Raw genomic sequence first — 72,089 nt, forward strand, 5'->3', positions numbered from 1 at the left:
GACTCGAGTCTGACTCGAGTCCAAGTCATGTGACTCGAGTCCACACCTCTGGTTCTTCCCCGTGACATGATGATCCAAACTGCAATCCAGTTCAGTCAGGATGAGCTGCACTAGTGCACTCATTCACTGACATGAGTTATTGATTTCTGTGTTTTACAGTGTCACATAGTCACATAGTTGTTTTCCTAAAGGAAGATTTGACATCCCTGAAAGTAATTGCATCCATATAATTTTGATTGCATAGTGGAAAGAATTATTGTCAAGGATCTTATTACAGATTGGCACCACTCTAGTGCTAAAAACCATGAATGTCCTTTCCATTTAAAGCCAGTGTCAGTCACATTCTTGTATAGTTCTAACTCATTTGGTTTGTATCTAAAAATGTGAAGTCTTACATTCTTTCATGGACTAATATCACATTTCTCATTGGGATTATTCTCCTTAAAAGAGAAGAAATGGAAGCATCTATCCATTTTTTATCCATCCACTTCCCCTCCTGCATTATTGTTTTGAACCTCCATCCATTCATTCTCTTCCACTTATCCCTATCAGGGTCACTGGAGCCAACCCCAGCTACCATAGGGCAGGGTACATCTTAGACAGGTTTATTCAGGGTAACCAGAGAGACAGACAGCCATTCACACTCACACCTACGGGCAATTTAGAATAGCCAGACTAACTGCAAATCATTGAACTGTGGAAGAAGCCAGAGTGAATGCAAGAACCCATGCAAACATGGGGAAAACAAACAAACTCCACCACCATGTTACCCTAACTGGTTTTAAGCTGACCACTGGATTCAATCCCTCTTGCTATGGGGCCTCAGTGCTAATGACTGTCTCGCTGTGCTGACAAAGAAGAAAACAGAAAGCTATTAAGAACAGATGAGCTCAATACAAAATCAAGCTCAACATTTAAAACCGAGGTCCCTTCACAAAACAAATATCTGCTCACGGTTTCATTGAGTGGTTCAAATTTACAACAAATGCTTTGAACTACACCTTGATCTTTGTGGTCCAGGACTCCTAGTCTAACCTAGATTACAACCTGCTTCATCTTAACACATGAAAACAAGACGCAGCCTGCTGCTTTCACTGTACAGCAAGAAGTGCAGGCACTGCAGATGAAAATTACATGTAATTGGCTGGAATTCAAAGAATAAGATACAGCATGACTTCTTTAAAATGAAGTTGGTTGTGCTCGAGGCAGACAGTAACCTCTCAGGGAAAAGGCTGGGAAAGAGTAAGTACGACAGAGACAGGGAAGAATGCCCCGCCGCGATGGGGAAAAGGGGGAATTTGATAAAAAAAAATTAAGGGAAAGGAATGGTTGAAACACAGTCAGGTAAAGAAAGAAAATAGATAAAGTGTGCACCAGGGTGCTTAAAAAGAGATGTGACATCCTACAAACAAAAATAAATGAGGTCTGGAACAGGGGCCATTATAATCTCCAAAATACATCCAGGTTCTTGTTTGGCCCAGTCACAGTCGCATTCATATTTTTCTCTCCTCGCTATCCATCATTTTCTCTGACTTCCTCTCCCACTAAGTCTTGCTGTCTATTCCTCACATTTACCTCTTTTTCATTCCGTTTTGTTTTTTTTTCCTATTCCTCAATGAGCCACACACACGCACACACAATCCTAATACCATTTCCAGACAGGCATTGTTAAAATCCAGCTAGGCTGAATGAATACACAGCTCACTTCTGCTGGCTGAGAGCTCAGACTAAGGAACTGATTGTTTGTATTATTTTCATGTTGAGGCGTCCAATAAAATGAATTCCTCAGTTTGCAGAATACTGAATGACATAGGTGTCATTTTTTGAGATTGCCTGGCCTCATATGGGTTTTTTGTGTGGAACTGCTTTTGAAAGGACTCAGGTGAAAGTACTTGATTACAGCGTGCCATTTTGCAACGGTAATTCCATAAGACGAGTTTCTTCCTAAGAAATTCTGCGATCCGTGTATATGTTCTGCTAAAACCCACCTCGAATCACCTGATTTACAAAAACACTAATCAGTTTTTGGATTTAAAACGAGGCCTCTTCTTTACGTTGCCAGTCCCACAGTCACCCCTGATACCTGCTCCGCTGCTGTTGACTGCTTTTTCCACTTCTTGTCAGCACTGCACAGATCAACTCTGTTTCATTGTTTTCATCTACAGAAACTGCTGTTTGTGGTTCCTTCATCTCTGTCTTCTTTTCAAGGAAGAGTTATTCTGGGTAATTTGGCAAATGAAAAACCTGCTGTAACAACTGTCATCTGACAAATAGAAGCTCCCCACTGCTGTGTGTATACAATGATCTGTCAAAGCAAAGACGCCCAGGCCCAACCCTTCTGGGTCACCCTCTAAGAGCAAGACTCAAAACTTTTATATGACTCCAACCCTGAGAGGCTTTTATAACGTGCTCATGTGCTCAGGCTGTGCAGACAGTTTCTTTCCACTGCCCTGCTGCATTTCCAGGACCTTTTGTCACAAAGCTTATATTTAGCTTTCTCGCTCTTACATCTGTGCCATGCACTGATGTCATGTAAGCATTAAGAAGGCTGGAGTCTAAATGTAGCGCTTCCACCTTTCACAGAATATTAACCTTTAGCATTAGTGCTGTTCTTACCATATTGCAAATAGATTTTTACCCAAGTGCACTTTTGACTCAATATAAATTATTAATAGATTTTCCTATTTTAAATTCAAAATACTTCTGCAATGTGTCTCAGTGTCCATTTTTGGCATTTTAGTGGATTTCCTGACAAGCCACTTGTTGTCACCTTAAAGAAAACCATTTGCATTAAGCCTGCAGAATACTAATAATACCTGTTTAAGGTATTTTGCTTCAGAGGCGTGTGTGTGTGTGTGTGTGTGTGTGTGTGTGTGTGTGTGTGTGTGTGTGTGTGTGTGTGTGTGTGTGTGTGTGTGTGTGTGTGTGTGTGTGTGTGTGTGTGTGCATCCTTTTCTCACTCAAGGTCAAAAAAACGGGATTTAAGAATTAACGGCCCCTACTGTGCACTGGTTTTTAGCTTTCCCAGTGTGCTGGTCACATATGCCGAGTCCCAACCACTTTATATGTCAGTTAGATTAATCCCCATTTATGACTCATGAAGTTTATGTGTAGTAGTCTCTTCATGTCTGCTTATAGAAAACACTTTATAGTGAGATACTCTAACGCGGTGTCCACTGTAACTGATGTGTTTGTATGTTGTCTGAACATGGAACATTCGTCTGGCGGAAACGTCTTGACATCTGATGGTTTTTCCATAATATTAATATTCAAAGTTCTAGAAGACGAAAGGCCATAATGTCTTTGGTGCTCATCTAGACTACCTAGTACCATCAACAACTCAATCTTCCAATGCAAAAGAAACAGAAACATCTCATTGATTAACTGGAACAAACTTTGGCTGAGACATTCTTGGTTCCAGATGACATATTCATGGGATTCCCCGAGTTTCACTCCACCACCAGCATCAGACTGACATTTTTGGCCCAATGTGAGGCATCGCAGCTATTGTATGAATTGCTTTAGAATCAAGTGCACACATTCTGTTCATCCGAGGATGAAATGGAATACATTTGGTGATCGTCTAGCCTGTAATTACATCCTGTAGCACCACTATTGGATTACCTTTTAAAACGAATAATATTCCCACCAGATAGATAAATACAGGAAACATCTCAAACTGACCTGCAGTGCCCTAAAAAAAGGTAAAATGTTCCCCAAATCCGTAATAATATGATGCATAATTAGGAATCTCGAGGTGAATGCCTGCACTGAGTCTGTACTGCTTTGTTCTAATCCAGAGGAGTGGGACCTGTGCAGTGATGCATGTCAGACAATCTGGAAGATGCAGGCTGCTGAAAATGCTGATATTGCATCTTAGCATTTTATTATGTTTGCAGTACTGTAACCGGTGACATGTCTTCATTTAAATTGTCCAGTGTGTATCCCTTCACTTACTTTATCGTAGTCAGCTGAGCACCCCTCAGTTCTTTATACTTTGTCTTTGATATGAACATTTATTCAGAGATGCAAACATCCACATCTTCTCAGACTCGCCTCTCTAACGTTGTTTCCAAACTCCTCAACCTGAGCTGTTTCTCTGATGTACTCATTTCTAATCTTGTCCACTCTGTCTCAGTCTTAACATCTTCAGCTCTGTCTCCCGTCTTTTTCTTAGTGTCACCGCCTGAAAAACCACTGCCCTGCTGTCTTTGTGTCCTGCACCACCATGTCAAACATCCCTGCCAGGGCTGCATTCCTCATAAAGTACCACAGTTCCTCTGTTGACACCTTCTCATATGCTTTCTCTAGATCCACAAAGACAAAGGGCAACTCTTTCAGACCTTCATCTGTATTTCTCCACTACATCTACTACATCTCTGCACATCACCTGTACAAGTACACTTCCTCTCTATTCTTCAGGCATCATCTAATTCTCCAGAACTCCAGGCTAAACAATCTGGTTAATCTGCCCTCTTAGCCAAACATCTCCACAGTGATGTCATCAGGACCAGCTGCCTTGCCATCACTGCCTACATCCATCCTTATTTCTCTCTGAGTTTCTTCAATAATCAGTTCGTTAACACAGTCTCTCATGTCAACTGTTTTTCTCCTTCCTTAGTGCACACCCTCACATATAACCCTTACCATTTCCCTCTGCCCTCTCACTCTTTGTTCTACACCTAGCCTCCCAGTACTCCCGTCTAGTTTGGCTATCCCACATTACTTCCGTTCTTTGAATAACTCTCTTTCTCCTCGTTCCTCTGTCCAGAGGGCACACCAAACACTTTCTAGGGAGTTTCTCTCAACACCACAGTTCTACTTTCCAAGTTATCAGCCATCTCTTCTCTACCACCCAGAGCCTGTCTCAGCTTGTACCTGAACTCTGAGGAACATACTTCCTTCTTCAACTTCCACCATCCTTGGCTTTACCTTCACTGGCTTCCTGGTTTTGCAAGTTAAATAAGAAAAAAAGAAAGTAAAAAAGGTCAAACATCAAGAAAACGCAACCCCAAAATGCTCCTACTGAGCTCAGCAGAGGAGAGCAAGTTCAAACTGATGATTCACTGAAACAAGGTGGATGATTTCAATTTTCAGCACCCCATTCACCTCTGGTTGGGATAATGTTGCTTACTGCTTTTTGTTAACTCGCTCCTCTTGTCCTGTTTAATTCCTTATCTGTCAGCATCTACCATGTTTCTATAGACCTGACTCTTGAAATGATGCATTTTTCATAGCTCTGTGATTAATTTCTGCTGCTCCCACTCTGTATATCTCCAGGGGTTTGATTGCTCTCCCTGCTGCTTGAACACAGCATATACAAAAAACAACTGGATAACGATTAGGCCAGCAATTATTTCATCATGAGAGAGCATTTCTGACAAAAGTATTGCAAAAAAAAAAATACACCCTAGAGGACACATATATAGTGCTAACCTCATTTAATGACTTATTCAAAAACACTGCCTATGGAAAAGTGCATTTTCTAAGAAGCTTTTATTGATTTATTTCATACATTGCAGCGTTATCCTTTTTCAAATTATCCTTGTTAGGGCCCGAGCACTAAAAGTGCGAAGCCCTATTGTATCTGCTCCGTTTATTAGGGCCCGAGCACTGAGAGTGCGAAGGCCCTATTGTATCTGCTCTGTTTGCAGCCTCAAATTTCTCCAGGAAAGCCTTAAGGAGTTGGTCTTGGGTTACAGTGAAAACTGTGACTTTTCGCGAAAGGGTGTTACCCCAGCAGCATGGCGAACTTTCATGTCTCGCCATGAAGACACAAATTAGTATAACTCAATGAAATCCAGTCTGATCAGTACCAGACTTTACAGGCATGATGTCAGACCCGCCCTGAACAGATTGATGTGCCCATTGTTGGGAATACGCACAGCGCCACCTAGTGGCAACAGGAAATATCATGGCTTTAATTTTGTTGTACTGATTTTCACAGGTTCATCGTGGCCACCTCAAAAGCGGTGAATATCACCATCAGTCCTTCATGATGCTTTAGTGTGAAAATTGTGATTTTAAACTGAATGGCGCACCCTGATGGCAACGCGGTTCATCATGAACAATGGCGTTGCTTTTCAGGGGCTTGGAAAGTTTAAAAAGTCTTGAAATTTGGTGCATACCTCCAAAGTGATGAGGGCTTTTTTGTTATGTGATCATTTTCATTGAATAGGGCTTTGGAGCGTGATGTCACGGGGGGTGGGCGTGGAAAGGATTTTGGCCCGATCCGCCATTTTGGGGGTCTAGCGCAAGTGAAAAGGGAGCGAAGTCACACACAACAGCCATGGTTCATATTTGCTGTGTGGTCGGCTGCAATGTTCGATCACACGACCGGCAAGAGAATAAGGTTGAAAATGGTTTATCTTTTCATTCTTTCCCAACCTGGAAGCAACATGAGCAGTGTATTGATGTTACCAAACGAAGGCGTCTAGCCTGGATAGCAGCTGTGAGACGAGCTGACGTGCAGTTCTCTTCCATCTCCAAATATCTGTTGGTGCTCCAGACATTTTCATTCCGGTAAGTTCTAAATATGTTCATATCACTCTTTATAGCCTATTAGTTTCATTTTCTATGCGCTCTGAGGTCATAGCAAATTTGAACAAACATCCTACTGAGTGATTTTGCAGAACTACCTTCTATCTATATGCGCTCTGAGCTCATAGCAAATTTGAACAAACATCCTACTGAGCAGGGGCGGAGCGGGGGGGTGGCTTACGGGGCTTAAGCCCGGGTTGTTTTGTCAGAAGCCCGGGGTATTTTGGAGTGTAATTTTTTCATAGTTAGATGCCTGGCTGACAACTGTATAAAACAAAAAGTACACACAATATTCGAAGCACATAGTGCACACTGTGGGAATTTACGACTGTGCGTGAATCCCCCCCTGATATTGGTATGATCCAAGCTCAGGCACTAAGCGACTGAGCGAGGGGGCGGGGCAGCTGCTGCCCGTGAGTGCGCTGTTGTAGAAACGGAGCCAGCCATACTAAGGAGAGCTTAAGTTTGACCAGGTACCAAAGCAAATCATTCGTACCGTACAAATAATGTAAATATGACGGTGCATCACGAAAGATTGATATGAAACTGATCACTTGACCAATATTACGTTACTTGCTCTTCAAGTGAATCAACAAATGGCAAAATGAAAAGCCGAACAAATGCTATTTTTTTTAGAGAGTCTTAGCTTACGTGTGTTTATTTCATATTTTCAGTTCTTACCCTCCCCGACTAAATCGGTTTCAGTTATGTACTGAAACATAAGAATGGACATAAGGAGCTTCTTTCAAAGAAAAAACTCAGGTAAATGTTATTTTATATATTATGCTTTGTATGTTGTTCAGTATATTTCTATGCAAAACAAGAGGGATTTCAGGACACAGCAGGATATTCACATTTGTAACCAGATATTTAAATACACTTTAGGGGGAAAACATAAAACATTTTTACTGTACAACATCAATTTAGAGTAAATTTTTGTTTTAGATAAATATTGAAATATATTTTGAATTAGTTAAATGTCAGAATAAAGAGAGACAGAGCTATTTTTATCACTTTCATCAAATTTAGGAGTACATGTACACTAAATTTATTGTTAATTAATAAGAAAACTCCAGACGATTCCATTCTGAGCTGAAGAAGCTTCTGATAGGTTAGTAGAGTCCATGTGAGTAAATTGGTGGCACACCTGTGGATGCATATAAGGCAAAACACAGAGCCTGTTTCTTTGACATGGGAAAATCAAGAGATGTCAACCAAAACACCAGGAAAAGAACTGTGGAGCTCCATAAATGTGGCTCAAGTTTGAATACAATTTGGTGCCATTTTCAATTAAGAAATACAGATAGTTTCTCTCTTTACTCTTAAAGTTAACAAATATGTTTTTATATTTATCAATCTAAAAAAATAAACATTTAGTCTGATTTGATGTTACAATTAAAAAAGTGTTTTTATCTGAAGAGTAAATATCTGGTTTCAACTGTATATTTGATGATTGTCAGCACAAAGAGGGAGAGAGAGAGGAACAGAGAGGGAGAGAGAGGAGAATGAGGACAGAACAGATGAACAAGAGCAGGTGAGACACACATGTTAGTCAAATGGTTGTTTACCAAAAGTATCACCGTATCATAGGTACTCATGTATCTCGTACCTAGTGTTTCTTTTTAGGTTTGTTATTTTTCAAATTCTGTATTTATTAAGTTCTGCAGGCTTGTTTGCACAACAAGGCTAAATAATTATATAAACTTTTCTCAATCTAAATAGTGGACTTTGGTAGAATTAAAAAATAAGTGTAGTGCAGGTCTATGATGATTTTTAGTGCTATCATCTAGTTCTGATTCTGGTTCTGTCTTGGTTAAGTCCTCAGTAGTCCTGATTTTGAACTGTTGTAGTCCTGTTTTAATTCTGGATCAGTTCTGGGTCTGGTTGAATTGGGGTTTAGTCCTCGTGTCTTGATACAGCCCTGACCTTGTTCTGCCTAGCTGCTTAATTAAAAAACTAGTTTAAGGTGTCCTGCACATGTGATATATATTTTTCCCTATATGAAGTCATTCTTTTTTGAACAGAGCCTATTAATCTTTCAGTCATTTCTACACCCCCCCCCCCCCCCCCCCCCCAAAAAAAAAAAAAAAAAAATCCCACATGCATACTACTCTTTGGGCTAAGCCCCGGGTGTTTCAAATGTCTGGCTCCGCCTCTGCTACTGAGTGATTTTGCAGAACTACCTTCTATCTATATGCGCTCTGAGCTCATAGCAAATTTGAACAAACATCCTACTGAGTGATTTTGCAGAACTACCTTCTATCTATATGCGCTCTGAGCTCATAGCAAATTTGAACAAACATCCTACTGAGTGATTTTGCAGAACTACCTTCTATCTATAGAGATGCTAATTATTTGGCATTATTGCAGCAAACCAGCCTATGAAATGGATGAAACATCGTGACTGGGTTCCAGCGCTACACAAGGGACCTGCTGCAAACATACCACCATGCCAATCAGATTACTTCTTCCATGTGAGGGTGAAGAGTTGACCCTTGTGGATAAGATGGTGAAGGTTTGCTGCGTTTTGGTGAACAGTGTGATAATAAAACCAGGGAAGAATGAAACCTGCTCCTGTTAAATATTCTTAAGTCTTGTGCTGTTAAAATTGCTGTATTTTTTCAAAAGATACAGTAAATAAAGTAATGTTAGTAGTGGGTGATGTCATGTAAACACTCATGATTTTGTGTAAACATTTTGTCATTTGTAAACTATAAATGACATGGATTCTACATTGTAACTGGTGTGATGTTCTATAAGGTGGTTTCAATAAAAAAAAAAAGAGGCAAAAATTAGTTTGTTTCTTTATTCAACTTTTGAACAGTGGTACTCAGTCAGTATATATTCAGTAAATGCAAATTATTTACACGGCAGTGCACTACAGGCATAAATGTAGACCCCTAGATAAAACATTATGGGTCATTCCCACAACCCACAGCTTTACTGTCACAACGGGACTGAACGGACTCACGCGCAGGCTCTGAGTAGGGAACAATAAAGGTTTTTATTTACAGAAGCACCAGGTGATCTATTTACACAGTGGGGAAAAGACGGGTTCCAGGAATCCACACACGAACAGGGGGGGGGGAAAGACACTTGCAGTCCACACACGCTCCAAAGTCCTCACTCCATCCACGCTCCACGCTCCTCTTCACACTCCACAAGAAACACAAAAGCTCGCTCCAATCCTCACACACTTGATCGCTCAGGTAACACAGGGGTAGGTCCAGGGAAATCTATTCACAGAGAAGCAAAAGGTTACTGTAAGAAGATCGCTAGGGAAACACGAGAACGAACTGAGCTGGGGTTAACACTAACGAGAGTCGGCAACGGTCCAGCGACGAGAAACACAGGGCTGCCGTCTTATGAAGGAGCTGGATCACTCGTAATGAGCCACAGGTGCGTGGGCCAAGGGCAGGAGCCCGCAGGTAAGCTCCGCCCAGGCAGAGGGAGGAGGGAAAGAGGGGAGAGGAGAGAGCAGGGAAAAAATAAAAAAGGAATACAAAACATATGTAGCCGTACTGAGCCGACCGGGTAGGCACAGGGACCCTGACAGTACCCCCCCCTCAACGGGAGCCACCCGGCGACCCACCGGGCTTACCAGGGTGCCGGCGATGGAAGTCACGGAGCAGGCGCTGACACAAAACAGCCGAGCGAGGCACCCAGGAGCGCTCCTCCGGCCCGTAGCCCTCTCAATCGACCAAATACTGGACCCCCCGCCCCCGGCGCCGGGAGTCCATAATGCGGGAGACCCCATACGCCGGCAGCCCATCAACGATCCGGGCGGGAGGCGGGGGCCTGGAAGGAGGGCACAAAGGACTGGAGAGCACGGGCTTAATCTGGGAGACATGGAAAACGTCGTGGACACGCATGTTGCGCGGGAGGTTCAACCGAACAGACACAGGGTTCACAAGCGCACCGATTTCGAATGGCCCAATAAAAGTTGGAGACAGTTTCTTGGACTCCGCCCGGAGGGGCACATAGCGGGTGGACAGCCATACCTTTTGTCCGACCGCATACTCAGGAGCCGGTGTCCGATGGCGGTCCGCGAGCTGTTTGTTACGTGCCGTCGTCCGGAGGAGGGCAGCTCGGGTGGCTCTCCACACCCGGCGACATCTACGCAGGTGGTGTTGGACGGATGGCACAGAGAGGTCACCCTCAACGGCCGGAAAGAGCGGAGGCTGAAATCCTAATGACGCCTCAAAAGGTGAAACTCCAGTGGCTGAGGAAGTCAGGCAATTGTGGGCGTACTCAATCCATGGCAGCTGGTCACTCCAAGTCGTTTGATTTGTGGACACCACACACCGCAGAGCAGCCTCCAGGTCTTGGTTCGCCCGCTCAGCCTGTCCGTTGGTCTGAGGGTGGAAGCCAGAGGACAGACTAACCTTAGCGCCGAGGGCGGAGCAAAACTCCCTCCAGACCCGTGAAGTGAACTGGGGGCCACGGTCTGACACAATGTCCTCCGGAATTCCATGGAGGCGGAATACATGTGTGGTGAGGAGGTGAGCGGTTTCCAGGGCCGTAGGCAGCTTGGGCAAGGCAACAAAATGGACAGCTTTAGAAAACCTGTCCACAACGGTTAGAATGACTGTGTTACCTTTTGAGGCCGGTAATCCGGTGACGAAATCCAAGGCTATGTGGGACCAAGGCCGTCCCGGAGTGGGCAGCGGTTGTAGCAAACCGGAGGGAGGTTGGTTGGACGACTTGTTACGGGCGCAGGTCGTGCAGGCGGCGACGTATTCCCGTGCATCCCGAGCCAAAGTGGGCCACCAGAAGTAACGCTGGAGGAATCGTATGGTGCGGTGTACTCCCGGGTGACAGGTGAGCCGGGCGGCGTGTGCCCATTGCAGTACCTGAGAACGAACAGAGGAGGGCACAAACAACTGACCTGGGGGCCCGGTCCCGGGATCTGGTTCTGTTTTCTGAGCTTCTTTAATCTGAGATTCGATTTCCCAGGTCACCGTGCCGATGGAGCAGGAGGCAGGAAGAATCGGACCTGGCTCGGGTTCCGCTTCAGAGGAGTCATACAGTCGGGAGAGGGCGTCTGGCTTCACATTGCGGCTCCCGGGCCTGTACGTAATTGAAAAGTTGAATCTCGTGAAAAAGAGAGCCCACCTCGCTTGCCGGGGATTGAGTCGCTTTGCGGCTCGGAGATACTCAAGGTTTCTGTGGTCTGTCCACACGATGAATGGTTGAGTGGCTCCCTCTAGCCAATGTCTCCATTCCTCCAGTGCTAACTTGATAGCCAGAAGTTCCCGGTCTCCAACGTCATAATTGCGCTCTGCTGGGGAGAGACGGTGAGAGAAAAAGGCACATGGGTGGAGCTTACCCTCCCTCCGTTGGGACAACACCGCCCCGACCCCGGAATCCGATGCGTCCACTTCAACGACGAACTGTTGCTGGAGGTCGGGTTGGCAGAGGATAGGTGCTGTAGCGAACCGTTCTTTGAGACGTAGGAAGGCCTCCTGCGCGGACTGGTCCCACTGAAAAGACACTTTAGGAGAAGTGAGTCTGGTTAAAGGCAGAGCGAGTTTACTGAAATCTCGGATGAAGCGGCGGTAGAAGTTGGCAAAGCCTAAAAAGCGCTGGAGCTGTCGACGGTTTGGGGGTTCGGGCCAGGTAAGCACTGTTTGGACCTTCGCCGGGTCGGGTTTCAGATCACCCCGCTCTATTATGTATCCGAGAAAGGCCACGGAGTCCACGTGAAAGTCACACTTTTCGCTTTTCACAAACAGTCTGTTTTCCAGCAAACGCTGCAGAATCTGTCTGACGTGTGTCTCGTGCTCTGCCACTGTTTTAGAGAAGATAAGGATATCATCCAAGTAGACAAATGCGCACCGATTGATAAAGTCCCGGAGGACGTCATTCACGAGGGCCTGGAAAACTGCTGGGGCGTTAGTCAGCCCAAAGGGCATCACCAGGTACTCAAAATGCCCCAGATGGGTGTTAAAAGCTGTTTTCCATTCGTCGCCCTCCCTGATCCGAACTAGATGGTAGGCATTGCGGAGGTCTAATTTACTGAAGATCGTTGTCTCGTGCAGAAGTTCAAAAGCCGAGGAAAGGAGCGGTAGGGGGTATTTGTTCTTAACCGTAATGTTATTAAGGCCGCGGTAATCAATGCAAGGCCGGAGGGACTTGTCCTTCTTTTCTACAAAGAAGAAGCCGGCTGCCACAGGGGAAGAGGACGGCCGGATTATGCCTGCTGCCAGTGAGTCCGTGATGTATTTCTCCATAGACGCTCTCTCAGGTTGGGAGAGACTATAAAGGCGACAGGTGGGGAGTGTGGTGCCTGGGAGAAGATCAATGGCGCAGTCATACGGCCGATGAGGTGGTAACGATTGTGCAAGGTCTTTACGAAAAACTTCAGCCAAGTCGTGATACACAGGTGGAACAGAGGTGAGATCCGGAGGCTCAGACAGGTTATTTGGAGGAGACGCGGAGGGCGGAGTTGCAGCCCGGAGGCAGTTCATATGACAATCCACTCCCCAGCCTACCACGCATTCAGATTTCCAATCGATATGAGGGTTATGCTGTCGCAACCAGGGGTGACCTAAGACAAGCGGTGTTTGAGGAGCTTTAAACACGAATAGGCTTAGAACCTCGGTGTGGTTGCCGGAGAGTGTGAGTGACACGGGCTCTGAGACATGGGTTATATCAGGCAGCCGCTGCCCAGATAAGGCGGTGACATGTAAACGATGAGGTAGAAGGTCAGACCCAACCCCTAATTTTTCCGCGAGGGCTGAATCGATAAAGCTCTGTTCCGCGCCAGAGTCAATTAACGCCATCACAGAATGGGTTTTTGTGTGAACTGTTAACTTGGCCGGTAACGTTAAGCGTGGAAGGGAGCTTTTACTAGACAGGTCGCCCACCAGTACTCCCTTAACTACGGGCGGGCGCCCCCTTTTGGTCGAGATGGACAGGTGGCAATGAAGTGGCCCTTACGGCCGCAGTACAGGCACTCACCAGAGACCATGCGTTGCTGACGTTCCGCGGGTGTTAGCCGTGAGCGACCCAGCTGCATGGGCTGCTCGCCTTCCTCGCTTAGCTCGCCACTGTGGGCAGCACTGGGTTGGGCCCTCCATTCCCCCGCTGGTGGGCCCAAGAGCGCCCGTGGCTCCTGAAAGGCCCGCCCCCGGAGGTTTCTGCGAGCCTGAAGGCGATCATCTAACTTAATGCACAGAGTCATTAGAGAGTCAAGAGAGGCAGGCAGGTCATGCATTATTAGTTCGCCTTTTAATTCATCACAGATGTTATTAAGCAAGGCACTCTTTAGCGCCTCCTGCCCCCACCCCGTTTGCTCAGCCAAAACCCAGAAATCGACAGAATAATCCGACATCCTGCGTCTACCTTGTTTAAGATTTAACAGGCGTTGAGCGGCGGCGGCAGCCTCGGATCCTTTGTCAAAAACGCACTTAAACTTAGACAAAAACTCGGGGTAGGAGATGTCGGGGTGGGATCGTAGCACTGCCTGGGCCCACTGTAGAGCGCAATCACGTAACAGTTGCACAAAGAAGGAAATCTTATCTCCATCGCCAGGGTACCAGTGAATTTGCTGACGAAAAAAATAAGTGAGTTGTGTGAGAAATCCTGCACACTTATCCAACTCACCATGAAACAGTTCAGGAGAGGGAGGCTGCTGCCCGACGACCACAGGTGTAGTTGGGGCCGCGCTTGCGGGCTGAGACGCGCTCGCGGGCTGAGACGCGCTCGCGCCCGGGATGGGTTCGTCTGCCGGAGGGGCTGGCGGGGGCGGAGAGTCAGTCAACGGGGTCCGCTGGGCGAGAGCCAGGGACAAAGCGGCAACGTCTTCACTGAGCCGCATCAACATATGCTCGTGTCGCTGCAACAGCTCATCCAACGAGACCGGGGCTGGGGCGGGTGACGCCGAGCCTGCTGAGTCCATCGTGGCTGGACCGTTCTGTCACAACGGGACTGAACGGACTCACGCGCAGGCTCTGAGTAGGGAACAATAAAGGTTTTTTATTTACAGAAGCACCAGGTGATCTATTTACACAGTGGGGAAAAGACGGGTTCCAGGAATCCACACACGAACAGGGGGGGGGAAAGACACTTGCAGTCCACACACGCTCCAAAGTCCTCACTCCATCCACGCTCCACGCTCCTCTTCACACTCCACAAGAAACACAAAAGCTCGCTCCAATCCTCACACACTTGATCGCTCAGGTAACACAGGGGTAGGTCCAGGGAAATCTATTCACAGAGAAGCAAAAGGTTACTGTAAGAAGATCGCTAGGGAAACACGAGAACGAACTGAGCTGGGGTTAACACTAACGAGAGTCGGCAACGGTCCAGCGACGAGAAACACAGGGCTGCCGTCTTATGAAGGAGCTGGATCACTCGTAATGAGCCACAGGTGCGTGGGCCAAGGGCAGGAGCCCGCAGGTAAGCTCCGCCCAGGCAGAGGGAGGAGGGAAAGAGGGGAGAGGAGAGAGCAGGGAAAAAATAAAAAAGGAATACAAAACATATGTAGCCGTACTGAGCCGACCGGGTAGGCACAGGGACCCTGACATTTACTGTGTTCCAGCAAAGTATCCAATAGCAGTGACAACTCCTCCAAAGTAGCAGGTGGGATTTTTCTGTTTTGAGGATGGCTCCTTTTACCTGTCACTACAGATGGTCTGTTTAGGTTTTGATCAAGAGCCTTTTTTTGGGCAGCTGAAGAGGAGAAGTCTATCTTATGGCCAACCTCTGGCTGTATCTTGGTCATATTACCCAGCAAAACCCAGTATGCAGGTTCATCTGTAACAGTCCTTGTGCCACGGATCAACACTGTTGCTTCTACATTAAACAGAAGAGCAGCGACATGGCTGCAGGTCTCTGCGACTCCGGCCTTACAGGTGCAGTGGGCGGCTTCAACCTTCCCTGCGATGCTCACGGTGACCCATGGCTGCAATGCTGGTTCATTCAGTCTTTGAGAGTGCAGGACCTGAAACACACACAGACAAAGTTCATTTAAAGACAAGAACTATGAGCCAAGGCCGACGTAAATGTGTTTTATCTACTTTATCATAAATGTAACAAAGTGTTTAGAAAGTTAGCACATACATGTAATTTTTCATTTCTTTATGTGTCCATCTATAGAACGCTGCATGTTATAGTGTTAATCTGCCTGCAGAAAATGAACCTAAAGTATGTACCGGTAATCACTTTAGAGATGGAGAAAGCATAAAGTGACAATTATGAATCCCTTAATATGATAAGGAGATTCTGCAGGTCATTGATCAATATATAAAATTAAAATAAATTGTATTTTTAGTGACACAAGATACAAACATGGAAGCAAGATGTTTAATTAGGATTATTTATAATAAATATGAATAAAGTGCAATTTCTTTAACCATAAAGAATAACAATCCTTCAGGAGAATGTCACATCAATGCACTGAACTCGCTATGTTATCCACCTAACAGCCTCCACATGTTCTCACTGTAATTTCCCCTCATGAATGAATTTATGCTGCACTAATCTGAATGTTTGCAAGGAAATTAAACGCATTTCACTCGCAGTACTCGAGCTGACTTACCTTTGCTTGAATGACGACTTGTTTGCGCTGATTCCACAGATAAGGTACGAAAATATGTCAGGCTACGTCAGTAGCGGTTGGTCTTCAGGGTTTCTACTCCACGGCCCTATTTCATACTGGTCCACATTTCCATTGCACGCTATTTTCTGCAAGTACCGCTGCTTCGCCTCTGAATGAAATCGGTCTCTATACAGTTCATTCTCTTTTGAGCTGCTTTTAAGCATCTTTCTTGTAGTTGTCGTTCCAACACAGTGTGTTTGGTTTGATTCGTAGACCCCGAAAATGGCGCTGCGCTCCCATAATGCATTGCGGCGTGATGTCAACTCCAAAGCCCTATATCCCAAAATGGCTCCACAGCGACCCCTACAAAATTTCAAAACATCAGCCCCTGCTCTGTGTTTTATGTATGAGTCTGAAACCTGGTAAGCTTATAGGAGATATCAAGATGTACAAAAAAGTCTCTTGGAGCAATATCCCAAATCCAACAGGAAGTCAGCCATTTTAAAATTAATGTGCAATTTTGACGACATTTTCCCCTCTTTTCAGGCACCGTTCTTTGACTAACTCCTCCAAGGGATTTCGTCAGATTGGACCGATCTGCAGTGCGTGGCATCTAAAGACCTTTGTGATGTTAAATTGCGAAGGTTTTTACAATCAGGGAAACGGGGTGGTCATGGCGGCTCGTAGAGTTTCAATCACTCGCCAAAAAGCAGTAATCTGCTGTCACTCAAAAAAACAATGTTCAATCTCTCCCAAAGGTCATAGGCGTGACGAGACTCGAGCTCGGAAATGTTTGTTATGCCATTTGTCAGTAATGGTTAGAGCGCCACCTAGTGGGACGACTATAATCATGATTGAATGAGATGAAATGTTAGCTGGTGGTTAAATGCATAAATTCCATCAATGTGACATCAGATTGGACGTGCTGGTTGTAGGTGTTGGGCGTGGCTCGATGCGCGGGGGGTGCGAGGGCCCTCATAAAATTTAAGCTGCTTGCAGCTTTAATTTGTTGTTGTAATCCTTAGTTCCCGGTTTGATTACGTCTCTGTGTCTCTTCCTTTTTCAAGTTTCTGCTCTTGATTGATGACATTGAAGAGTTTCAGTGTTTTCAGCTTGTTTCAATGTCTCAGGTGACTCTTAATGGTATAGTTCCTCTGGTTGGAGTCAACCTGTCTCCAAACAGCCGGGATTTTACTTAGATCAACTGCAATCACTCTCAGATAGATTGGCAAAGGGCTGCAAATAATTTTTATATAATTGGTTTAATATTTTGCAATCATTCTAAGTCAGCCCGTTCCTCTTCTGTAAAGTGTCTCTTTGCAATCAGGGCATTGACTCATCTGGTTCCCAACTATCCTATTCTAGTTATATTCATATGAAAAAGCAATGCTGCAGAGTGCCTATTTTATTTTTCCTCTCACCATTCTGCAGCAATTATGTCACAATTTCTGGAGGAGTTTCTATTATCGCAACTAGTTTACATGCAACTGCCAACTTTATCCCATTTAATTAAACTAACAGCAGACTGACTTCAACAGTTTTACTGCCGTCACTAAAGCTGCTGGTTGAAGTTACCTGGTCCCCATCTTTAAAGCAAGCTTTTGAAAGGTGAAGACACTCTAAGTTCACTGAACACAGCTGCAGTGATTTTGTTTGAGCTACAGTCCCCAACCACTGTGTAACCAAATGTAACTGTAGCACTGTGAAGCTTTCCCATTTAATGGATGTTCTATCCACTTCCAGATATGAGTTCTGAGTGATTATTTTGGGCTGTGTCCATTAAACAATGAAACACATTTTCTGGAAATGTTGTACAAAACTTTGTGCACATGTTTAAAAAGTCATTTCTAATTCAATCATGAGAAGATGATGGCGCCGTTGAGTTCGGCTGCCGTCCTGGTAGCTCCGCGACGACTGTGCTTTTATTTTGCTCTATCTATGTTTTTCATTGGTCTTTTTGCTCGTGCTGCACAAGGTCTGACTCAATATGACCTTGGCACACTACTGGACATAGGACAATACTTCCCACTTACCTCTGCTACGGTGCTTGATACAACGTCGTGGCCGAAAGAGATCCTCCGTGATGAGAACAATGACCCCAGAGGTCGCCGGAGTCAAAGGAGACGGCAACACAGGGGACGAAGAGCAGGGGTCCGGAACAGGCTGCGTACCAGAGCACACCGTCCTCCATTGCCTAGCATATTGCTAGCCAACGTCCAGTCACTTGAGAACAAGCTGGACGATATTAGGGCGAGAACCAGGTACCAGCGAGACATCAGGGACTGCAACATCTTCTGCCTGACTGAAACCTGGCTGACCAGCTCTGTGCCGGACCACGCGATAACCCCGGCGGAATCATTCTCTGTTTTCCGCACGGATAGAACCGCGGAGTCCGGTAAATTGCGGGGTGGAGGGGTTTGCTTTATGGTCAATAACAGATGGTGTAACCCTTGGAATATCACGGTCCTGTCCCGGTCATGCTCACCCCACCTGGAGCTTCTCACCATTCTCTGTCGGCCATTCTATCTCCCCAGGGAGTTCACTGCTGTGATCATCTCTGCGATTTACATCCCGCCACAAGCGGACAACAACAAGGCGCTATCGGACCTCCATGATGTGTTGAGCGGCCATCAGGCTAAACATCCAGACGCCGCCCTCATCGTGGCGGGGGATTTTAATAGGGCTAAATTAAAACAGGTCATGCCTAACTTTCACCAGCATGTCACCTGTCCCACCAGAGGCAACAACACGCTGGACCACTGTTACAGTTCTTTTAAAGGCGGCTACAAAGCCATCTCTCTACCGGCTTTTGGGAAATCAGACCACGCCGCCATCTTACTCGCACCGGAATATAAACAAAGGCTTCATCAGGAAGCCCCGGTGACGCGAAAGGTCAGACGCTGGACTGTCCAATCAGAGGCGACGCTGCAGGACGCACTCGGTGACGTAGACTGGGATGTATTCCAGGATACTTCCGTAAACATTGACGAGTTCGCGGACACAGCGATTAGCTTCATTGGAATGCTAGTGGATACCATCATCCCCTCGGCTACAATCCGGATTTTTCCCAACCAAAAACCTTGGGTTGACTCTACTGTCAGGAGAGCTCTCAAAGCACGGACCACTGCCTATAAAAATGGGCTCACATCGGGTGATATGACCAGCTACAAAGCAGCTTCTTATGGTTTAAGGAAGACTGTGAAAGCGGCTAAGAGGCGCTATAAGGACAATGTGGAGTCGCATTTCCAACACGGTGACTCCCGACGTATATGGGACGGGCTACGAAAAATCACAGATTATAAACCCAGCACTGTGAGATGTATGAAACCAGAATTAGCTGACGACCTCAATGCCTTTTTTGCGCGTTTCGAGGTGCCTGCTGTGGCAGCAATTCAGAGCTCCGCACCTGCCCCTGCTGCTGAACCAGCACCATTGATACTCTCTGAGCATGATGTGAGGAGAGCTCTGAGGGCAACAAACTGCAGGAAGGCAGCGGGACCAGATAGCATACCGGGACGTGTGCTAAGAGTATGTGCAGATCAGCTGACCACAGTTTTCACTAGCCTCTTCAATGCCTCTCTGGCTCAGCAGGTAGTCCCCACCTGCTTTAAAACATCAGTGATTGTTCCGATCCCGAAGAACACCCGCCCAGCCAGCCTAAATGATTATCGCCCAGTAGCCCTAACATCTGTAGTGATGAAGTGTTTTGAGAGGCTCATGAAACCCTTCATCAGTTCCCTCCTTCCTCCCGACTTCGACTCACTGCAGTTTGCATACCGGACAAACAGATCTACCGGAGATGCTGTAGCACAGGTCCTGCATACCACACTGAGCCATCTAGATGAGGGATGTGGGAACTATGTGAGAATGCTGTTTATAGATTACAGCTCAGCATTCAACACCATAGTTCCCCACACCCTCTCGGGTAAGCTCCAAGATCTGGGATTCAGTACATCTTTGTGCAGGTGGATTTATAGCTTCCTGACCACGAGACCACAGTCAGTGAGAATAGGGGATGTGTACTCCCATACACTCTCATTGAACATAGGGGCCCCCCAGGGATGTGTACTGAGCCCCCTTCTCTACTCCCTCTACACCGCGGACTGCACGGCCAGACACCCCACTAATTCCATTGTGAAGTTTGCTGACGACACAGTGGTGGTGGGACTCATCTCTGGGAACGACGAGACGGCCTACCAGAGTGAGGTGGATGGACTAGCAAAGTGGTGTGAGGCAAATCACCTCTCCATGAACATCAGTAAAACAAAGGAGATGGTGATTGACTTCAGAAAACAGAGAGGTGAGAAAACTCACACCCCAATTCAGATCTATGGAACCCCTGTGGAGAGAGTCTCCAACTTCAAATACCTCGGTGTCCACATCAACGAGGACCTCACTTGGAGTACACACACGGACTTCCTCATTAGTAAAGGCAGACAGCGCCTCTATCACCTGAGGCGTCTAAAGAGGTTTAAGATCTCCAAGAATATACAGAGGAGATTCTACACTGGTGTCATTGAGAGCATCCTGTGCAACAACATCATGGTGTGGTACGGGAACTGCACAGTACAGCAACAGAAAGCCCTGCAGAGGGTTGTGCGCACAGCTGAACGCACTATGGGAACATCTCTACCAGCACTGCAGGACATCTATGCTGAAAGGTGCAGATCCAGGGCCATCAGGATCATTAGGGATTCTAGCCATCCCGCCCACAAACTGTTCAGGCCACTGAGGTCAGGGAAGCGCCTCTGTAGCCTGAAAACAAGAACAGAAAGGTTCAGGAGGAGTTTTTACCCACAAACTGTGAGACTCCTCAACCAAAACACAAACCGGACAACATGATGGACAATCTCACACACAGTACATAATTTGCACTTTATCTTTCTTCTCTGAACCTTATCCGTACCTTATTATATACATCTGTACTATGTAAATATGTATATTTTTATAGTCTTCTCATTCAAATCATTACAGTGCAATATCTTGCACGTCATGGATATATATTTATAAGCACAAACATATGGACTTTTACACTGTTTTTTTATATATTTTTTTACTTTTAACTTTTGTTTCTTTTCCTTTTTTTCTTAGCTTATGTAAAATCCTTTTTAGCATGTTTGCACAGTCGGGGGGAGTACTTTTTTAGCCAGAAAAAACATTTCACTGTATGTTGTACCAGCTATAACTACATGTGACAAATAAATAAAGAATTGAATTGAATTGAACTGATGTTATATCGGATGAATTCCAAAGTGTTACTGTAAACTGAAACTGAAACAAAAGGTGTTATCACAAATTTGATAGACAGCATGTTGACATAACCATCTGAAGTTCTTGTTTCAGAAAGGTGCGAGCATGTTAAAGCATGTGCGTGTGCTCCCAACCACTCCTTACCTTTCAGGGGCAAAATCCTTCTAGGATTCCCAACCTGCACTGCAACTGTTTGCCATCCGCTGATCAGCCGCCCACTACTGTTAGGGAGAACCTTCAGTCTTCACCTGAGTGTTTAAGTAACCACGTTAGTGAGACCAGCTCCAATCAGCCTGTGGCCTGCCTCACTGATCACTTACCTGTTCTTCTCTTCTTTACAGAACATGCTGGTCCTGTTCATGTGATTTGAGCGCTGAGCTCATTAATGGACTTTCCCCTTCTATGGACCTTGTAAATAAAGACTATGGATTTGTCCCTTGACAAAGATCTGATCTCTTGAGTTCTGTGTAAGCACGGCCCGCCTCACTGATTATGACACTTAGAGGGAATTTTAGAGTTAATAAAATTTCAGATAAAATTAAAACCATGAATCTGAACAACGGAAGGGGAAACGCATGACGAGGATGAGGATAAGTGTAGTCAGATAACTTTATAGCTCTCATAAAACCTAATGAAATGCACAATATAAAGTGTGCTCCTCCTCACGGGAGCAAGTCATTCAGTGAATTTGAGAAATAATCTGTTGAGTGGATTTGGATATTTCAATGAAATGAAATGAAGGAGGATCATCAAAATCACAAGCGAAGCGCATACGTGCAGCAAAAGAAATGTGAAGACTACAAGATCAGCAGACTCATTTCAGTCACTGTCTCTCAAATTCAAACATAAAAAGAGGTGATTCTCAGCTACAGTTGAGGGATTGGTAGAAAAAACCCTCGTGGATTAGTCATCGTCTGCTGAGAAACATGAACACCTGCTGGCAGTTTTTAAAATAGCAGTGAAATTGATTTTAGTGTAACTGAACCCTGCAAACCACAAATGCACATGCTGAAGTTCAACAGGCTCATTTGCACCTTTCACTTCCTTTACTCCCATCTCCCCTAATTCTGTTAAGGTCAGAGACATTTTAGTGACCCACAAGCAGGAATTTAGCCCAGGCTGGCACTGACTTCAAATAGCTGCTGGAGTGGAGATGGAGTGGATGGTTGAAGGCCTGGCGTTGCAGATAGCCGAGCAGGTAGAGGACTGTAGATTGGGAGTGTGGTGCGATTGGCTGAGGTCCGGCAGGCAGACTAGAAGGCCAAAGGTGAGTGAGGTAGGCTGGAGAATGCAGTCATAGATGAGCTGATGTAATAACATAACAAACTTAGCACTGACCCTGTATCTACTACACAGCAGTAAGTCGGGAGGTGGAGGGACATTTAGTGCTAGTGATGATCGTATGAAGCAGGTATGGATGCTGACTGAAGGAGACCAGTAAGGCATCGACATGCTGACATTTATACATTTCTGCACAGTGACCCCAAAAACCACCCTGGACCCAGCTGTTCAAATATGCGCAACAGAGCTAATCGCCACCACTCAAGAAAATGCTTGTGATTCCCCCAGACAGAATGTTTTAGACACTTCCCAGAAGCAGCGCTCCGGTCCATGTTGCTAAAAATAGAGTCGGGTCTATTTTTTTTCACAGGAGCCGTGTTAAGCAGCGCAGAGCAGGAAGTCAGAGGCAGGAACGGCATAGTGGGATTCATCCCATCTTCATGTCAGTTTCACTGGCAGCAGCTTTAAGTTTTTGACAAAGAGGCATGAAAGTGAAGTAAAACTCAACCAACTTGTGGTATTTTTTTGCCCCAAAGCATCAGCCCATGAAACTAATTTGGTAACAGTGCCAAAAGCCAAATGTTCAAAACCTCAAATATATATACACACACACACACACACACACACACACAGACACACACACACACACACACACACACACACACACACACACACACACACATATATATATATATATATATATATATATATATATATATATATATATATATATATATATATATGTATATATATATAGGGGAGACCGGGGATAGTTGTAACATTTTTGACATTTCTGTCTGTAAATTGAAGCTCTTTTAAGGTAGTGGATTCAAAATGTAATGCAAAGTATTTACATGTCTCTGCTATTAAATAGTGCAGCTATTTTCTCTGCAGCACAATTACCCATTGCATGGTATGCTCTCAAACACGAAGAGTGAAATGTTACAATTAACCCCATAGTCTGGGTTAGTTGTAACATATCCTGGGGTGAAATGTAACACAATGAAATAAGGGTACTAACAAAATATTAACATGTAATCTTTGTTTATTCAACACATGAATGCACTTAGAGCCATTTATGTAGCTATGTGTGTGTGTGACAGAATGCAGAAATCTAGCTTTTGAACATATTCCAACCCCCCAAAAAAGACAAATTATGGAATTTTCTGCAACTGAATATTTCATTAATTTTGGTTGGTCTTCCTTGAGTTTGGCCTCATTGGCTCAGTGGGCATTATAACCTACAACTCTTGCACCAATTTTGAACATAACAATGAAGCTGAAAAAATGTAGTTGTTCACCAGCATTGCAATTCCATTACTTTTTATCATGGCTTACCTTGGTGTGGTTTGCAAAGTGCTTCAGAAAGATGAGGAAATCTGTTTCGTGCACCCATCCTGATTTATTTCCACTACCAATACTTCCTACTGGTCCATCTCTGACACAGTGGTCTGCATAATGTATGTGTGGGAACACAAACAGTGGGGGAATTGTGTTGCCAATGGCATTAACCGCATATACAAAAGCGACCAGTGAACCTCTCTCTGCTGATGTCGTTGCCCCAACTTGTTTAATATAAGTTAAAGTAAAAGTGTGGTAAGTTGTAACATCTGCATTATTGTTACAACTTACCCAGACTGTTGCTGTTACAACTGACCCAGACTCCTATAGCCATGAACTAGCTAACATTACAGCCAACGGCTAAAACATTAGCACTAAAGACCTACACAGAATATATCCCCACAGACATACAAATAACATAATTTAGGTTTGATGAGTTTAACTGCAAAGCAGATAATGCTATTAGAAATTGAAATAAAGTAGAAAAACTTACTTTTTGGCATACAAATTACTTTTTTTCGTGTTAAATTGTCTGTGTTTGACGAAATGTGCTGATTTTTCACATGTGATAGCAGAACTGAGTTGGGCATGCACAGGATGAGTCACATCATTTGAAACTTAGCCCTGATTGGAGAAATTGGAAGTGTTACAACTGACCCACGTTACAACTATCCCCGGTCTCCCCTATATATATATATATATATATATATATATATATATATATATATATATATATATATATATCCCTGCACGTAACTAACACATATATTGCATTATATTAACAAATATTTTGGTATGTCACATTGGTTTGCCCCAGGAACTCTCACATAGATGACTGGCCTCTCCTTCCCACTGCTATATTAAATCCCAAAATATCAACTCAACTCAATTAAGAATCATCCCAAAACATAACCGCAAGCTAAATGAGCATTTACACACAATCAGTCATGAACTAATAAACCTATATGATAACATCTACTGGTCTCCCATTATATTTCATAATGAAGCTCAGCACCAATGCTGCTCTTCTGAAAAGCTCCCAGTGGGATTTGAAGCCTCGCCTGAGATTTGTGCTCACAGACACACATCCAGTGTGTTTCCAGGAAACATAGCAAACAAAACACAAAAGACACGAGGAGAATGAAAACGGGTCGTGGTCAAGTCACATTCATAAGCTCTTGATGGTTAACAGTCTGTGTAAATCATAACCCATTCATAATACATACATTTCCCTTATGGCCTTGACCATCTTTATGCAGCTACTCGGTATCCATTCAGTGATGTCTAAACTTTCTTAAAATGCACCTCAAGTTTTCCCCTCAGGTGACAAAGTCACTGATTTGTTGGGAGTTTGGAAGTGTTTAGATTGTATGTAAGTAGTATTTGCTGATTTTAGCAGGTATCATGGTTAAAATGCTCCTCATATGGAAAGAAAGTGCTTGGCTGAGTGTTTTCATGATCAGCACAAAATGTGATTGAGGCAGCTTTTTCTTCGCCTGGTGTTGGGGGTAAAAGAAAAAAAAAGTTGTGGACATGCCCTGGAGAGACCCAACTCCCAAATATCTAAAATAAGAGATTACAAATTTGAGACTTGAGATGAAGCTTGGATGTGGCCACAGCAGCCCCCTTCCCTTCTGGATGTTCTCCCATCACTAGGAAGCTTTGCAGCACTATAGCTGCTCTATCTCGCCTGTGACAGCAGCAGGAGCGGCCACGCTAATCCAGTTAGAGAAAACTTGCTCACTCACTCTAAATACCAGCTGCAGAGATTATTCCTTTGGGTGAAATGGCACTGTGTATATTTGTGTGTGTGGGTCCGTGTGTTATGGCATGTGTGTGTAGGTCCCTGTGGAACACACAGTGTAATCACAGGAGGCGATTACTTGGTAGCCGTCAGGTGTGTGTGCATGCAAGTCCTGGGAGAGCAACACACTTTAATCACAGGAGACTGTTACTCAGTGGCAGTCAGGTGTGTGCATTAAATGGTTGTAGTGATAAGGACGTATGCACTAAGATAAAATGATTGCTCTGTAGATAGGGCAGGCAGCTACAGCACTGCACACAGACACACACACACAGTCCCTATTTATCTGCATCAGCACTTTGGATCTGAAAGTGCACTTCAGTTTGCAGTGAGAAACATCTCCACTGAACATCAACAGGCTTTACGCTGAAATGGCCCTAAATGGTTATCAGAATCCTAATCATACACTGATGAAGATCAAGTGATGTAATCCTGTCTTATGGCTGAGTCACACTTGAGTAAAAATATGGTGGAAACCTTCTTTGTTTGACTCGGAACATTTGCTTTTGCATTTTTTTGTTGTTAATATTGAAAGGTTACCTGGTGGGAAGCAACCTGTTACCAACTTCATCAAAGGAAGATTGTCAAAATCAAGGTTGTCAAAGTTTCCAAATAACTGTTTCTAATTCAAATGCAGTATCACGGTACAGCGTGTAATAGACGTGGTGTGTCTCCAAAGTATGAAATGAACACGCTTGCAGAAGTTGCAATAAGTTTCAATAAGTTGCAGTACCAGCAGAGCAGACCAGCATTTTAGTTTAAGGCAACAGACATTATTAACACATTTACATGTATATACATATTAGTGGTCTAGTTTAACTGTTTGTGGTATAGAAGAATGCTTCATACCTTCCTAAGAGTCTTTAACTCTTGTCTTTACCCTGCTGGTACTGCAACTCCTTCATTATCAGTGATGAAGGAGTTTAGCTGTGACGATAACTTCTCATCTGACTAAAAATCAAAAAGATGAGCCTAGTCCTCTCTCAAATGTAACTGTGGAATTAAAAGTCTATGATTTGGGGACAGTTTATAAGAGAGAATCCGTTGCTCAGCCAAGAAAATCTTCCTGTGAACTACAGACTCAGAATCCACTGTGACATAAACACAGAACATAAAAATAAATTATAAAGAATCAATGGAAGTTTGGTTTACTAATTAAGTGATTTTTTTAAATACATATTAAGCTTCTCCTTATTACCTACACCTTATCCCTATGAGACAACAGCTCAGTATTCAGACCTCCTCTAAATACTTTGTTTTGGTGTTTTTCCATCTCTGGATCTGTATGATGTCAGTGATGTCAGCTAATAATAATATGGCTATCTGCAGCACACAGCTTTAACTGTGAGCACCTGCTCAGGTGGACTCAAACCTATTTGTGAGCAACAGCCAATCAGAAAAGATTTAGATTAAATTGCCCAAAAACCTTCAAAGACAAAAAGGATCATTTTTAAACGTGAATCATACATATTAATCCTACTGGAGTCTAAGAATGAAAGTGTTGATGTGAAAAAGAGCGCAGTAGGTATCAGCTGTAATTTTCACACAGACAATCTACAAATGCCGTAAACTTTATTATTCCATTTAAGGGCGATCGTGGCTCAAGAGTTGGGCGTTCGCCTTGTAATCGGAAGGTTGCCGGTTTGAGCCCCGGCTTGGACAGTCTCGGTCGTTGTGTCCTTGGGCAAGACGCTTCACCCGTTGCCTACTGGTGGTGGTCAGAGGGCCCGGTGGCACCAGTGTCCGGCAGCCTCGCCTCTGTCAGTGCGACCCAGGGTGGCTGTGGCTACAATGTAGCTTACCATCACCAATGTGTGTGTGAATGGGTGGATGACTGGATATGTAAAGCGCTTTGGGGTCCTTAGGGACTAGTAAAGCGCTATATAAATACAGACCATTTACCATGAACATCAGTAGAAGCCCGTCCACCAACTAGATACAACTTCAACATTCATATCTGTTTGTGACTCTTTCAACCACTTTTTTACCTCTTTAGCAGTTTTCTTCCTATCTGTCTTAGTTTCCTTTCCCTTGAGTGCACACACAAACGTTGGTTATTTTCAGTTTGCATAATTCAAAGCCATAACATGTGACTTCATAAAGCATGGTTTCCAGTCATGTTGTCTCCAGTGTATTACTACTTTGGCTCCTTTCTCACAGCAAATCCAAAGTGCTATTTTTGATACCAACTCATGAATCTCTCCCAGCTGTGGCAGTGATAGACATGTGAAAACCTTTTTTCTTACTTCCAGTTGTCAGCTTTCACATTCTTTAACATCTGACTTTCCTCTTGTATCTGGGCACCTCATTTAATTTTTACCTTGTCTAATTTTCATAATGCTGATTAAAGGAACGAGCAAGTGTACATATTTGTTCCTTTATCATTAAAAAAAATTTAACTTCTCTTATTAAAAAATATGACACTAGCATGATTGTTTTTCCTCTCCTCACATACACTGACTAAGAACCTAGCTTAAAGCCAAGGACATCCATTGACTCTGCTTTTAGATGAGATGTAATAAAAGTCACAAATAAACCTTGTGCCTCCATGAAAAATAAGAAGATAGCACAACTTAAAAGGATGTGCTGCAGGCACAAGTGCAGAAAAACAAAGGAGCAGCTGTATTATGGCATTTTAAAGGACAGCCTTGGAAATTCCAGCTTTATACTATTAGAGTTTCCAGGCAATCATCCTTCACCTCACTGGGCTGGCTTTTTCTAACCATAAACACCACAACAGCAGCATCTCACAAGTCTTGTATTACTGAATATTTTAGCATTTATTCCTCACTTTTTTTTCTTAAAGAATTAACTTACATTGAGGTAAGAGACAAATTCTTCTAGAGCTTTAACAAGGCTCCTGCACTCCTTATTCACTGAAAGTGTACTTAACACCGAGGTCTACGTCATCATTACTGACGATCTTAACCCTAACCTCAAGTTTAAAATATGTCAATTGTAGTGCTGTCAGCGTTAATTTTGTTAAAATGACGATAACATCATAACCGCATTAACGCAGCAAGTCTGCGTTAGCGAGTTAACGCAGATCGCCCTGTGCATGGGGCGATCCATGTCATTTTAACAAGATTAACACTCACAGCACTAGTAAATTTTCTTTTTAAAAATAATAATAATACCAATTCAACATTGTAACATATTTGCAGAGGTATTCTCCAGTATGTAACTTGTATATGTAATTTAAGCAGTGTAATATCAGCAAAGCTAACATGATAGCTAATTTGGAGAGAACAAAAGTAGCTGATAAGTAGTTAAGTATAACTGCTAGTTGAAAGTAGCAGTTACTAATCATGTTTTAACCAGGAACAAGATGGCAACAACTACATGAAGTTAAAGGATGGTATGCTCACACAGGTCCTTGATACAGACTCACATAAAGTCAACAGAAAGCTGGTGGTTGTAAATTCAGAAGTGTGCAAATGCCGCACTTGCATACAATGGAAAGTGATGTTTTGCATTTTTAAACACTATATGGACAAAAGACATTAGAATTGCTCAGCGATTGAAACCCATAGATGGCACAGTGTTTATCTAGGAGGGAAGGAGCTTGACAAACTGATTTGTTACAATGGTGGCATCCTATTACAGTCCCAAGTCTCAAATCAGTGAGCTTCTTAGAATGACTTATTATTTTACAAATGTTTGTAAAGACTGCATTACTGTGTGGTTGATTTTTATACACCAGCAGCAATAAAACTTAAAAACATCTGTTATCTTAGAGAACTACTGTGCAAGTTGTTCCGTCTTCCAGCTGACCCGTTGTGTTGCCGACATGCTGTGTGAGCATTAAACACATTCTTTGGCTGTAGTGATTTGAGAAAAGACCGAGAAACAGTGAATTCTGCACATCAAACCTGACAGATGTAATTTGCCTGGTTGCGGAAAATCTTTCTCAAGATGTTTTCACACAGGATCATTAATCACTTGTCAGTTCTGTTTTCCACACCTTTCTTGTTTAACACTTGATGAGGTTGTTGTGTGTAAAGTCAAAGATTTTGGAAGGCTTTGCAGCCAGCTTGCTAAGCACCACTGAAGGCACCAAAGACTGTTATTCAGCTAATTCCAAAGGCCACTTCAGTCTGTATTGATGTTAGACACATATTCCATGTGGCATCCTAAGCATAGGTGATTTTTGTGAGTACTGCAGTCACATTGCACTTCTATTGAGCCATGTTCCCAGACATCATTTTTAACCTTTTGCCCTGAACATTTACAGGAATGTTCATGCATTGATTTGTTAGATCTGCATACATGAACGTTGAAAAGGGTGACATATATCACTCAAGTTCCACTCTCAATGCTTTTTACACTTTCTTTGGTATTTCTTTTATATTTAAGCTATATTTTCTTCCCTGTTTAATGTTGTTTTCAGTCAGTTAGCTGATACCTTAGCTGGTGCCTTTTTCAAAGCTCAATTTTCTTGCTTACTTTGTTCAAGACAAACATTCATTCAGTTGAAATACTTTCAAAATCATGGTGACTGTAACAAAGAAACCTGTGTCCCTGTACATGAACAAACAGATTGCATTTTCACAAGTATTTCTAAACTTGCCAAGAGACCAGGCCTAAATGTTGAGTATGGTCACCATGGGTGTCTATGTGGTATTAAAGAAAACTCTTCCAGATTGATTGAAAGTTGATGTTGTTCAACTCATCTCAGAAATGTAGTGATTTTCAAAAGTAATTGTTTGGGGAAAACAGTAACAACTAACAGAAAAAAGACAGAAAAAGAAGATCCAATTAATCCAATTTATACCGCCAACACACTTAACCCTGATTAGTGTGTTTAGAATGACTGATGAGATTATAGATTACTGCTTTATTTACTAAATATACTTGCAGACACCAAACTTGGTCTACCTTTTGTCTCTCAAATGAAATGTGGAAACATTTCTGTAATGCAGTGTCATGTACTGGATGCACTTCATTACATTCCTGTAAACAGACAGATTCTGCTGGTTGGCTGCAAACATATTTGATCAGATCTGATGTATCGATTTTAAACAGACACTGAAACGCAGAGAAGTGGTCGATTTTCTGTTCCTGGGTTTTTCATCAAAACTGAACAGGTTAATTTCCTCTGTGAGCTTTGTTAACCTGGCACAGAATTAAAGAGATCAGAGTGATAAGAACCAGAACTTCCAATGTTTCTCTGCCTATTTGTAGAGACTGTATGTTGTCTTGGTTGATTTTATTTAAGAATTTTTAAAGATCGGCACATAAGAATTGCCAACTGTTTGTTATTTGTTATTTATTTGTTATTTGTTATTTAAAACTGTTTGTTATTTAAAACTATTTAAAACTGTCATCTGACCACCAAAAACACAGGAAACACACCAAATACATCAAAAGGAAGACCGTTTTTAGAACAGGTCTAAGCGTACTAATTGACAGTAATATGCAGAAAATATAGTAAATTACACATTTGATGTTTTTGGTTTTACTGAAGAGATGATGAAATGTGGCAGAAAGAAAACAATATATCTGTGGAACATCTATACACTGTGTAGCAGCCTTGTGTTTAAATAGTTGCCTTGTGAAGTTATTCTCTAAGCTAAGTTGTACACAAGTACAGGATGTCATTTGAGAGTTGTTTTTTTTTTAAGTGTCAAGTGTCAGTTGCTGCAACAGGATTTAGAAAGAAGCAGCAGTTAAAATGGGTTTTGCAGGTAGGAGAAGATCTGGTGTAGAAGGGCAGTGAACTTCATTGATACACTTGTTCAACTGCCCATTGACACATAGAAAACTCATATCATGTGCCGCCAACAAATCTGCAAGAACTGCATGGCATTATCACGTCAACATCTCTCTGGAATGTTTCCAGCACCTTCTTGAATCTACGCCATGGAGAATTAAGACATCTGAAGCCAAATTGAGGCCCAACCTGGGACTAGCAAGGTGTTAGTAATTAAATGGTTGGATGTGAAACAGAGAATGTTAGAACTCAATGGCAGGAATGTGTAATTTGTATTTTATCTGCAACTTTAAATGTGTCATCTATTTTTGTAAGGGTGTAATGGCCTCAAAATCCACTTTGATGTGTTCATTGGCTGTTATTCAATTTTGTTTGGGAAACTTGGCAAGAGACGTCTTTGTTTTCATGCTTTCAGTACACGGTAATGTCATAGTGACATTGTGTGGTGAGATCTAATCTATGAGTCGCGTGTAAATGCTTTACTTAGCAATTTAGACTTGTTAATAAAAATTTTATTGCCAGCAAATTGTCATTTCTTATCGGTAATTTTAAAGTCATTGTCAGTGCTCTGCCTGAGAAAATTTCAAACTATCTGCTCGTCAAAAGGAAAAGCTTTTTCATGGTAGTAAAAATCCTCATCTGAAACACAGTGAAGGACAAAAATAAAGATTACTGGAACAAAAAGGCTTCCACATGACCTGTGTCTCTTGGCCCATACAAAAATCAAGCCTCAGCACTCCAAGAAACCAGTACAGCATCAAAGATGGATTGTTCTGGAAAGATATTTAGTTTATTTCAAAGCAATTCCCTCCCAATTCACAGGTCTCAAGTGAAAAAGTCACACTGACCATCACGTGGAAAGCTGTGAAATTCCCAACGGAGCAAGAAAACCACACTCACACATTCACTCTTGATTGCCCTTAGTCATCGATGCGAGAGCAAACACGCTGTTCTTGTTCATTTCGGTCCACAGTATACCCCTGAAGGTATTCCGGAAACACACACACACTGCATCCACCCACCATACACCATCTCCAATAGTTTCAGACTGTGGGGGAGAGACTGTCTGACAAGGTGCCAAGCTGAGTTCACTTGTCTCACAACTGACTGGGTGTTGGGGATTGGCAAGGGATCTGCAGTGATTGGTCAGTTCTCTTGAGAGCTGCACATATCTGCTAACAATCTAAGCTGCACTTTGGGCCTCACCGAGAATAAAGTTAAAGCTATAAATGAAGCTGTATACATCTAAGTCTGCAAGTAAGTCTACAGCCTTTAGCTGCGTTTTGTTGAGATTTTCATTTAATACAGTTGTAATTGAAAAGAGTTGCACTCTATGACAATGTCAGCCATTGTTGATTAAAATAAAACTGGTTATTAACAAGGAAAGGTCAGGATACTGCCAAAATATTAGCAATATAATTGTTTTTAGCAATCCAGGTCACATTTAAATATTTCACTGAAAGCCACAAATGTCACTTATGTTGGTGTGCTATGAAAAGTCAAATACAGCACCAAAATGATTACGATCGATCGTCTGGGAACCATGAATGTATGTAGCAGATATTACACTCCATATTAACCAACAGAACACTGCATGGGCAGAACACTGCATGGGAAAATGACAAACATTGCCGGGGCTCGAACTGGCAACCTTCCGATTACATGGTGAACTCCCAAATCTTGAGCCACGATCCTTTAACTACATACATCCTTGGAAACAGATAAATGTTTGTCCCAAATTCTGTCCAATTGTTGCTATGACACAATAACATACAATAAATAATTGTTTTTTTACTCTCTTTTGCAAAATTGGTGCCTGTTTAAAAAGAAGAGTTTCTCCTCGTAGTTAGGGAACCAGACTGTGCTGTGACACTCGAGCTTATTTCATAGCTGATGTTAGACACAGCATGTTAGAGTTCAGTTATATCGGCTCAGTTGCTTTAATATTAATTGTTCGACAGCCATGAGCGCTGGCCTCGTGCCAACATTTCCAGGCCAAATGATGATTATCACACTTGCTGCGTGAGACCTGCTATGTCTGGCGCCACTGTGTGAACCACTAACTGTCCACTAGATTAGTCAGTGTCACTTTCACTTCCTGCACACATTCAGGGAGATGTTATGTCACTGCTGGTGGGTTGAAGCAGACCCGTTCAGGACAATATTGTTCTGTTCTGGTTCACTTGCCTTTTCCTTTGCCTTTATCTCTCTTTGCTGTGTGCCTGTCCTCACAGTACTCCCCGACTACCCAATGTTTCTTTGATGCTCTTCTTCTTTGAATATTTTCTACTTCCTCATTACACCACCAAGTCTCCTTGTCCTCTTCTTTGGATTCACCAAAACCTTCTTGGCAGTTTCTTTCAGCACTATAGCTGTACTTTCCCAGACAGCTGGTAACTCTTCTCTACCACTCACTTTCCCCAATTTAAGCTTTGGCTCTGCTTTAATGTGCTTCCTCTTCTTCATTTCCAAAATCATCCTAAAGACGACCATCTAATGCTGCTTTGCTACATTCGCCCCCTCCAGAACAACACCTTACAGGATCTTATCTCTTCCTGATTGCACCTTCTGCAAAATGTAGTCCACCTGTGTCCTCCTCTTTTATACATCAGCTTAAAAAAACTGAATAAAAAACTTTAGCATATTGTTACAAGTATGTTCAGGTTATGGTACACATTAAAAGTGTTTGTGTATCGACTGTATTTGAGTTACTGAAACAACAATAAACATTACAATTATAAGGCATAGGGGAAAACACACTCTGCTTGTCTGGTACTATTACATAATTAATTTAGAACATGTTTGATGCATACATACAGCCATACTTCCTATTTCTGGTTCTTTGTTGTTTAGTTATTAGAACAGTGGCTGTTTCAAAGTGTTACAGAAACTTGACAAAGAGGGATTTGACAAAATCTCCATTCCAATGCAGGCGATATGAGCCACATCTTTACATCAGTCTTAGTTTATTCTAGAAATCCTTGCCCTTGTCTGCTGTCTTCTTCTCGGCTAGATCTGTTTAAATATTCCTCCCACTGTTCAATTTGACTGTGTCAGAAAACTCACTGCCAATTCTCACAAATACCATCAGAAAGTAACACGGGAGGCTTTGCAGAAAATGAGCAGTGAAAATTTTCACTGATATGGGATGGGTCCGTATTGATCAAGACAATTATCTGCGACAGGGAAGGAAGGCACTGAAACAGCATTAGTCAGGGTTTAAGTACAGTAAATATTATGGCTGACATAACTACTATGAACAGGAGAGGAAGGGGTGAGGACAAGGGGGTGATGGAGTGTTTGCGTGGGTTCTCTCCGGGTACTCTGCCCTCCTCCCACAATCCAAAGACATGCAGTTAATGGGGTTAGGTTAATTGGAAATTCTAAGTTACCCATAGGTGTGAACACCTTACATAAAAGGGAGAACAAATGCTAGAGACACAGTCACGGCTGGTTGGAGGTGTCACATCCACACACTGCCCACTCAGCCAGGGAACAGCACTGTCATGTATTCTCAAACAGCGGAGGGAAGTAGTGATACTTTATGGGCGTGCATGGATGTGACTGAGACACTTTGGTGTCAGAAACACTGGAGCATAGCATTATGTGTTCAATCTGTGTCCAGCTGCGCTGCTGGTAGCATAATGCCGTGCTGCCTTTGTCACTGTCCATGTTTTTCTTCATCTGTTGCACCGCTTCATGAACTCCCATTTTGCCTGCATCTCCTTTTCTTCTTCTAGTTTTCTCAGAGCCGGTTCTTTCTTCTCATTATTATCTCTGTATTTGACAGAAAATGCCAATGCTCTAGGTGTTAGCTGTGACAGTGACAATTGTGCTTAAAAAAATAAACATATATTTTTCACCCATTTTTTATTCCTCAGCAAATCAAGACCAAAACAAACAAATAATAATAAATTCAACATCTTTAAAGTGCTTGTTTTGGGGGAAATTGGTTATTCACCCAAAAATTCAAACATTGGTTAAACTGCTGGATGCAATAATACGTGGTATTTTCTATTTCAATTGCTTTATGAGAATGAAAACAGTAAATGCCAATGAACAGCACAGAGCTGCGCTGCTTCTCAGTTCATCCCCTGCATGAAGGAAGCTGTTTTAACTGATGTCTTTTTTTCTAAGCTTTCTTGTGATTGGCTACCCGTGTGTCTATGCTCTGCCCACGTTGGCATATTTGCTCTCAGTGACATCATACAGGACTGTTACGGCTCTTAGCAGGCCCGTGTGATTTGTGTGGGTGTGTCCTGTTTCTCTTTCCTCGGCTGCCCTGTGTATCCATGAGGAGTCAGTGTGCAGCTGGCTCCACTCAGCAATCAGCCACCCAACAGTTTAAAAGCTGGAGGAGAGCTGCTCGGTCAGTGTGTGAGCCAGCCCTGAGAGTAGCGAGCTGTAGCGGTGTGTCTTGTTTAAGTGGTTTGACTGTGAGATTAGTGTTGTTTTGGGAGCTACTGATCAGCTAGTGTCTACTGGCAGCACAGGGATTTTCCTTTGATTTGTATAATCACCTCTGCTTCTTCTTAGGATGTCTGCGCCGTCCTTTATAGTGGTGTAGCCGTCTTTTTGAGGCGAGTCCTTTTCAGCAGAACTGTATTTTTACAGTTTTACCCTTCAGCTGTTACTCCCCTCATCCCCTAGCCCTTATTCAGAGACATAATGAGGGTCATGTGTGAAGTCTAAGCTTTTAACTTCTCTACCAGGAAAAGTTAGGAAAAAGCAGAACAGACCCCCTTTAACAGTAACTACAACACAAAACATGGGCCAACAATAACAATGTCAGAAAACCCATTCAGATTGGCAGTTCAGGCTGTTATATTTGCTGAAATGCATGTTTTAGTCTGCAAGAGAAATGTGTACACTGAAATCTTTCACCAAGCGTGGGATTTAATCCGGGACCTGGATGGATTCCTACTTTGATGACTGTATATCTCATTCAAATAAATCATTAAAAACTAACTTCACTTGTAACATATGTACGCTCTCTTTGTGCTGCACATTCAAATATGTGTGACTTGTGTTTCCTGCTGTCTATGAAATAAGTCATTAGTTACTGCAGTGTTCTTGCATTTGTTCACCGAGGTTTGAAAGTTATAACTAAAAGTGCCAGAAAACACACAACAGGGTGCAAGAGGCACAAACTTGATATCAGAGCTCAATCAACGCAACGCCATATATCGGCGTTTAGTCCCCCACTGTAATTCAATTATTTTCTGTTCAAGAAACAAAGTAAAAAGTGCACGAAATAAAACTCCCAGACCCATTCACCACTGTGATCTGCAGCAGGAAGCTGCTCAATTAGAAGAAGCACTTTACTCTTGCAACTTTGATGTTATCCCACTTCACCTCTAAGTATACAGGCTGACAGGAGGGGAGGACTTTATTATTTATTTATTTAGTTATTGCTGTTACAAAAATCATATCTACCATCTTACCTTCTTCAGAAATGATCCATTTGGTCTTGAAAAAATCCAACGTGCTCATGGACCAAAAGTTAAAGGAAAGGCTTAAAAATGTGGCAAAAGCAAAAGGGTGACACAGTCGTTGCATTATACAGTCCACGGTCACAGCATAGTGTGCTTGGAGCTTTTTGGATTCTTACCCATTTCCTGGGAAAGATAAAACCGATAACAAATAATAACTACATTGGAGAACAGCATTAGCACTCCAGAGGCATTTCAGCTATAGCGTTCTGGCCATGAGCCCAGGGTCATAGCACGCTCACTGCAAAATAAGCCAAGAAAAGAACTCTCAGCTTGTCTCAGCTTGGCTCCTGCAACACTGCACTGTACCCACACAGTCTTCATACATGCGAGCCACAGATTTACTTTAAGATTACAATAATAGTATCTGGTGATGCTTTTTTCAGTTGTAATAAGCATTTTTGGTGTCAAACAAAGGGTTGCCTTTTCATTAGTCTTCATTTTTCTCTGCACTCTTTGATTTGATCATATGTAAGGAGACTGCTTTTAAAAATAATGATATATATATTGTGATTGATGGTAAATATGCACACTCCATTGCTAATTACTCCTTATCTGTGGCTCTCTGTAACCATGTAATGTGTTGAATTTGACAGAGTGCCAACACTGATGCATTTTGTAAGCCAACATCAATGATGGAAAGTATCGATGATAGCTAGGTGAAGCTAAAGTGAAGAGAGCAGCAGCAAAAAGAAAAGCAACTAAAAGTCTGTTATTTTTGGAGATACTATGGATTTGTACCCCTCTTAAAATACTTTTATCATATTGTTATGATAGGATGTTAGGTCAACGGTATGTACCATAGACCAGTGGTCCCCAACCACCGGGCTACAGACTGGTACCGGTCCATGAGTCGGTTGGTACTGGGCTGCGAGAGTTGAGGTTCAGGTGTGAAATTTATGGTTTTCAGGGTTTTTAGCGTTATTTGTTTTATCGTTTTTATTGTTAACTTATGAATAATACTGGTTTTATTTATTTGTATTTATCCGTGACACCTTATTTATCTGTGAAAATATGTGGCACAAAAAAGGTTGGGGACCTCTGCCATAGATCAACTACAGAATGGCTGCTGACATTTTCTTGTCATATTCAAATTAAGACTAAGGCCATGTTGACCCTTTAGCAGTGAAGGATCATATTTGATCAGCCATTTGTGAAAACTGTATTTATTCTATTCTAGAGACAGTGACGTCGAGTATCAGACCCTAATTAAAATAGAAAAGTAACCTTTTCATAAAGTTCAGCATATCTCGTATCATTACTGTTTCACTTAAATATGTGTTCAGTTTTTTATTTTTATTTTTTATTTTTATATTGTTTCAACTTTGTTTTATTAATTTCAACAATGACATACAAAGTTAGCAACAGCTAAGTCAATCTTGATTTCAGAACAGTGGTATGTCCATTATACCCTCCAACCCCCCAACCCAAATTCTCCCCCTACCAGGTCTACAATAGACAAAACACTGCAGAAAACCAGTTTCTACACACACACACACACACACACACACACACACACACACACACACACACACACACACACACACACAAAAAAAAAAAAAAAAACCAACAACAACACCTCAGGACCCATACACATAACAAGCATAACCCCCAAAAAACAACAACAACCACAACTCCCCCCCCTCTCCCCCCCACCCCGTAACCAAACAGACAAACAAAAACAAACAAAACAAAAGCAGAGAAAACAATAGCAGAGTTCAGTTCTTATTCATCGTCACTCATGTACTGTCATTCGTCTTGTTGTTTGGATATTTGGGTATTTTTTCCTATGCACTAAATGAGACTCTTGTGGAAACAAACATAATAAATAAAATAAAGTTCAGTTTTAACTCTCAGCATTAAAATAATTCCAGACATTGGCATTTTAGACTGGGAAATGACTGTCTTGTCCTTGATTGCTGGACTCCCTATGGAGTCCATATTTAGCTGCTTGTACTCAGTAGTCTGGCACCCTTGTGCCAGCGACTGAAATAGTGCCGGTCGATAATTTCTGTGGGAAATAGTGGTTTGTTTGTTTTTTATTAGATAACACGCTGCGTTTCTGGGTTGGAATTAGCAAAAAGCAGAATAAATATTTTGTGCCAGTATAGAGACTTCAGGGAGACCATTTCTAAATAAGGCTTTGCTGTTATCTGATAGTATTCAGCTTTTAAAATAGCTAGCATTATGGGTAGTGGCTGGGTCTCACTAGCACTCAAACTTAAAACAGATGACTGAAACGCTGAAACACAGAGCGTTAGAAAGTCACTCCTTCTGGAAAGGTTCCAAAGGGTTAAGCCTCGGGACTGTGCTCTGCAACAGCGAGAGTGGATTCTGTTGGTGGCCGCAAAGCCTGTTACTGGCATCTGTCTGCAGGTTATGAAGACTCTTACTGGAATAAAGAGATGAACACAATATTTGTATATATTTACATCTATACAGCCTGTATAGATTTGTGGCTGACCTGGTTCTTGATACTAAGTTTACAGCAGATACTTGTTAAGCTCACATCTGGATCTAAGTGTTCCATGTGAGGAAACTGGAACTCATCACAGTTTATGAAACAGCAAGTTACTGCTGCTGATTAAAGCTGGGTATATTCACTATATGTAAAATATGACATTTGTTCTGTTTTTACCTTGCAGGTCTTCTTTTGGCATATTTGTGGACTAACATATACACAAGAACAATAAACCGTTGGAACACATGTGAGTGCAGCAGCATCGACGGTCGAACGGATTAAAAAAGATTTGTCTTCGTGTCAAATAAGCTCCCATTTATTTAAATTGGAATCTTTTGTGTTTGACTTTGCTCTCGTTTGCCAGTCGTATCACTAACATTGCTCTGAGCTGCCTTAGTCTGTCATGTCTGGGACCAGCCAGCAGCACCAAGGTGGGTGGCCATGTTTGTGGGCCTTTCAAACAGAAGGATGCTTGATTACCAGCTGTTAAAAGTCTATATCCAGTAAATTACACAATTATTACATTTTCTATTAATAGTATTTATATGGTGTAATATTTAAAAAGTGACTTTACCAAAAATGCCTAATCTTGTGGTTATTCAGTAAACTGTTGACCGGGGTAAATGTAAGCAATCACACTGATAAAATCTGTCCACATTATTAAACTCAACCCAAAATAGTCAAAACTGGCTCTGTGGTACTTCCCACTTACATTCTCATAACACTGAAACAATACAGGGAGCACACTTGTGGCTGATAAAAACATAATTGGCTTCTGTTATTCAGCACAAGTCAACATCTTGTGTAATCAAATTAATTCACAGACTTCTGTCTAGAAAAACATTTGTTGGACTGAAAGGACATAAAAATATTTACTACCTCAGAGCATCAGTGCAGGGCAGGAGCGTGCTGTTCTCAACGCAACAGAATTGATGTCAGTGACACCTGTGTTACATTAACAGTGCTCACCCCACCCACTTCCCTTTGCTCCTTCCACTTAAAGCCCTCTTATGTAATGTTCTGCTACACTGGCTAATATATCACAGCTACATAATCTATCGGTGCACTGCTATGAGTTTGTCACATGTATGTTTTCTTGTCTTACAGCCAAACATAAATTCTACATGTTCTTAACAAACTCTGGTCCCTCAAGTCTGGAGCTTGTTACATTGTAGACCACTGTTGTACCACTGAGATACAGTATTCACAAGAATTACAAACGCAATGCAGTTACACAGTTACTCATGCACTACTGCTCATGGCAACACGAGAGTGCTTAAATGTTGCATTGGAACCGGTACTGTTAGATAAATATGTCATGTGATGGTGAATAGTTTAGTATATTTTAAAAGCACATAATAAATAAATGTACACAGATACAGTGGTAGTTGCTATAAATATGAAATGCAACCTGGCTTTGTCAAAATGCGTTGGGTTAAACATGTTTCACATTCTTATCAGCTATGAAATCATTTATAGATATTAAGTTTATGAAATCTCTATATTTATATTAGACAAAACTGTAAAAAATAAAATTAGGATATATCTGTGTTAAGTTCAAATATTAAATGTTTGTCATTTTTGTTTACCATTTGTACATAGTTTTAAAAAATTATTTCTGTCCTCCCCTCCCCAGATCCTTAAGATTCTGGGAGGGGAGGCGGTAGTGTTTTTATCACAGGAACACCCTTGTTTGATGTTGGCAAACTTCCTCCCCTTTGTATGGCTTCACTGTATTATCTAGGGTGAACCATCTAGGGTGTGGGGGAGACCCTCTTTATGACCAAGGATGTTCCTCTTGTGCTTTTATGTTATATGACCCTTTGATCAACAGGATCACACACACACACTCTCACTCTCACATAACACACACACACACACATACACACACACACACATACACACACACTCTCGCATAACACATTCTTACAGAAGTTCACACATATACATACAAATGCCTTGTCTTAGGACCATGTGGGCGTGGTTCTGGCATGTTTTGTGTGAACTGTGTCTCAATAAAAAGGGCAGCAAGGGAGGTCGTGGTTGAGGTCATTTTCGTGGTGGACACAGGCCTCCCTTGCGCAAGTGTTTGATCGATCGACTGTCTTGTTTTCTTCATGATGAATAAGTCTCTAGAATTAGCGGGGCTTGTCGAAACACAGACCCAACAATCTGATAATTAGTAAACATTTCATGGTAAAAGTAAAACAACTAGTTGAACATTATTAAGAAATTTAAGATATTAGAGAAAAGCCAAACATCCCAAAATATGGACATTTCAACATTTCTCTTGATGTATAATTTTTTGGGGTTTTCAATCATATCTGGTCCACCAAAAATGTGCAAATATTTACATAAATAAATGGAGCAATAGGATTTTTACACTTTCAGAGTTTGGACCTAAATAGTAATGAGACAGCATTGTATGGAAATAGGCTAATCTAAATTTTATTTGACCAATTTTATAAAAGCTTGCATTGTATATTTGCTTTATTTAGATGCATTTGTGCAAGTAGAAGTAAAAAAAAAACCCGAGCGCTGTCTGACATGGATCTGATGTCTGATGTAGAAAAACTGTAAACAAAAAACAAATCCCATTAATGCAAACTAAAAACAGTTATGTAAAAGTTATGAAACCATAATATACCTTAATAATAATATACCTTCTGAGAAATAGAGATAAATGCCAAACAAGGATGAATCCAAATAAAACTGAATGGGTTACATTGGCCAACCTTCATAAATGACTCATCGTGTGGCATTGCTTGAGTAATACCATTAGCAACATTATGCAAAGAGCAACAAAGCTAAAAAGTAAACACTGTAATGGCTTTCTTGAACACAGTTTTCAGTCTTAACATTTGTGAAGCACAGATTTCCACCATCAAGGTTAATCATTTTGCTTTCACATTATGGGAGAAGTGATGACAAATTATTGATGTGCATTAGTGTTTTCTAAAACACAAGCTGATTATTATAAATATAGCTAATGGGAAGCAATATAATCTATTGTGTGTGTATGCAAACCTGGTGTCTGTCTTTAGTGGAAGAAATCAAAGAATAATCTGAAACTGTAACAAATGCCAGTCGTAAAAATGAATTGATAAACTCAAGAGTGAAGCCAGAGGCTGTCTGGTCCGGTTAAAGTTTACTTGCGCTTCAAATCTGATCAACTAAATAAGAACAAGTGTAAAACTCAAATGAACCTGTTTGCCTTTTGCTGGAGGAAAAAGCAGTTAGCAGTTATCTGACTTTGTCTATTTGTCGGTACTTTAGAAGATGCTTGCCTTCTCTCCTTGTCTACATTTTTATACGCTGCATCCACCTCATTAACCTGCTTTCATATGTTACGGCTTGATCTCTGTTACCCCGAGGCCTTTTAGACTACTGCACAGTTAGCCTTCAGACTTATGTCGGATTCATCAGATGCATTTATAGCATGCAGTTTCTATTTCGTGTACTAAGTCATAAAAAAGTGGAATGTGAAGCAGTAAACGGGAACTTAGACATAAATATGGAATGTAGGAAATTATACAGCAAATTATAGCTGTGCTTTAACAATACTAATATATGTTTTCTCCAAAAGATAAAATGTGGTAGGGTTGTTTTCCATTGCAGATACCACACCTGTTTTATTACAAAGTTAATGCAGTTTTTTAAATGTGTTTGTACTTTTATTTTTAGTTGAATTCTTCTTGAATTTCTTTGCAATCCTTTCTTACCGTAGCATTTTAAAAGACTGAGACAGTAATAATTATCAAGCTGACTTATAATGTTTAAAGTTAATCATGCAAACTGTGGTTAAAGCTGTTTCTGTAACATTTCTTATCACTGATCATTTTCCACTTTAGTTTTCCTGTTAGTAGCTTTAAGGTTTGTCAAATGTTGACAGAAATGTTGGACAGCTGTTTGGTCTTCAGAATCAACTTTTATGCCACGTGTGTGTGTGTGTGTGTGCGCGCGCGCGCGCGCGCGCGCGTGTGTGTGTAAAAGATCATGAAACAAGAGATTTTGGGGGTTAGGTACGGGCTTTGTTTGGGTCATTAAAGAATAGTCTTCGCTCCATCTCTCAGCTCACTGACATGCTCAGAGGGACGGTGCCCAGTATCCGGCCAACTGCACTGTGAATCACGTTCTTGTATTTGATGGCATTTTTTCTTCTGTCAGTTCAAACCAGCCTTCCTACACCAGAGAAGTGATGCCACAGTGTGATGCTGCTTCCCCCATGCTTCACCACAGGGATGATATCAGGAGTATTGTTTGGTATTTGCCTGACTAAGTGCTTGGGGATCTCTCCAAACAGTTGTGTTTTTGTCTAATCTGAGGAGAAAATCTTTGTTTTTCTTGGTGCTGTTAGGATCATTTAAGTGCCTTTAGCTAAAGATCAAGTGGGCAGTGTCTTTTACTCAAATTCTGTCTGGCATAAAAACCTGAGTGATAAAGTGTTTCTAAGTCCATGACATGTTGATGTTTGAGTACCAGTCAGGATCCTGGATCCTGACAAAGGCTTTTCTTGTTTTATCGCTCAGTTTAACTCCTTAAGGTAGTCCTGCTTGTTCTGCAGCATTTCCACCAGCCATCTTGTAGCTGCTCCTGATGCCTGAGACTGAAATACCTTATCGTCTTGTCAAGATGAAAAGGATCTGGGTCTAAACTGGAATCTGTCAGAATCATGTATTCTGCCTCTTCCTTTCACTCCCTCTATTCCTCCTCTGAACTCCTCTTTTACTCCTGTCTTACTTTTTATGCGTTGAGTCTCCTAGGACCAAGTGCAGGAACAAAATGACTGCACTAATCTGTCACCTTCATTCTTTTCTGTTTTTTACACATAAAGAACATCACTCGCAGCACAGCGTAAGACATCTACTCACATCATCTTAGTACGTGGATGAGGAGAAAGCCCTCTAGCAGATAGCCCACTACAATATCTATATAACAGCCTGTTGGAGCAGAACTTACACAGGATTGGTTTAGGCTTCAAAATGGCAAAAACACTAGTGAATGTCAGTGTTGAACCAATTAAAATTTCCCCAAGTTCTTGAAAAAGGGTTTCTAACAAGTAGCGAGTGAATGCCTTAAAGTGACTCACACCTCATTTGAATAACAACAATGTGTATGCGTTTTTTTTTCCCACTGTCAAGTGGGCTGTCAGGGTAGTTTTGTAATTTCAGTATCACCAAGGGAATACCTTGAATCAGTGAGAGACACAGCAGTGTATTAGTATGGAAATGAAGGGTCTACAGAAGAGGTGTGAATTCTATTAGTGTCAGTGTCAGGATCAGGGGAATACAGCAAGTCAATCAACGAGAAATCATGTATTGTTAAAATAAAAATGCTGTGCAGTACCATAACAGCTTGTTCATTTACAAAATCAATCAATCAATAATAATAATACTAATAATAATACTAATACTAATACTAATAATAATAATAAGGCGTTTATCAATAATCTGTTTGTTGAAGGCTTCAGCATGAGTTTATTAGTTACTCGGCAGATTGCAGCTCTACACAGAGTCACAAAAAACCTAAACAATTTCTGTTGGCACATTTTGACTGATTTGAAATGTTTAATGTGTTTTTTTTAAATGTACTGAGTGATACAATAATTTCATGAATTAACTTACATTTGGGGTTTAAACCTGCTGTAGGTACCCAAACTGGCACTGGTACAGTTTGCATGCTGATTTAGTCCCTTGATGACGTACACGTTTTAAAAACATGATGAGATTTGAAACATTGATAAATCATAAAAGGAAATGTTAGAAGCTGGTTGTGATGGCTGAAGCTTTCAGAAGGATACTGTCAGGAATTCTCCTCTGCAGCTCGCTTCATGGCTGAAATAAAAATAGTGGATTTCATGAAGCGGTTCATCCTGAATACTTACAGAAATGCATTTTACAACAATTCAACCCAGCAGAAAATATACGTTACATAATGTCTGAACCCTTTCTGTCAAAGGGATGATGAATCATTTTGAAAAAAGAAAAAAAAAACACTTCAAAGTGTGGCTTAATAGAGCCCCATTCATTCATCCTTCCGCTGAGGATCTCTTGCAAAATCAAAAATACAAAGAGTGGGAGTTCTTCCTTATATTGGAAATGATCTAAAAACATCTACAAATAAGCCAAATAAATTGTTAACAACCACAAAGTGCTCCTCAAATTGTGTGTAGACTACTCTTTCAGAGCCCTATGCCTCACATATACACAATCACTAATGAAACAGTCATAAACTGTCACTTCCTGCTGTTTCAAAACACAGAACATCAGTGAAATGTCTCACCAAATCCAAGAAAAACAAATGAGTCATGATAGGAAGTCACCATCAACCAGAAAATTACCTTATAATATATCTGAAAATACAAAAAAAGCTGCTTGCATTAGGTTTAGACATTAACAGTCGTTTTGATAAGGCAACAAAAAGGACTTTCTTTAATTTATGTTTTTCAGCTGCTGTAAGCATGCAACATCACACGAGCAATACCATCAAAATAACTACAAAGTTCAACAGTCAAGCCTGAACGTTCATTATAATAATAATCAGGACTCTGTAGAAAGTGAAGCTAAGCCATGACCACAGCTGATTGACTCATTTCAAGGCTGCACCACATCAGCTCATGGCTGGTAATTGGCACATCTCAGAAAGGATGCACTATTTAAGCTGCTTAAGCCTGCCCACAGTTGTTCCAGCGAGCCGCTCTGCAAACTCCATCCACCCTGCTCCTACTTTCAAGCTTTGTTTGACTTTAACGAATGTTAAATCTGTTGTCACTGATCTGTTATGGACTGCTTTTTATAGCACTTCTCTACTCTGAGCCCTCAAAGTACGTTTTGTAGAAGCTGTATTCACCCCTTTATACACACATTCATACAGCACTTTATTCCACGCCTTTAAGCAGTTTCTGTCACACACAGACTCTCACAATGATGGATGCATTGAGAGCAACTTAGAGGGAGCCATGGATCAAATCGCAGACCTTCCAGTTGGTGGACAACCGGCTTAATCTCCTGAGCTACAGGCCCTCACAGCTGCCTGTTCTGTGCTGGAGTTTTGGCCACCAGACCTAAAATACTGAAGACGGAAACAATCTTTTTAAAACGGTGGTCCTAACTGAACCCAATATTGGCCTTTTGCTGGGAGTTGTAGAAGTGAGGAGAGAGGTGATAAACGTGTGAAGCCAGAGAAAATATTCTGGGCGTTAATCACTCAGACTGTCCTGTAATTATAAATTTAGATTCTAAACTTTGCATACTTCACAGAAAATGTGCATGTGGTGTAGTTAAAAGTTCCTTTTTTTTTCTTTTTTTTTTTGCTTGTCCTCTTTGGCTCTTTTGCCATCAGAATTGTTGTCTAAAGGCAAAGAAAGATGCCCAACGGATTTACTTTACCAAATTGACCATCCCAGCCTTGCCGTAATGGTCCATTTGATTCACCTTTTATTGTTTATTTTATTTTCACTTACTGAGTACGGGACAGACTTGACTGGGGGAAAGAAGGGGAGAAAGAAAGAGGGAAAGAGAAACAGCTGAGAAGAGGGACGGGGGAGAAGGGCAAAAGACAAAAACCAACAGAATGAGCAGAAATTTAAAAAAAAAATAAAAATGCATATATCAATCACCTGGATCACCTGCTGAGAAAGAAAAAAGAAAACAAGCAGAAGAGAACAAGAGTAATAGAATAAACAACATCACAATGATATATGGGAATATGACAGTAAATACTAAATATTAAACATTATTGTGCAGCACATACGATCAACAGAACACAGTGTGCTTTGAGATAGGAGCCAAAAAGGGTGTAGTTTGTGGGTGTGATCACCCGTGTGTACACCTGTGAGCATGGACGCGCTTGTTTTTTTTAAAAGGTTCCTTCATGTAATGATCTGCTAGAGGGTGTGGGGGCATGAAGCAGGTATGGAGGAGATCAAACCTCCAGACATCCAGAGGCCCCCAGAACACAAGAGACCAAGGAAGACCAACAGAGGGGTAGCCGCGCCACTGTCCCAGAAAGAGCTGAGGAGAGTCCCAGATGAGGGCTCACTCAGCAGCCGCGGAGCAGAAGCCAGGGGGAGTTGCAGTGACGCGCCCGTGAGCTCCGCCGGCAGCCAGCCGTGCCTGAGTGACCGAGCCCCAGGCTCCAGGCCCCGATAAGCGGCCGCCAAGGAGTGAGCCAGTGTGTACCTGGACGCCCATCCCCGGACACAAAGAACCACAAACGCACCGATGTCTGAGGGAGTCCGCCACTGGCAGGGGAAGTGGTGGTAGGGGGAGATAGGCCTCCAAACCTTGGAGGGCCTGAGATGTTCCCAGAGAGGTGGCGCCTGACACCCAACCTGACATATAGACACAGACATACAGGCACACACATATACAAACATCCATTCCCACCCTCATGCTCTCATATGCACTTACTCCACACTCAACCAACGTGGAGACAGACATAAAGAGATGCTGTACACACGATCACACTCCCCAAGCATACTCTACACAGCAAAATCCGAAGTGTTGATGTGAGTTAAAATTACTGGTGTTAAAAATTTCGAGTTGAAAAGTGTTGGTTTGAGAGTTACAGTAACACTAACGGTGCTGAAAAAGCTCTGTAGCCGGAGTTATTTCAAAGAGTCAATACTATAACACTCATTTGGAGTTGATTTCCACATCCGGGTTTTTCGCGCTCATGGGCATGAGGAGTCCGCCAGAAGTTTGCTGTCAAGATCGAGGAGGTTGTTCAGGTAAAAACTATACAACAAGACCTATGTTATTTTATCATTATTAAATATTGTAACTAACTAGCCTATAACATTATTTATCAGAAGCATGCAATATTTTCCTAATGTGGAGTGTATTCATCTGCGGTAAGAGATGGGATTCGTTAGCTTAGGTAGCTAAACTATCCTCTATAACAAGTTAATATTGCAGCGAAAATAAATGCGTGCTCAATATAATTCTCAATTCTAGTTAGTTCTAATGTCATAAGAGAAATGCTTTCCAGTGTTCAATGCTTATTAAATGAAACGAGGGAGGAGTTAGCTATCCTCTGGATATGTTAAATGTAATGTTAAAATTTGAATTTGTGGTAGCCTAGCTGGCAGCTAAGACAAATGCGTTTAGCCCACTGCTTTTAAGGGAAGCGAACATTCGCCTCAGAAATATCCTATTTAAAAGTGAACTAAACAATCACATGGAGACGTTCAAGTCAAGTTTTGGAAAGCGTCAAGATAGGCTAATTACACGTGCTACCAGCGAGTTTAGCAGTAGCCTAGCCTACAAATCTTTGAAGTGGCAGGGGGTTATGGAATTCTGTTAGATGTTAGTGACCAAGCAAGGCGCGCTGCGTTTGTGCATGGATTGCTTGCTAACGGTTAGGATATATCATACATGTTGTAGTAGGCCTAATCTAAGGGAACATTTTCCCCTTTTCTACAGTTTTAGTGAAATAGGCTACCATCCAGTGTTTAAGACAAAGCGGTATAACGACTGAGGGTCGTTGACGTCGCCTCCACTGATAATCCTAGCATGTCGTGTCACAAAACAACCACCACAAAGTAGCAACTAGCCAGACGGCTGTGCATGTGTCAGAAACTCCCGATATAAATGTAAGACTTGCACTCATTAATTTACAGTATAAGGGATATTTGTTGTCATAAGTGAAAGCGTGATGAAGGCAGGTGTGCGTTCAACAGGAAATTTTATGTGGATTATCATCCTGACATGGTTTAAACAGAGATGCTTTTCCCCAAGTAGGCTACAGCGATTTACTCGCAACATAGCAGAACTAAGTATCTAGCCTGCGTGCAGACGAGAAGATCGCCGTTGTCGTCTTATAAACATGTGGATGGGTGGATAATTCATTGGATGCTATTTCTGTGTACCCAAGTTCAGCTATTTTAGTGCGCAGGGGGAAGCCAAATTATGTTCCTGAGGTTGAAGTGGTCTGTCACCCCTTCACAGATCATCACACAATGTATAGCCTAATATTTTCTTAAAGTTGTCCGGATTTGTTGCCACTTAAGCTATGGTTTAAATATATGGTAAAAAATATTCTGTGCCCCCTTCTCTCCACCAGGTGCTGTTGTAAGACATGTTGCTGAAAGTGAAATACCTCAATGTAAAGAAGTACATTAAATTGCACGCAGGATTCACTTATCTAGAATTCATCAGTGAAGGTAAGATAACCTGGCAGAACAAAATGTGTTGCACATGTATCAGTTCATCATGTTTGCATCTCATCTATTTAAAAAACGAATTAAATGTTAACACATTTTATTTTAATGTGTGACATTAAAATCAGTACAGAGCAGTAGGCCTAGGCCTATATTGTTGCTGCAGACTTGTCTAATTTAACCATTTTAAAGACAGGTAAAACAGCTGTTAATAAATATTAGCTAAATAAAAAAGTCAAAATTCGTTTTTAAAAAAGTTTTTCAGGCGTTTTAGGTGACATTATGCTTATCTTTTTGTAAAGCCAAAACCAAGTTTGGACTTCCGGATGCTGCTGACCTTGATATTTTCGATGAAACTGACACAGCTGTCGAAGAAGACATTTTTCTGGAGTTACTGGAGGCCCAACCAGACCTATGCCTGACAATACGTGAAAAGATTTCAGATGAAGGTAAATGTTATCATAACTTAAATTTTCATAGTATAGCCCACTCAATGTAGAGCCAAGTTCTTTTGCTCTTGATGCAGATGACATTGACCTGTCTTCATGCAATATACATGACAGTGGACAGGGCTGGGTCATATTTGTATAGAATGTTGTCTGAACATGAACATTGAAATTGTGTTATTAATGGCATTGTGGAGTAGCCTAAAGAAAGTTAACCAAACCATCTCTCCCAAAGATTTTTGTCCTTTAGCTCATTCCACACCATCCTCCTCGGATACATTATCTTCCCTCACGGACACTATATCACTTTCATCAAGTGACAGTGACCTCAGGGAAAAGGGCATTCCTGCAGGCCGCAGTAGATCCAGCAAAGACAGTTCTGCACCAAATGTTTCTGTGTCAGAGGCTGCAAAAGAGGTAATTGAGAACAGAAAATGTCTTTTGTATTTTTGAGTTGACACCATTTATACTGTAGATTGTTATACAAATTGAAATTCAAAACATGGTGGTTCCCAACTTGCCCTGTATGAAAAAATGTTAGTAGAAGTTAGTGCTTCTTGCTAGATATGTCTTTCACAGGTTTGTTGACATTCCTCTAAACTTTCACCTTTACTGACAAACAAGTTTTTATTGTTATTATTTTCCCTTTTATATGAGCAGATGGTTAAAAATGCCTTGACTAGGAAACCTGGTGGAGAGGAAATTCTTGAAGAATACAATGCCGAAAATTCACTGAGCCACCGCACCCGGCGGCAGCTTGTTAACATATTGGCAAGTGATATGACTGAGAGACATGGGTAAGAGTAATAGTACCTAATAAAAAAGTAAAGATGGGCCATATGGAATATTCTTGTAATGTATACTGCAGTAAAGACACATACTTCTGATTTAACATTGTCAATTGTATTTCCTCTATAGCAGAATTCCCTCCCGTAAGCAGAAGGAGAAATATGCCCTTGGAATAATTACACTCTTTCCCTCATTGAAGGATCCATTTTCTCCAAACGGCTATGTAAGTCATGCAGTGATTGTAAAACAGCACATTATTTAGTTTTCATCATGGAATAATTACATCAGCTAAATGATTTAAAAGAAAAATCTTAATTCCTCTTTCGTAATAACTATTGTCATAAAACTGTATTGAAATTGTGGATGTTGTTTAACATGTATTGCACCTGTTACATGATAATAGTCCTTGGGTTTCTTTTTGCTGAATCTGCAAAGTCTGTAAGATCGCATTTGATGTTTATTTTTCATCTATGTTTAAATGTGACAGGTATGGAACGCCAGGACTGCCATAATGAATTAATTAAATACACCATTAAATAATTAATTAAATGTGGCAATAATTAATTAAAATTGGAATTAATTAATTAAATAAATAGTTATGATATATGTAATTAATTAATTATTGACACATTTAATTAATTATTTATGTATTTCACATTTTAATTAATTATTGACACATTTAATTAATTAATTATTGACATATTTAATTAATTATTTATGTATTTCACATTTTAATTAATTATTGACACATTTAATTAATTATTGACACATTTAATTAATTATTGACACATTTAATTAATTATTTAATGATATATTTATTTATTTCATTTTGGCAGTCCTGACGCCTGGCTCTCATCATGAAATAATTTTATCTGTCAGCCTCACCCATCAAACTCAGGGGGCGGGGTTAACGCTGATCGAGTCAAAACCATTGCTTTTGCCTGGTGGCCATTGTTTCTAGCACACAACAACCGGCATGTGGAAGCTAACAGAACTGAGCTTTGAAAAACCCTGTTTGTGTGTTACCAAATACCGTTTTAATATTTTTTTAGCCGAGAATGTAGTGGTTTAATCTTCATGTGTCTGGTCGGTTTGTCAAGATACAGCCTCTTTGCAAAAGTGTTTCGATGATTTCGGAGATGTCGTCCCAGTCTCACGGCAAAGCGTGGGATAGACCCGCTCGCCTCGCAAGCAATCCCACCGACAAAGCGCAGGCCCCGGTACACAGCTGTAGTAACCCCCGCTGACTTCTTTTACTGAGGTTATATTTATCGGTGTTTTATTTCCTGATGTTCTTATGTGTCCTACGTGTTTCAGTCGCCAATTCTGAATTATAACTAACATTAAAAACATGTTGTGGTGGGGCGTGGTCTGCGGGGCCGTGCGGACGCACCTGCACGGCATCCGCAATCACGCCCGCCGTGTTAAATCACGGGGACTCAGGGGTTGGTGGTGGTGTGGTGTGATGTGAATCAAATAAAGTTGGCTCTGAACGTCGCTCTGTGGTCCCGCCGTGCCTTATTCATGCCACATTGGTGCCGAAACCCAGGAGGCGGCATGGCGGGTACCTACCAGAGCCAGGAAAGGAAAGAGCTGGCCGAGATGGTGGCCGAAATAGCGGCCACCCAGCGGAAACAGGCGGCGGAGGTGCGTCGCCAACAGGAGGAGCTGCGGCAGGAGAGCGAACGCCACCTGGGGAAGATGGCAGAGCTGGCACCGCTGCTCTGGGCCTGGGCGCCACCCCCACAAGTGTGTCTCGAGGACAGTGGAGGAGCCGTGTGGGTCACCTCGGCAGCCGGAGGTGGTGGACGAGCCACGCGGGGGTCCGAGCCTGCCGGAGGAGGAGGAGCAGCAGCCGGGTGAAGGGCTGCTCCTGCCGGGAGCGGTGGAGGAGCCGCTCCAATCGGAGGCCGAGGACGAGGCGGGCGAGGGTCTACACCTGCCGGAGGCAGAGGAGTCGCTCCACCCGGAGGGGGGCGAGGGGCGGTGCCTGCTGGGGGCGGAGGCGCAGTGCGGGGAGCCGCTCCAAACGGGAGTGGCGGAGGCGGTGGCGGAGCAGCTGTGCGGGGAGACGGAGGTCCCTGCTCCAGGGCAGCCTGTGCAGCCGGAGTTGGAGGCAGAGGAGCGGGACAGCCCCGCTAGGCCGGGGATCGGCGGGCTGGCTAGTCCAGCCTCGCTGCCACCAGTCGATTCTGCGCGCCTGGCGTCTGCCCAGCCGCCTGTGTGCAGGAGCACACGGCCATGCCGGTGGGGCCGTGTCCGCTTGCTACGCGGCCGACCTCCGGACCAGCTTCGCCGTTGCCGCTGGATGCGCGGGCGGCCACCAGAACGGACGCTTCCCCGTCGCTTGGTCGGGGGCTGGGGCGCCGATGTGTAGGGGCCGAGTCTCGCCCCAGGTCGCGGGGGGGAGTAGGTTTGGCCGGATCACTCCCCGGCCTCAATCGGGCGATGGGGGTATGTGGTGGGGCGTGGTCTGCGGGGCCGTGCGGACGCACCTGCACGGCATCCGCAATCACGCCCGCCGTGTTAAAACACGGGGACTCAGGGGTTGGTGGTGGTGTGGTGTGATGTGAATCAAATAAAGTTGGCTCTGAACGTCGCTCTGTGGTCCCGCCGTGCCTTATTCATGCCACAATGTTTAAGGAGGAGAGAGAGCAAATCTGTTTAACATCTGATCTTTGGGTTTTTGTTCAGTAATCAGCGTGACCTGTGTATAAACACATAAAAGAGATAACGTTGGTGTTTCCGTCATGTAGTAACTGCTGGCTTTAACTGTACAAAGGTTGTTCGACACTATGAAACACATACAGACTTCATGATGTTCGGCTAATATTTTTATTGTGAATATTAATCATGCTGACCTCGCTCTGTACACCACGCAGCGAGGTCAGCATATCCACGATATCCTCAGCTCCATGAGTTTCCCAGCTGACTATCTAACTGCCAACTATTCCAGAGACGTGAAAATATACAGCATAAAGAAAAGTGTAAGAGACTCAGCAGCAGATTAGAATTACAGTTATACATTTAATAAATCACCAAATGAATCCAAGAAACGAGCAAACCTGTTCCGACAATTTGAATGTGTATTCCCTCAGCTGCAGACTCGCTGCTGTTTAAATGTTTGAAAAGGAAGATTAGATATAAACAAACGTCAAACATAGACTCAGTCTGCCTTCACATTTGATATGAGGCCAGCACGTATAGTGGCCTCAGCAGGCTATTACTGAAATACACGTGCTATATCATAAACTATGATATAAACAGGGAGGTCCTATTAACATGTTTAGTTTTAAAGGACACCTTCCTGCCTTTAGTCTCATTCATGAGCAGTATTCGTTTTCTTCTAACATCCAGAAGTCTGCACAATGTGTTTCATAGTTTGTAACAAGCCTTTGACAGGTAAACATAACATGACCGAAAAAGCAAAAAAAAAAAAAAAAAAGAGAGAGAGAGAGAGAGTGTTGATATAAGAAGAGAAAATTCTCTCAATTATGGAGACAGGCAAATGGTTCATTTATGTTTGATGTGTGTTTATTCCTCCCTAAATATCGTCGGTGAAGTTCGCCATGCACGTCAGATTTTCCTGCGCATTTTTATACCTCTGCCAACAGAGAGAGAAAAAAAATCACATTCTAACAGACAGCTGGTGCTTAGAATACAGTTGAATAACTATTAAAAAACAGATGATATTTAGATGATAGTTCAGTCTAACACATGTGCCAGTGAACCATTAAACGTCTGTGAAACTATGCAGTTATGAAACGTAACTTTAACCTCAGCCAAACCGATTTGCTCAGTTGTAAATAAAACAGCGAAGTAAACGTGACCCGACAGACAGAACCTGAGTGAATGAAGTCCAGCGTTTAACCACTGAGAGCTAAAACTCAGCTGAGGTTTGAAAGCTGTGTGCTGGTGATTGGACATCAGCCGCTGATGAAGCTGTTCGCCTATAAAGTGCTCTGTAAGGAAACGAGCTCCAGCAGCTCTGCGCTCGGGGAAAACACTATATTTACTTATCTTGTGCAGAAAAATGCGCTGACATTGCGTTATATCGAGCACCGGCTGCCCAGTTAAACTGTGACTATCACCAGGTAACGTAGGCGTGTTTCTTGAATTAGCAGCAGGTGTTAAACAGCTGACAGATGAGGAGGAGGATGCATGCAGGTAAACTGAGGGTCTGCTGAGCTGATCGCTGGTTTCGTGAGAAAAATGTCAGCTCATTCTTTATGTTACAGAAGCACAGAGACACAAGACCAGGCGGAAAGAGACGATCGTTCGGTGAAAATGAGAATCTGCGAATGCAACATGTGGAACACGGAGAGTGGAATATGTAAACAAACCGGTTAATGTACCCCCTCGGTGTGCTCTGCATGCTAACTGTTAGCAGAGCTAGTGAAATCTCTGAAAACATCTGAGCACTTTTGCAAGCATGTTCTATGTTGACAACCTGACCAGACATACGGCGCGACATTCGCGGCTAAAACACTGTTAAAAGTGTAGCTGGTGACAGAAAAACGGGGTATTTTAAAACTACACCACCACCATTGCTGCCTGTGATTTGATCTGCATTCTGGGATAACTGGCTGCCCCAAGTCTACACAAGCAATCGATTATCTAGGATCGACCTGTTTTGACTTACTTTGCACGGCAACCAATCAAATGTTAGAGAAGCTGCATGGGCAGCGTTAACCCCGCCCCCTGAGTTTGATGGGTGAGGCTGACAGATAAAATTATTTCATGACGAGAGCCAGGCGCCGGGACTGCCAAAATGAAATAAATAAATATATCATTAAATAATTAATTAAATGTGTCAATAATTAATTAAATGTGTCAATAATTAATTAAAATGTGAAATACATAAATAATTAATTAAATGTGTCAATAATTAATTAATTAAATGTGTCAATAATTAATTAAAATGTGAAATACATAAATAATTAATTAAATGTGTCAATAATTAATTAATTACATGTGTCATAACTATTTATTTAATTAATTAATTCCAATTTTAATTAATTATTGACACATTTAATTAATTATTTAATGGTGTATTTAATTAATTCATTATGGCAGTCCTGGCGTTCCATAGACAGGAGCATTTCTACGACGGAGTGAAAGGCACTGGATATGTAGCGTGGCGCCTCAAAACCATGTCCAGGTCTACAACCAAACGGCCAGTGAAGGAAGTCCCAGTGCATCAAGAACAAGGGCCTAAGCGCAGAAGATTAGCAACCACATTGCCTCAGCAACTTGATGGAGATGCCTGCAAGGAGGCCATCTCATTTCTTGTTCACTCTCCTGATGAAGCAAGTGTATTTCAGAAGATGAAAATGACGTTCCAACATCGCCAGGATCTGGTGCATGATCCACAAAGAACTGCAGATGTCTTCAAAACATTTCCACGCTTTTTGGATGTCAAATCACTTGATATTTTCAACTGCTAATCCTTTTTTTTTTTGTTTTGCTGATGTGGATGGCAACAGTAAAAGATGTGATCATTGGTCATCCCAGTCAGGCTATATCCCATATTGGTCAAAATCACATTGCAATGTAAACAATGTTGAGCACTGTCTTTATGTCCTGTGTGTATGATGAACAGGTCAATCAAGACTTCCTGCTGCTGTTTGGTGCTGAAACAGCCACCAAGTTGCTTGAGAAGTGGGACATGTCATTCAAGCCAAAGGTTATTAAAGAAGCCAAACAGCTGACTCAGTCAACTGACCTGTGTCGTTTGATAAAAGCTGCTGAGAAACCAACAGAGAGTGATGCAAATGGTAGGCGTCGCACCATGCTTGTTTGATTTTAATAATATTTATTTTTACCTGTCATTTTGAAATTGTTTTATAAATTCAACCATACACAGACTGGGACAGTGACATGGCCTCTCTGCTGCTACTCCTTCAACTTTTGCCACCCACAGCTGGACGAAAGAGGAGAACCAAAATAAGTCCAACTGATGCAGCACACAAAATGGTGCACTTTCACAAGGTAAATATGTTGTCTCACTTTTTAAAATCCTACAAAACACTTTTTCAGTTTTTGCACTTTTTAGTTTTCCTCTCCATGAAGTATGTGTCTTAGTATTTTGTAATAAGTTAGCAAGGCACATAATGTCAAACTGAATGAATGGTTCATACTCAGCAAGTATAAGCTAGGCCTATATGTCAATATCTCATTTGTTTTTAGTCATGCTGCAGCATTGATGAACACTTGCAAGCAAGAGATGGTAAACAACCATACATCCTCGCTGTTGGTCGAACCCAGAACAGCATTGACACCTTCTACATCGCAGTGGACAAACAGCTCATCCCCTGCCAAGCCACCAGCTCACTCAGTGCTTTTGATGAACTTTTCAAATCCCACTACGTGTTCAACTTATCTTACGACGAGTCACTGGTTCATCTCTACAGTTTTGTGCAGACCACCATATTCAACATTGATGCCACCTCAACAGATGAGTCACCACGTGTTCGTGAGTTGCGTGCCAAAATGTTGAATGAAAACCATGTTTAAATGTTTTATCTGTCAAACTCTGCATAGCACCAGTCAGGCTTTGATAAGTCATTTGCGACTAGGTCACAGTTTTTATCCAAGCACCAAATTTAAGTTGGCTTGTTCACAAGATGGTTGCAGCCGTCAGTTCACTACATATTCTGGTTTTAAAAAAACATTTAAATAGTGTTCATGATGAAGATTGTTGTCAAAGTGGTGATGCAGAACCCTCAGAGTCATTTCAAGCTGATTTTGACAGATTACAAGATACAGACATAGCAGTTGCAGGAACAAGTGTTACTCAGAGCCTAGAGGTTGGGTGTTCTGAAAACAATGGGTCAGGTCAAAGAATTAAAAAAAATTCTGAAGCAATTTGCACTAAAATTATTGGTAAACTCAATGGTAGTGGTTTGGCATATAGTTTTGTGTCATCACTTGTTTGTGATTTGGAAGATTTTGCAGATGGACTGCACTGTGAGTTTAAACATAAAGTACTGAACGTTGTGCCAACAGAAAATCCTGTTAGATCTCCAGTGGAAAAATGTCTTGAGACTTTTGACAATCCAGTTGAGAAGTTCGACACTGAAGCTAAAAGAAAGTCATATTTCCGTGAAAAATGGGGAATTGTGGATCCAGTGGAAAAGACTTTAGGAATACGCTATGATACAAGGTTAAATAAAAAATCAGGCACTTATGACCAGGTACCAGTAAAAGACACTTTTGTGTACATTCCAATTTTGGAAACAATCAAATTTATATGTCGCAATTCTTATATTTGCGAGCTGCTTGCTAAACTATGTGTATCAAAAGAAGACAGATATGAAGACTTTTGTGATGGGAGTTACTATAAGTCTCATCCATTGTTTTCAAAACCACAGACTTCTTTGCAAATTCAGCTTTATTATGATGACTTTGAGACTGCTAATCCACTTGGTTCCAACCGTGGTGTTCACAAAGTTGGTGCAATCTATTTTGTCCTCAGAAATCTGCCTCCAAAGTTAAATTCTGCATTGATGAACATTCATTTGGTTGCATTGTTTCATGCAGAAGATGTGAAAAAATACGGCTTTGATCCTATTTTACAGCCTCTGATTGATGACATAAAGTTTTTGGAGAGCCATGGCATTGATTTACCCTTCTCATCTGAAAAGGTCCATGGCACTATATGTCAGATAACTGGGGACAACTTGGGGATGCACTCAATTTTGGGTTTTGTTGAGTCTTTCAGTGGACGTTACTTTTGTCGTTTGTGTTTAATTGCAAAACAGGATGCACAGAGTGTGTATACTGAGGATGATCCAAAGATCATCTTACGAGGGAAAGAACTTTTTGAAATGCACTGCAGTGAGTTGCAATCTGATCCTCAAAAGCTACATGTGTTTGGCTTAAGAAAGAATTCTACACTGAACACTCTTCAATTCTTTCATGTTTGCCAGAACTTTTCCTTGGACATTATGCATGATATTCTCGAAGGGGTAGCACAATATGAGATAAAGTTACTGTTGGAATATCTGTCAGACAATTTTCTGCCGAAACCTGCTCTTTTGTCACGGATCTATGCTTTTGACTATGGCTACTTGGAGAGCAAAAATCGTCCAACAAGGGTGAACTTAGACAGTAGTGGTAATAGTATAGGTCTTAACTCCATTCAGACTCTTTGTCTGATAAGAAACATTCCTTTAATTTTTGGTGATATTGTGCCAGAAGGAAATCAGAACTGGACTATGCTATTGCTATTGTTGCAAATAATTAACATCATATTCTCTCCATCTGTTACACATGGCATGACTGTGCTTCTAAAACATTTAACAATGGAACATCATGACTTGTTCAAATTGTTGTATCCAGGTAGGAACATGATTCCCAAACACCACTTTATGTTGCACTACCCAACTTGCATCAGAAAAATTGGGCCATTATTGCATGTATGGAGCATGAGAGGTGAGGCTAAACATAGGGTGTTCAAAGACACCCTTAAGAACTTTAAGAACATCACAGTGTCACTTGCCAAAAAACATCAAACATCCATAGCATACAAGTGGGAGACATGTCCTTTAAGCCATGTTGAGTATGGGCCCTTGAAATCATTTGATGTTGATAGTGAGGAAAATAGTGAAATGATCTCCCTAGGCTTGCCTGCTGTTGCAGAAGAGGCTTTCTCTGCTAATTGGGTTAACATTAATGGGACTGAGTACAGAACAGGATTGGTCATTTGTTGTGGTTCTGAACATGAGATGCCGGTGTTTTGCAGAATAAAAACAATAGTTTTGGTCAATAGTCACACCTACTTCATAGTTCAGAAGCTTGTGGTTGAAAATTTCAGTGAACATTGCCATGCTTATAAAGTGTTTGAAACGGATGAAAAAGATGTTGTTAAAGCAGACTGTATTGAAATATACAAGCCCTTTGATTTGCAAAGTGCTTATGGTGATGATGATGGTCTGTACATTGTGCCATTATTTTTGTTGTGAACGTATGCTGTATGGTGCTTGGAATTTAATATTTATTAAAATGCTTATGTGACCAATTTTATGTTTTCTCCTTTTATCCTGTAAAGGGACTTAACAAGGATTTTCACTGAATGTAACACAGTAGTCATACAGTAATTGCACTTTAATGCATTTTTGTATTCAGACAATTAATACAGACTAGTATTTAAAAGCTCATATATGTCACTTTAAAGTGCCAAAATAACACTGTAAAAGTTACAGAATAACACTCTAAGTGAAAACAGTCAACACAATCCAGTGTGAAAATAAACACTTAAAAGTGTCATAAATAACACCATAGTTGTTGTGTAGTAACACCCTCAGTGAAAAGAGTTAACCCAAGCCAGTGTAAAAGTGAACACTTATCAGTGTCCTAAAACAACACTATAAATGTTAGGTAGTTACACTCTGAGTGAAGACACTTCACACCATACAGAGTGAAATTCTAACACTATGGGTGTTATATTTTTAACACTACAATGGAGTTAAAATAATAACACTTTGCAAAGTGTAACTCTAAACGAGTGAGAATTATATAAACACTGGAAAAGCGTAAACTTTGACACTATAGGAGTTGAATTAACACTGGAGATTTTGCTGTGTACAAACCGGGTCTAGGTACCCTTGCCCCTGGAGGGGGGAACTGCACCCAGACTCAGGTGGTGTTACCCTTTTCCCTGCGGTGGGGGGAGGCAGACCGCCCCGACTCCGCAGCAGCAGGGAGGCCCCACACTCCAGACCGCAGTCGGACGGCCAACTCCTCCTCCTAGCCCCCCCGCTCCAGCAGGTCGCAGAGAATGGGGGTGAGAGAAGACTCCAAACCTCCCTCCACCCGCTTATTGTAGTGTTGATGCATGTGTGTTCTAAGGTGCATTTAAAACCCAGGAGGGCATGGAGCTACCTGCCAGAGAGCAGCAGGTAAGCGCATGGTCCCTCCTGCTAGCCCTCAATGTCTACGTGTATTTAACATTGAGAGGTGGGCAACAACGCCAGGGGTGAGGTGTACACCCTGATGTTACTTTGGATTCCGTGTATCGTGCCCACCCCCAAGATCCTATATGTATGTGAGTAATGTGAATGTCTAAGTTGTGGGATAAAATTGAGGCAGAGGCAGCCAGAAGGGGACGGGGGACGGGGGGGACGGGGGGTAGCCTCCTCTGCACCCTGGTGACATACCCCTACTCCAAGGTCCTGCATGCGTGGGTGGTTGTGGTGAAGCGGGAAGAGGGAGGCAGCTGGAGATGGGGAGGGAAGGAAGGGAGGGAGGGGCAACAGTTAAAAGTTCCAAATCGGAGCGTTCCTCCAAGTTTTCTAAAGATATTGGAGTTAGAGATCTGCCACACAGCCATACTGAGGGGAGGAGACGGAGATCGAATGTGACCCTTGGGACCTAACATATGTGCCACTCTGATGCGATTACAGGAGCTTCAGACCTGCTGGCTGACAGTAATGAATGAGACCATACTGCTGTAACTCACCAACAATGCACAGGTGAAAACTCCATAATAAAGAAAATTCCATTATACATCAGAATCAATTTATCATATGGCAAAGCTCCATAATAGCATTCACAAAATTCACTTATCCCATCAGAGCCAAAAGGTAATTATTGGACTATGGACTTCTAAATGTGTCAATACACACAGCTGCAGTAACATTGTCATATGTATGTCACAGAGCAGTATAGGCTTAATAACACTAGGAAGGCCCAGAGCCCAGCCATTTGGCTTTTCTACCTATAAAACCCGGAGAGTTGCCAAATGGCTTTTAGCTAGGCTTTAGCTTCAGCCAAGTGGAAGCTAAATTGGCTAGTCATTCATATGTAAATTGGGTTGTTACCTGGGAATTCTGGAGGGAGGGGAGTGGGGGTGTGTGATTGAGGGGGGGGGGGAGCTGCTAAAAGCTGTGCACAGTCACCAACTTGGAGTGTTTCAGTTTGATGCATTCTCAATCATCCAGGGAAATAAATCTCCAAAAGTCACCAACTTGGAGTGTTTCAGTTTGCCATCTGTTAGGTATTTTAGTACCATGGGAGCATTTACTGGATATTGTTTTATAGTGACATCATGCAGGAAAACTCTGTCATTCAATAAGGCCCCTTTGTTTCAGTGTTTTTCTCTTTGACCCAAGAATTGATGTGTGAGAATCACAGGCTGGTACAAGGTTGAAATACCACAGAGATCACTCCCTCAGCTACATTAGTTTCTTAATCTTTTAGACGCCTGTTGAAGGCCAAATGGTTTGTTTCAGATTTCACTAATGTAAGAACTCTTCGTTTTGTGCCTTGAAAATATGTCGCTGAGATAATCACAATTGTAGCTGAACTAATAAACTACACAAAGGATGCTTCTTCACCCAAGGGCAGGAAGACGCTGCCTTATCTTGGTCTGTACTGGTTTAAACTGAGAATCTGCTGACTCATGAATTTTACCCTCTATATAAACTGTTGTACTTGTGAATAAAGTTGAGTCACTTTGGGAAGACAATCTAAAGCAGTCTCTGTTTTCTTGTTCTCCCAAGCTGCTCCCGAGCTCGTACTAACACGCTGAATGGCATGCTTGAATATTACTTGAGAATATATTTGACTGTGTTACAGACTAAGGGACATTCTCTGCTGATAGGTGAAGGTACATTCTCTGCTGATAGACGTCCACGCCTCGGAGGAAGCCGATCCACGGAGTAGGCCCTGGAAACAGTTTCCTTCACCATCTTAGGGAGAAATCAACACACATGGGTGTATGTCCTTTGTTGCTGAGATTTATTGATAAAAACAGTACAAAAAACCAACCATTTGTACACATTTTTACAAATAATAATAAAAAGTGAGTGAGTACATTCCAACATTTTCAGCAATCACTCACAATCCTGGCACTGCCGTGGTATTTGTAGTCTGCATTTACCACATGTGTATCTGTTGCAGTGAACACATCGCACAGTGGCATGATTGTTCTTGCAATTGTGTTTGACCTGACACATGGCTCTTTTTCCAGGGCTCGGTGTGGAGGGTTGTGTCCGAAGCAACTGTTCTTTTCTTGCCTTCTTCGCAGCTACATGAGAGTGAGCCAACTCTCTTGCAAGCTCCACCAGGAAGTCCACCCGTCTTTCCTTCGTCCCGGTGCATGCTTGATACAGCACATGTGCATTCAGTGCTGCCATGTCAATCATGTTATAAAACACGGCAACTGGCCAGCGCCGTGTTCCTTTGCGGACAGTGTACTCCCGAACCATCTGGTCCATCACATCCACGCCACACTTTGTTTTGTTGTAAAGGGTGACCGTGTTTGGCTTCCTTTTGGTAGTGTTATCAGTCTGAACCACGCTGTGCATGCTGCTAAGAATATAGACTGTCTTCTTCCGTTTGGCCGCATACGCCGTCAACGTGGCAGCAGAGGTTGAAAACACCTAAGAAATAAGATAAATTGTTATTTCCATAGCCCTTTTACACACAATGAAACACATAAACATAGAACCACAAAAGACCTGCAACATACCTGAGTGGTGAATTCACTGCGATCTGTCTGTCTAGTGGATTGAGGAATTTCCCTGCGAATCTTGTTGACTGTGCTGAGGATGGTGGTTTTCCGTCCAAGAAGTTTTTGCGCAAGTGAAAGCGATGTGAAGAAATTGTCCATGGTAACATTTCTGCCCTTGTCTAGGAATGGTTCCATCAGCCTCATTACTACATTTTCAGAAAGTCTCTCCCCAGTGGGACGATTGGGGTCCTTGCCAAGATATGGGAAGACATTGCAAATGTACTTGGATTTTAGGTCGCAGGCCACCCAAAACTTGATCCCAAACTTGTCCGGTTTACTTGCAATATACTGCAGGAAACTGCACCGAGTCTTTGATGGGAAAAGGGTGTGATCACATTGATGCCACAATGGACGACTGATCAAGCCCTGTCACCCTTTACAACAAAACAAGGTGTGATCACATTGATGCCACAATGGACGATGCCACAATGGACGACTGATCAAGCCCTGTCATCCTTTACAACAAAACAGGGTGTGATCACAGGGCTTGGCTTCCTTTTGGTAGTGGACAATTGATCAGGAAGCCAAGCCAAGGTAAATGCAGACTACAGATACCATGGCAGTGCCAGGATTGTGAGTGATTGCTGAAAATGTTGGAATGTACTCTCACTTTTTATTATTATTTGTAAAAATGTCCTCCCTAAGACGGCAAACTGAAACACTCCAAGTTGGTGACTGTGCACAGCTTTTAGCAGCTCCCCCACGCCCTCAATCACACACCCCCACTCCCCTCCCTCCAGAATTCCCAGGTAACAACCTAATATACATATGAATGACTAGCCAATTTAGCTTCCACTTGGCTGAAGCTAAAGCTTAGCTAAAAGCCTACCAGCCATTTGGCTGGTGGCGGGTTTTAAAGGTAGAAAGGTAGAAGCCTGGTCCTCCTAGTTAAGAGATGACCAGCAAAGAACATGCAGTGAGCAGCTGTGGTATCGGTGTCATCATTAAGCCGTTTAGACTTTCAGTTATGTGTCTCATTGACACCAAAGAACCAAAGAACAGCTGCAGATATTAAAAGGAACTCCAGGGGACCAGGCCAAAATCCCTGGATGTGGACACAGAAGGAAAACAGATACTAGATGAACCAGAAGGATGCTTTAAATAGTGGAAAGATAACAATACTGATATCAACAGTGTCTGGTTACCACCATGAACTGTGTCCTGATTAATGACCCATTACATGTAGCCAGCAGTTTTTCTAACAATGACCTAAAATCTAAATAAATATTGGGTTTTTTTGTTTGTTTTTTAGGAAATTGTGACAAACTATCACCTGAGAATTTATATCTTTGATTATGATTCCACATCCACACATGGGGCAACATGATCCATACTCTCACCTCAATAACTATTTGCTCTGAAAGTGTATTATTAACATGTTCAGATTCAGAACTCTTTATTAATCCCTGAGGAAACCGTGTGGTTACAGTTGCTCCAAAAAACAATAAGACAGTATCAGACTGAACTAAATGAAATAATAGAAAGAAATACATAGTTACAAAATAAAAGAAATGGCTCTAATATATGCAAATAGCTCAATTATAAATATCCAGAATATTACGGAGATTACATATCTATGATTGACATTTTACTCTAACATTTTACTCATTTAACTCTCCTGTAAAACTTTGTTATTTTACTGTAGAGCATGTGCACAGCAGTGTGTACTGTGCATTATGTGGAGGAGCTGTACAGGAAGATGGCCACAGGCAGGAATGATTTCCTGTGTCGTTCAGTGATGCATTATGGGTAATCTCAGTCTCTTGCTGTGAAAATCCCGAGCATTGACTGACAGATGTTGAAAGACCCCTCTCTCCCTCAGAGTCATCAGAAAACTTGATGGCAGATCTCTGTGCAGTGGCTGAAGTCTGTGGTGTAGAGGTGAACAGGAAAGCGGATAAGTCTTTCTTGAAGTGGGAAATCAGTGTCACGGGTCTGTAATCCTGAAGGTCGCTGGGATGTGGAATCTCTGCAGACATTTAGGATCATCATGAACAGTTAATGAAAGACCCCACAAAGCTCAATGGTATCAACACCAACACTGGTATCAGTATTGGATCAATACTAGCAATATATAGAAATTTAATTTTTGTTTTGGCTTATTTTCTATTGATTTACTTGGTGCCATATCGATAGTATCAATTGAGCAAGGGTTGGTATCATCAACCCAACAAATGATGATGGAGAGTTTCGTTTGTGTTATTTTTAGTTAAAAGGACTGCCCACATGTAATGTTATCAACATCATTTATGTTTTATAAAAACAGGAGAGGGGCATGTGCCCTCTGTTCCTCTACATCAGTGAATGCAGTTATTATATTTAAAACATTTACCCACTGATTTAAATTACCCTGGTTACAGGGAGGTCCCACTGGAATAAAAGACGTGACTAAAATAATCCTTATTATTTCAGACAGCAGCATATCTGCTGTCTGAAATAAGCCATTTTAATTCTGCTAAATAAATAGCATTCCTTCTGTCTGGCCAGTAGGTGTGCTCACAGTAAGAGTTGTATGCCTCGGATGACCATGTTAGAATTAGGAATTATTCGTACATACACTGACCTCGATACCTGAAACTCAGGCCATATGTTATATGAGACTCCACCACTATGACTAACATTATTTTGTGTGTGTGTTTGATTTTCTAAAGGTACCAATACATTTGGCCACATCTCTGTCTCTCTGCTGGCAAAATGGAGAACCTGGCAAACTCGCTGTGACAACAAGACACTGGGAATCTGTGCACAGTGACTGTGCCCAGCTGTTACCACCAAAATGTATTTCCAGTGCATATCTCCTGAACCACAAATTGCTGTAGAGGGGTGGGTTGGCATGTTTGCGAACACTAGGCAGCTGTTTTCATCCTGTTGCAGTCACTGTGTTACATTCGAGTAGCCACATTCAAGCAGCAGCATATTGCCACTAAACATAAGACCTGCAGAATAAGAAAAACTATGAAGAACGTGTGCCACAGGTGTCTTGGAACAAAAGGTTGTGTCCCTACTTCAGCACATCTTTCTTTGCCTTCCTGCAGATTTAAGACCTGAACAACCCTCTCGAGAATGAACAGACTACAGCCATCGCAGAGATTCACAAGTGAAGTATCTGCAGATCAGTTTTCTCCTTTTCTTCCGAGCCTCTTTTAAGACCCACGTGCTAAGATTTAAATCTTATCTTTTCACCTTGTAATTGCCACCGACCCCCTCCTGCTCACGTAAAGTGCCAAACACATGATTGACTTGCTGTCTTCTGTGTCACCTGGGTGAAATAAACTTAATCTAAGTTGGCAATGTAAATGTAGCGTGTCACACAGGAGACCGGGGGAGATGGCGAGATGGAAAGAGCTTATTTGAGCTGACAGGCACTCGTGTCATATACTTTTTTCATCAAGTGAACGATCATCTTCCAACCCTGCTCTCCGTCTGTCTGTCTCTCTCTCTCGTACAGGCACACACGGTCAGCTGTGTTATTGCCTAAGTCCTTATGGTTTAAAGCCCCAACCAACATCAATATCCATGTAAGTCTCCATAAGCCTGCGGTAATGAAAGAACAACATAGATATGGAACATCTCTCAAGATTCCTGTGATATGATGTGGCATAGACAACCGAGAGAGAGAAAAAAAACAAAACACAAACGGACAAATTTAGTCATTAATGTTCAAATCAGCAGTTTGCAATATAATGGCAATGCAGTTAAGGTCATAGAGTACCTATAGTTTTATTTACCATCACATACCTGCTGATTATTCCTACTTTAGTGAGAACAAACTACAGTGATCTTATACTGGCTGAGACCTCTGACTCATTTTTAATTGCCAGACATAAGACTGAGAACATCTGTCTTTCTTATTCAATAAAGGCACAAACATGGAAAATTCTGTTGGATTTCTTCTCCTCTTAAAAATATTTTTCCAGGTGATTGTTTTTTTGTTGTATAATTTGTGTATTATTCATTATGTTCTCTTAACTGTTTATCCAGTTTAAGGTGGGAAGAATGGAGCCTATTCCAGGTGATGTAGGCAAAGAAGTGGACTACACCTGGACTACACCCTGGACATGTGTTTTATCATTTTGCATTGTTCATGACTGTTTTTTTCCCTTTCACACAGATGTACAGCACTGTGCTCTCTTTTGGTGACGTTAACATTGTGACCAATACGATACACGGGAGGCTGGTGTGAGAAGAGCAACATGAAAAATAATAATATGTTTTAAGTGTTTTATTTTATAACAGGCACGGGGAAGTTGGTTAGTACACAAGGGAAGGTTTTCTTGGTGGCTACACAAAGGTGGTTTTTCCTGACTGTGGGCAGAGGAAGAGGGAAAGGTGATTTGCAGAGGTAACTGGATGGATGATGTGAGGACTGAGATGAGGAGATCTTACTTGGTGGATGAGGTGAGACTGCTCCGGGGAGGTAGATGGCCAGGTGAGCTCCTGAGTCAGAAATAAGAGAACTGTTTCCAACCTTATCCTTTCAGTGATCCGCGGGAGAAGGTGGCAGGTGGAGAAGGCGAGAAGCGTTTGCCTGAAGAAGCGTGAAGTGATGGCACTCCCTGTTCGATTGCCTGAGAAAGGTCAAAGATTGGCTGTCAGATAATTCCCTAATTTTAAATGAGAAAAACTGAAGTTATGGTGTTCGATAGCCATATACCTCGAGACCAGCTTGTTGTCCTGCTGGGGCCCCTTGCTAACTCTCTCTCTCTGATTCTGTACGTAACCTGGGTGTCTATTTGGACAGCTCATTTATGCTCGATAAGCAAGTGTCATCTGTAGTTAAATATGGCTTCTTTCAAATGCGCCAGATTTCAAAAGCTAAGCATTATATACCACGCAGGGACCTGTAAAAACTTATCCACGCTTTTGTGACCTCCAGGTTAGACTATTGCAATTCTCTCTGCTGTGGTCTCCAAGCCTTCTCTCTTTGAAGGCTGCAACTCGTTCAGAATGCTGCGGCTCGCCTTCTTACTAGGAAAGCTGGGAAATTTGACCCTCTAACTCCGGCTCTTGTTGATCTACACTGGTTACCTATCAAATATCGCATTGAGTTTAAAATCTTGCTGCTCACTTGACCTCCTCAATCTGTACACTCCTTGTCGTGCATTAAGATCATCAGGTCAGTTACTCCTGGCCCAACCTAAGTTTAGACTGAAGACCAGAGGCGACCCTTTGCTTCAGCTGCACACAACCTTTGGAACAGCCTCCATGCTTCTATTCGTGCCTTGGACTCTATCCAATCCTTTAAATCAAGATTGAAATCATACTTATTTGACCTGGCTTTCCTGACCAGTTAATACCCTTTTTAAACTTTTTATTAAATTTATTATGTTATTATTAATTTTACTGCTGTTTTTATCTTCTTAGTAGATATTTTATATTCACGATCTGACCTTCCTTCTGTATTGAGGTTTGATGCCTATTTTATTTAACTCTTCTGGTCTATTAGTGCCTCCATTCTGTCTGTGTTAATGCCCGATCTGTACCCTGTTATTGACTTATGTTGTTTCTCTGTATTACTGTGAACCACTTTGGTGTGCCTACGGGTTTTTAAATGTGCTAAATAAATAAAACTGTATCGTATTGTGATGGCTACGCAGAAACTAGCGTCCAGAATCCTGAGCTGATGAGGTATTATGGGAAACAATGCAACTAGAAGCACAGAGAACAACAGGTAAGTACAGGTCTTTAAACAACAAACATGAGGCTAGGTAGTCGGTTTCCATGTGGTTAGAGGACAAACTGGCGAAAGAGAGATGACGACGCAAATCTTAAATACCATCTGTTGATTAGTTGCGGATCAGAAACAGGTAGGTAGTGCAGGTGATGAGAAGTGGCGGATACCTTGCAATCAGCAAATATAATGCAGTTTGCAAAGATAAAATTAAAAAATGAAATAGTGTTTGTATGGCAGCCCCAACCATACTCATGTGAAACTTGACTCACATTTAAACAAAAACCAATCAGAGCAGCCCAGTGTTTCAAAAGCTGTCAAAAAGTGCGCTTGGGTCGAATCACTGCTCTGCTATCAGGCTTTGATTGACTGACACAACTGGCATTTATTCATGGGAAAATGTCAAGGATTATTAACTCAGGTTTAAGCTGTGATTGTGATTTTGTGCACGCTGCACAAGCCCATTTCAATCAACAAACTTTGCTGCATGCATGAATATATGGAGGGAAGGCGCAGAGCTGGGTCACTGACTGTCTGAGTAGAAGGGATTCATTTGTGTGAATAAGTGAGTTAATGAGTCCTTGAAATCCCCAGTAGCATTTATGTTGTGATTTCACAGGTTTTGACTTCCATCAGTATGAATCTGTAAGCTACCTGTGTTGCTATCTCTGTAGATTGGCCTGATAGTGTGGCACTCACCCATTGATTAGGTCTATTTCAGGTCTTATCAACACACATCGCTGCTGTGCCTTCATTGAGCGAATATTGTACTTGACAGTGTGTCTGAAAACATCATCATCAGCTTAGGTCAGCTGGATTAACAGAAATGCTTTGAAGTGACGAATGCTTTTGGCTTTTTATATGCATTTTCTTTTTTTTGTATCCAAGGCAGGTAAGGACTCGGCGAGACAATGCATGCATGTCTTAGTTATGCATGCAATGCAAGTCAATCATGGGTGTATTGTAGGAACAATTGTTGGCTGAGTGAAACACAGACACATCTATAGTCACTTTAACGAGTATTCAAATGCTTTCACGCGTCACACATCATTGCGGTTCTCATTATGGAGTATTTCTCATGGTTGTTTTCACTAAATTTCACCAGGTTTCCAGTGGGTTTTCTGAGAAAGCACAGCAGAACCTGATGAATTAATCTCATACATGCATTTTGGACTTACATTTCTTTTTTCGTAAGCTTTTCCGTTTGGTCTAGTAGTTGAGTTCTCGGTCAGCACCCTGACCAAGGTCCTTCTTGCTCTGTCGGTTTGGAAAGACATCCAATTCTTGAAAGGGTCTTAATGGGTCCAACCTTCTTCCATTTCACGAGTCTTTGTGTCAATGTGCTTCTGGGTAAACTCAAAGCTTTGGTAATAATTTTGCACCTTCACCCAGATCTATGTTTCATTATAATCAGAGGTTGAGAGAGATTCCAGTCACTGACCCCACTAACCTGCTTGTTGTTTCTCAGAGAGTTCCTTAAACTTCATTTCATGGTTTTTGACTTCACATGCTGTGAGAATTACTCATGCTGTTCCCGAGGCATGAAATGCTGCTATTTTGTCAGACGCCAGTGGGATCACAGACATGCAGACAGGGTGGCGTGTTGTATTGTGTCTCAGGACTCTTGGAAACCAAGCGATAACAGCCTGTTTTTAAATATATACAAAGTCTGCATTATGATGTTGGTGGTCTGGTGGTGAAGTAACCCAGCAAGCACAGCGAGGTTTATATCAGACCTGGCACCTTTGGGTATTGTACTCACTGGCTTAGGCATAAGGTTCAGGAAAGGTAATAGTCCCAGAATAAATCCTGCATGTTGAAAAGTGGTGCTGACACAGTCTATTTAAAGGTGACGTTGAGAGTTCCTTAACAAGTGTTCATATATAGTAGTTCGAGATTGCGTCCCTCTGCTGCCGTAATGCAGTGATATACCTTTGTGAGTATCCCATCTGAAATGTCTGACAGGTTTTCACAAAACACCCCGGGAATGAAAACCACCCCTTAAATTCTTCAAATGGGAGATTTTAGTTTTTTCCTTGTGAATAAATTTGGCAAAATGGGCTTTCATTCAGAATATTTTCATAACTAACTATATATCACCCAGATTTGTGCATGCACACAATTTCAGTGATTATAACTTCATCTGAATATGTATGTAGACATTAACACAGACGTTGTCAACATGACCTTTATCAGAATTATGAGATATGGGGAATTCGTTAAGCACTGTTGAAGCTGACTTGTTCTCTGACTTAATCATACAAAAGAAATTGAGATACGGGTTTATCAGCATCAAATTATCAATTTTAATACTTATTAATCTGATATTTCACTGAGTTCACAATTCGTCATTCTCTTTGTCAGATAGAAATCCTGTCAGTTATACCATTTTTTTAAGTTTGTCAAAGGAATAACAGAATGTATTTGGAGAACAGAAATAAAGACTTTAGCCAATAAGCCCACAATAAGCAAGTGGGCTGGTGCACATGGACAGCTAATTTTGGCATGAGTACATAGACACAATATAAACAGACTTGTACCTTTATCTGTTCTTCAGCAGCCAAAGACAGGTCGTGTTTTAAGCAGTGATAGTGGACAATAAAGACAGCCTGGAATAATTTAGTCTCTAAAAACACAAACTACACAATAAAGCTCAAGGACATTATTATTTATTAGTGTAAGACCACCCAACCTGTCATCTAACTGAGCTTAAACCACTCACTGTTCTTATTTGTCTTCTTCCTAATACATCAGCCAATTGATTGGATGATCATCGGCAACAAGACCAAGCAAAGACATGAAGAGAAGAAGAAACTAAAGTCAGCAGCCAATAGGCAGGAATTCTGAAGGACTGTATTTCTACTTCCCACCTTTGCTCTTGTTTCCTCTCCTTGTTTTGATTAAATTAGACAATTAGTACCCGTCTGCCTGCTGACTCCCTATCTGTGCTGTGTCTGTATACTGGGTCCTTAAACCAAACTATAGGGACATAAATTCTGGAAAGAGGAGAACAATGGAACTGGGGAGATTTGGGAGAAGTGGATCCAGATGTAGAAGCCAATGGTTTGTTAGACAGTA

At 42.0% G+C, this 72,089-nt stretch overlaps 2 protein-coding genes and 1 long non-coding RNA gene across 3 annotated transcripts; 2 read left to right on the forward strand and 1 right to left on the reverse strand.

The window, feature by feature from the left end:
* Nucleotides 1-14,500: 14,500 nt before the first annotated feature.
* On the reverse strand, nucleotides 14,501-14,959 carry LOC113032828 (uncharacterized). The gene is made up of 2 exons (XR_003273939.1): nucleotides 14,834-14,959; nucleotides 14,501-14,751 (listed from the first exon to the last, which is right to left on the reverse strand). It is a non-coding gene; the product is annotated as an uncharacterized LOC113032828 (long non-coding RNA).
* Nucleotides 14,960-48,365: 33,406 nt separating this feature from the next.
* Nucleotides 48,366-56,270, forward strand: LOC113028241 (uncharacterized). The gene is made up of 6 exons (XM_026178357.1): nucleotides 48,366-49,591; nucleotides 49,891-50,037; nucleotides 50,270-50,451; nucleotides 50,695-50,831; nucleotides 50,953-51,046; nucleotides 55,920-56,270. Exons 1-6 carry the CDS (start codon nucleotides 49,507-49,509, stop codon nucleotides 56,268-56,270), a joined length of 996 nt encoding a protein of 331 aa, XP_026034142.1. The 5' UTR covers nucleotides 48,366-49,506.
* Nucleotides 56,271-56,295: 25 nt separating this feature from the next.
* LOC113032833 (uncharacterized) lies at nucleotides 56,296-57,726 on the forward strand. Its single transcript, XM_026185977.1, has 3 exons — nucleotides 56,296-56,600; nucleotides 56,690-56,814; nucleotides 57,013-57,726. Exons 1-3 carry the CDS (start codon nucleotides 56,384-56,386, stop codon nucleotides 57,337-57,339), a joined length of 669 nt encoding a protein of 222 aa, XP_026041762.1. The 5' UTR covers nucleotides 56,296-56,383; the 3' UTR covers nucleotides 57,340-57,726.
* Nucleotides 57,727-72,089: the final 14,363 nt, after the last annotated feature.

The sequence above is a fragment of the Astatotilapia calliptera genome, chromosome 2 (genome assembly GCF_900246225.1).
Source record: "Astatotilapia calliptera chromosome 2, fAstCal1.2, whole genome shotgun sequence".
Lineage (NCBI taxonomy): Eukaryota > Metazoa > Chordata > Actinopteri > Cichliformes > Cichlidae > Astatotilapia > Astatotilapia calliptera.

What these genes read in the sequence shown, in the direction of transcription:
- LOC113032833 (XM_026185977.1), top strand. Translation starts at nt 56,384, where the DNA reads ATGTTGAGCACTGTCTTTATGTCCTGTGTGTATGATGAACAGGTCAAT. An exon ending in AACAGAGAGTGATGCAAATG is followed by an intron (nt 56,601 to 56,689) that starts GTAGGCGTCGCA and finishes AACCATACACAG; the next exon opens with ACTGGGACAGTGACATGGCC. An exon ending in AAATGGTGCACTTTCACAAG is followed by an intron (nt 56,815 to 57,012) that starts GTAAATATGTTG and finishes ATTTGTTTTTAG; the next exon opens with TCATGCTGCAGCATTGATGA.
- LOC113028241 (XM_026178357.1), top strand. Translation starts at nt 49,507, where the DNA reads ATGTTGCTGAAAGTGAAATACCTCAATGTAAAGAAGTACATTAAATTG. An exon ending in TCTAGAATTCATCAGTGAAG is followed by an intron (nt 49,592 to 49,890) that starts GTAAGATAACCT and finishes CTTTTTGTAAAG; the next exon opens with CCAAAACCAAGTTTGGACTT. An exon ending in TGTCAGAGGCTGCAAAAGAG is followed by an intron (nt 50,452 to 50,694) that starts GTAATTGAGAAC and finishes TTATATGAGCAG; the next exon opens with ATGGTTAAAAATGCCTTGAC.